The following is a 72,089-nucleotide window of genomic DNA, read 5'->3' on the forward strand; positions in this document are numbered from 1 at the left end:
GTGGATGCTGCCATGTTAAACTGCCATGTTTCCACAGTAGCCCAGAAGGGACAAACCAAATTCTGGCTCTGAATAGGGGCATTTACAGTTTTTGTGTGTTTCGCAGCTACCGAAAGATCCTCCTTCGTGCTTGGGAGACGAGGATGAAATGTGGGAGTTTCCACTGCACCTAGATGCTCCTAAATCCTACATACTGGACATTCAATGATAATAGTTTAATAATGATAATTAAATATGTGGGGGGCTTATAGGCCCACAATGTATGTACAATATCATTATACATCTATTTTACACATTAAAAATAATAAATTGAATTAAAATTTGAAGAGCTCAAAATAAAATAAATAAATATACACCGAACACAATTTAAACTGTAGAATTAAGAATAAAATGAGAAGTGGAGCAATACGGCCCAACCACATCTGGCCACCAGGGGTCTGTGGTAACTATTATTTTACTTTGTCCCACATCATCATTACATCATTGCTTTTGTTTGAATTAAAACGGTTTTGTGTCCAACATGCATCTTTAAAAATCATACATAATAAACTAAATTAAAGTAACACCAAGGGAAACACTATAAAGACACACCATAATCCCATTATTGTTAGAAGACAATAACCCCCTGGTCTATTCCATACCAAGGATCAAAGCTGACTACTCACACAGACAAACTCTCTCCACGGGTACAGTGAAGTTTAAAAAAAAAAAAAAAACATACAAACGAAAGCTCAAATGCACAGACTCAACATGTCGAGGAGGGTGGGGGCCCTCATCATCATCATCACCCATCACATCAGTGTGCCTGGCCCTTTAAGAAAATGCACTTGCAGCCATTTTCTGCTCTTTGTGTGGGGTGGATTAGCACTGGGTAGGTACTGGGCGAAACTAGAGCATCAATCGGCACAGAAGACGAGGAGAGAGAGAAAAAGAAAAAAAAAACTAAAGATCAGCAAACAGTGGACCTTCCGTCGCAGACCGCGACACCGTCCGCCCGTCTCTGTGTATCGCCGGACGGACATGCAATTCACAGGTATGTGGCAAATGTAGCGATGGATGGAGCCGCAGCGCTAAAGATGAACGGGGCTGGTGATGTGCGGTGGGTTATAGTGATGATGGCTGGAGTATGGAGAGCTGTTTTTTTTTTTTTTTCTCTCTCTCTCTCTCCCCTTTCTTCCTTTCTCGCACTGTGCACCATCTCTGTTATTTAATCTCTCCGTGCACCAACGAGATAACCGATATAAGGGCCGATCTCGCCCCTCTCTCGTCAGCCGGCATCGAGGGCGTCCCGGTTTTTCGCGGATTATTCTGACACATGAATGGGATCCCCGTTAGCTTACATCGGCACCGTGGCTCACGCTGAGATGGGTGGGGTGAGGGGGAGAGAGAGAGAGAGAGAGAGAGAGGGTGCCTGCTTGTAGCAAGTGCTCACTGATGGATGATGGATCATGGGGAAGGGGGGGAAGAGCGATTTTCGGAGCTGATAGCGGCGTTTTTTTTTTTTTCGGCGCACGGAAAGAAACGAGACGTCCGCTGTGATGAGAAGAGGGAATTCGGCGCTTCAGATGGCCCGATTTCACTCTCCTTTCATCGTTTATGTGCCTCTTTCTCCCCCCCCGCACCCATCCCTCTCTCCTATATCGCCGCTTTGACCCACCGACCAACAGGGCACATCGTGTATATGAGAGCAGCAGAGATCCACAGCATTACGGGCGATTTCACAGCCATCATAGCGGCCACACAGGCCTGTTAGTGATGCACGGATGACAGGTTCACCTACTTCCGTTTCACACAAATGTTTAAACACCGCTGTTTGGTTTATTATATCGATCTCTCCATTAGATAATGATCTACCCACCCAGTACCTTAAACAACATGAATGGGTGTGCTGCTGTTGCAGACTCACTGAGTTGTAAATCTGTATGCCAGCCCCTCACCAAACCAGCAGTGATGTAATGGTGAGGCTGTGGATGCTTTGCTGCTGCAAATACTGATTTATGCTACATGGGGGGGGAAAAATCACCCCAAAAAATGATATTCTAGTTGTATTTCTAGTCAAGTTTATTTGATTTATATAGCCCAAGTGCTTTGCAATCTGTACAGCATGTGACGCCCTCTTTTCTTACACCCTCGGTTTGGATATGGAGGAAATAATCCACTCAAAAAAAACACTTTTTAATTGGGGGGGGGCAACCTCAGGAAGAGCATCACAGGAGGGATTCCTACTCAGAAACAGGGCAGACATGCAATAGATGTGTTATATGAGAGGTTGTATCTTGATTATTGGTTGCTCATGGCACTCAAAGTTGAGGTGATCTCCCTCTGTGATCTCCCTGTAATATCTGATGCCTCAAGATAAACTGATTAGTGGAAAATGAATGGCTTCTAAGTATGTTGATTATCAGTAAATTTGTTTCAGTCACAAAAGGAGCACACGTGCCAAAAATTCCCCTAGTTCCAGGTTCCCAAATGTGGGTATTTGCTCTGTTTGTCTGTTTTATATCACTGTAGATTGAATGTTTTTATGGGCTTGTGGGCTGTTGGTTGGACAGAACAAGCGATTTGAATTGTGATGGACATTTTATGAAAGTGTGTGTGACTGTGAGAACTGTCCAGAGAAGTGAAAGTTCAATCGACCATTCAAATAAAAGCTTAGTTTATCCCCATAATATGAATTATGTTTTTGGTTTTTTTTGTATATCCTGACCATAAACCTGACCATGAGCAACCAATAGCAGCTGGTTTTACCATTTCTGCTTAATTTTCAGTTCAGCAAATTAAAAACAGAAAGACACCGCATGCAAAATGCCTGTAGACTAAAAAAAATCAACCAACACAACAAAACAGCCAAAGAAAAGGGAAGTGGAGGTCAACAAGTTGGAAAAAAACCATTTGCATTGTCACAAACCCTGACCTAGCCATTAAAGTTGCATCAGTTTGATACTGAAAACCTATAAAGACATCTTTATTAAAAACCAAAAAAAAGAATATTCTGTGAATTTACCATCCTCTATCTGTCCAGCTTGGTCATGTGAGCCAGGCTTATGTTGCATATTCATGTGACGGTCATTGTTATTGGTGTAAAAGGAGAGCATGACATCATGGGGATCATGAGACGACAGCAGTTTTACGTTTGCCGGTCTCTGAAATCACAATCAGCCTGTCAAATACCTCAGCCAGCCAGCCAGCCAGCCAGTCAACCGTCCTGCACACGATGACACACTGTAGACCGCACAGATGCTGCTGGAACGCACATAGGACTGGTGTCTGTGTGTGTGTGTGTGTGTGTGTGTGTGTGTGTGTGTGTGTGTGTGTGTGTGTGTGTGTGTGTGTCTGTCAGTGAAATGTGTTGTAAGTGATCTATGTGCCTATCCAAATGCTCGCAAATCATTTTCCTCCACGCTGATCACATCTCATCTTATTGTGAGGATGAATATATATTACAAAGCTAGCCTTGGGGGGAGATCCCATTGAGTGGTGTGACCCTGCAGTTGACACACTTTCTCTCACTCTCTCTCTTTCTCTCAGCAAAGATGTATTACACAAAGGCCCAGCAACACATACTGATCATGATTTTCTTCTACAAATGATATGTCATCCTTGTTAATGCTGCTTTTAGCTATTTTTGTAGTTCTCCTGCTCTGTCTCATTCTTCTTTTTAGCTGTAATATTTTAAGCACTTCCTCTAAACCGTTGATTCCTCATGGTTTAGTGCTGTCATGAGGAAATCTGACCCCAGTTCTCAACGTATAGTAGCTTTAGTTATAATGTCAGGCTGGCCAGGGGGAATTTTACTATGCATATCAATGATGTTCTGTGTGTGTTCATTTTCCCAAGCTTCCAACTATATGGGCTTTCTAAAGAGTTGTCATGTGTGGCCTACAGCTAGGTTACTAAGTGTCCAGAAGGGAATGAAGGGGCCCTTTGCTTTGTAAAGATGCACAAACACACACACACACACACACACACACACACCAACTGTTGAACAGAGCCGGGTACAGGGTGGGAAAGTTTATTCAGCCAACTGGGGCTTCAGTCTGCGTCTGTACTCCCAAGCACAGATGGGAGTTTAGTAGCACTGAGCATGTTTATCTGCCTGACAGAACCCCTTGTAGCAAGCTGCATGTTTCATTTTCTATAAGCTGAACAGTTAAAAATACCCAATGAAGTCTGAAGGACGTGTGAATCCAGATTGTGAAGTCAACAGCAGTGGAAATAATACAGGAAACAACACTTTTTTAACCATCAACATCACAAGGTTACATCAGCATGTGGCCTTCATCGGTGTACAGCAAATTTCAAATCTGCAGTCTTTTAGGTATGTACTTGCAGTGCATCAAAATTAGTCCCATCCTTATTGTTACTTAGGCTATTGAGCAGAAATAAAAGGTTTCTGCAAAGGACTACAACTCCCAGCTTGAGCGTACAACTGCTACTGTATATATTTGATATAAGAATCCAGATTAATTAACCTTTTTACCGCCTATGTGTGAACGGCTCTTTCTGTGACAACACACGGTCACTCACTCACATATCATTAGAAGTTTTGATGACTCAGCCATGGGTCTTGTGTTTGCCTTGAGCCCAGTGGTTTACCTCATGCAAATATAACCTTCTTGTATGTTAACTCTGACAGTTTGATGCAACAGGAAACTCCACCCACCTGCATTCTCACTCCATTTGTGATCATACTAATGTGCCTGCACGTATGGGCGTGATCGACAGCAATGTGCATCACTGACTGTATAATGTAGTTGTCCGTCTATGTGTTTAGTAATACATGCTTGCTACAAGAAAACTTTGTTTTTATTTATTTTTCTCTGAAATTGGTCACAATTCCAATGATAATTTACAATTTGATGAGAATATTCAGTTTGAAAGTACACTTATTTCATTATAAGAAGCAAAGGCTTTACATTCAAACAGTTGGAAGTAGTTATGTTCACCTATCTGTTCATGTGATCCTCATTGTGGCTGACTACCATGACAAATAAAAAGCTGTTGGACTATATAAGATCCTATAACCCACTTTCAACAGCTTATTAATTGAGATTCAACAGCTGCTTTCTGATATCACACCACTGCGGTTAAGGTTTTATCACTTATACTCTATACATAATATGTTAAACCTCTACAGACAAAGCGAAGCAGTTGAAATGTTAAAAAAAACTATCTGTAGGTGGAGTAAGTGTTATGGTTTTCTGTCCACCTATGGCAAGTAGCAGACAGCCACATTTTCATTTGATCTGCCTTTCTTTCTCTTTGCTGTTTGGCCCCCCTGCCCCTCTGAGCTCTAGTTGTGCTCTCTCTGGCTGTGAATATTAAGCTGATTATCGGCCCTGTCAGCCTTGTCAGCCAGGTCAGATGTAAAACACACATTTCTTTGAGGCACATGATATATGGGTGGGCGCGTACACACTGCTTTGTCTGGGCTGGGGGTTTTATAATGAGGAAGAGGGCACTGCAATGACGGTACAGTTTTTAGGGGGCATAACCGTTTATTTCAAGGACGGATCAGATGGAGTACAATCAGTGTGACTGCTATGGATTTTTAAGCCTTGTGCATGTACATTCTGTGTTCATATACTGTATAATCTCCCAATATTAATTTAAATTGATAACAAATATAAAATAAAATTGCAATTGCTATTGCTAAAATGCAGTTGGCTGTGGGTCCACTGCCTTTTAAAGATACCCCATTTTGCATTTGTCGGATGTCATTCACTGGCAGGCCGTTCTCTGCCTCTCTAAGATGAGATTTCCAGGTCTAGGCATTTCAAGAATCACACGCTTCAAATATGCCTCTAGTCAAATGAAGAGGATTGGAAACAGTGAGGGGGCTCTGCCCTTTACTTCCTCTGAGCTTCAGTCTTCTATTGACATATAGTGAAATGGGAGAGGATACAGGTGCAGAGTGAACACGCTGACGTTAGGCACCGCATAGCTAAAACAGGAAGTGAAGTTGTCTAGACATGCAAAGAGAATATTGGGCGTATTTGTTTCTGAGTGCAAAGAAAAATCATGTGACTAAAGTATTTCAATTGTGATCTGTCAACTACCTCTTTCATTTAATCTATTGATTCTACATCTTGATCACCACCCATCATGTTTCAAATGTATTCATTTAAACATACCTAAACTGCATCTTACTTAACTTTTAACTGTTTGATTAAGCTTATGGTTTCATTCCATTATCTAGTACCACCAGCTATCTGTGTTAACTGTTAAATCCAATACTTTTAGCAATTTAGCTAACTATTTAAACCATCTTCTAATTCGGTCTAGACCTGCTCTATTTAAGTGTCCTGGTACTTCTGTTTATTGCTATACAAATAAAATAGAATTGAATTGAATTGAATCTAATTGCTTTTACCTACCGTAACTTATTAGCCTCGAGCCTTCTTCAACAATTTTTCCATAAAAGTTATCTATTTCAACCATTCATCCATTAGTTTTAGCTGCATCTTCTCTGGTCGCTTGCTAATCATCTTTTTATGCATTCTTAGTTGCATCACATCATGTTCAGGTGTTCTCCAAATGAGAATATATTAATTTAACCAAATTGTATTTTATCAAGTCTGCTACACAATCTCTCCAAGCACCCGCTGGCAGAATGACCCCCCCAAGGGTACAAGCACCGCTGGTTGCATTTTCAATCCCATCTTGCATCTTCTGACTTCATGTAATGGACTTCCTTCTGCATCCTTATCTCATATCTTCACTCTCTCTTTTTATGTCAGACTGGGGTGTTGTGTGAGTGACGCCTTGTTACCATGACGACCCACGTGACCCTGGAGGATGCCTTGTCCAACGTGGACCTGCTGGAGGAGCTGCCCCTCCCGGACCAGCAGCCATGCATCGAACCCCCTCCCTCCTCTATCATGTACCAGGTACGCGCCCGCACTCACTGTAGCCGCCACCCACCCTCATCCCCCAGTTGTTCAGACTTTTTCAATGCACCCTTTTCACTCTTTTGTCCCTCCTTCTGCAGGCTAATTTTGACACCAACTTCGAAGACAGGAACGCGTTTGTGACCGGCATCGCCCGTTATATAGAGCAAGCTACAGTCCACTCCAGCATGGTGAGATACGTGCACCAGTTTAAAAAACACATATTGGTTTCTACATCTGATTAGTTGGATCTATTATTTGTTGTCTATTTTAAATAGTTGCTCTTCCCCTTTCAGTAAACACAAAGCCGACTGTGGGAAGCAGCCTCACACCCTTAAAGAGAGCCTTGTTTTTTGTGAATTGATTATCATTTGGCTCTTTTGTCTGGATTTGGCTAGGCCTGTGGCAGGACACACACATACACACGGACACTCATGTAGGCACACACTTCCCTCACACACTGGCAAATCAGGCAGGCAGTGGACCAGTAAACCTCTTTCCCCTGATGGTGAATGAATGGAGAGTGTGATTTGACTGGCAAAGAGGGGGAAGTAGCGCTTTATTTAACCTTATTTAATCAGGAAGTCCCATTGAGGTCAAAGCCGGTCTATTTGAGGACACTCGTCTCTTTAGCCAGAGTGATGGAGAAATCTGTCTCACCGACTTCTGAATGGGAGAAATGCTTCCCTGCTAAAATATTTATCGAGCCCCATTCATCCTGGAATATATTCCTTGTCTGAGATACATTACATCTCACAATAATCTCCTAGTATTCTGTGTTGTTAAGTGCATTTGCAGTATTTCAGTGTGTATACACCTGTTAAACAAGTAAGAAATGCAAGCGAATAATGGATCCACTCTTACTCCTCTTTTGTCAGCCGAATATTGCTTTAACCGTTCAAAATGAATGATGTCTTTGTATTTGTATACAAAGAATTTTACCATCCTCCATCTGTAATTTTTTCTGTTTGTGCAGAATGAGATGCTGGAGGAAGGACATGAGTATGCTGTGATGCTTTACACTTGGAGAAGCTGCTCCCGAGCTATTCCCCAGGTAACACACACACAAACACACACACAGAACTTTATACTTTATCTCTTCCTTTTTATTGCATCCCTGTCAAATGTTCCTTTCCTGCGTGATCTGATTGTGTTCAGCAGACTCCACAAAGAAGAGATCCAGTATTAAACCAATCATAGCTGCAATTTATCTGTAAAATAAAAATGTCTGTCACTTGAATTTCTGTTGAAGTTGTCATGCTGTGCTTGTCAACTGGCACATTCAACCTGCAAAAGGGTTGCTGAACATGAAATGAGGCTGTTCCCTTTACAGACCTGACGCTGTTCGGCTCTGTTCGAATGAGAAGCTCAGCTGTCAGCATATTGCCTCTACACTGCGTTGTACTTTTTCTGATCAGCTACATTTAATATAAATCTGGGTTCACCCTATTTTGGAAATAGAGTCCTAATCTAGTCATTGATTTGGAAACCATGTACCTCAACAGGTCTGTAGTGGTACCTGGCTAACTTCATTTTTGCATGTGACATAATTTCCTCATATAGGACAATTGGACTACCGTGATGGGTCAAATATAGTGAGAGAGACAAATAAATGTTTTATCAAAAAGTAATTTTTGGGATCATGCTTACCTGTAAAACAAACTAAGCTGAGCTAAACTGATACTGTTGTTGCAAAATCAAGCTGTATGTTGGCACCCTCTTGTGTTTGCTAGGTGAAATGCAACGAGCAGCCCAACAGAGTGGAGATCTATGAGAAAACGGTGGAGGTGTTAGAACCTGAAGTGACCAAGCTCATGAAGTTCATGTACTTCCAGGTAAGACTCAGCTGCACTGAAAACCCTACAGTTGGGCTCATGTAATGGCATACATTTACTTTTTAAGTGTTTGCATGATCTGTGTCTTCTAGGACACAGAAAGTTGTGTTTTTAAAATATATTCTTGTCAGTAAGCCATTCATTCTATCCTGATTTCCTGATTTATTTGTCTTTACAGCGGAAAGCCATAGAACGTTTCTGCAGTGAAGTGAAGCGTCTGTGTCACGCTGAGAGAAGGAAGGACTTTGTGTCTGAGGCCTACCTGCTCACTCTGGGCAAATTTATTAACATGTTTGCAGTGCTGGATGAACTGAAGAACATGAAGTGTAGTGTTAAGAATGATCACTCTGCCTACAAAAGGTAGTGAACCACAAATAAAGGAATTCTTGTAGAATGTTTTAGTTGGAGCTGAGTGAACATTCCTCTCCTCCTCTCCCTCCAGGGCAGCTCAATTCTTGAGGAAGATGGCCGACCCTCAGTCCATCCAGGAGTCCCAGAACCTCTCAATGTTTTTAGCCAACCACAACAGGATCACTCAGGTTGGTGTGCAGAGTCTAGACTCTGTCTTTACAGTGTGTGGTGTAAAAATGTGTTGCTATATGAGGACTTGGAGGGTGGACTTTTTGAAAAAACTAGACTTTTTATATACCGTGACAGCTACAAATGTTCAGTCTGCAATAATAGAGAATTACAGCACCCGTCTTACCTAATACTCCAGGAAATGACTTGCTTGACAAGCTGAGGGGATGAATGACTCACATTTGTACTCTCCGAAGGTGATGAGACAGATTGTGCAATCTGAATGAAAGCGTCTTAAGGAGCAATTTAGCTATTAACCTAAACATTAACATCTGACCCCATGAACAGACAGTATTCAACTTACATACTTAAATGTTAGAGTAAGTGTTACAGTCAGACAATGATGTGAGCACAGTCCAATGACAGATTCAGTGTTGAAAATAATTTTGGCTAAATTAAAAGATTGCATGGTGCCATATATATTCAGCTTTTTTCATAACTTAAAGGCCCATGATCGCATTATTGAGGATCTTCTTTCATGCTGTATCATCAGTTTATACTTATACGTACATATCTATACGCAGGGTACAATCTCCGGCATTTGTCTGTGAATGAATTTATCTGAAGGTGACCTGTTGTTCCATCTCTGTTTCTGTGTAGTGCCTGCACCAACAGTTGGAGGTGATTCCTGGCTACGAGGAACTTTTGGCAGACATTGTCAACATCTGTGTAGACTATTATGAGAACAAGATGTATTTGACACCCAGCGAGAAACACATGCTGCTTAAAGTACGCACATTTTGTCATCCTTACATGCCGCCAACTTATAACAGTCTGATCTTTAGCTGGCTAAATGTCCTTTCCTGATGTAAAACAAATCACCTTTCTGTGTGTCAGGTGATGGGCTTTGGTCTGTATCTGATGGATGGGAATGTGAGTAATATCTACAAACTAGATGCCAAAAAGAGGATCAACCTAAGCAAGATTGACAAGTTCTTCAAAGTAAGGCTTTTGCTTTTTCAGCCTCTCTTTTATCCTGAGTTGCATTTGTGTGATTGACATGAGTGTGAGCCATTATTTGCTGTGTTTTTCAGCTTCAAGTGGTGCCCCTGTTCGGAGACATGCAGATAGAGTTGTCACGCTACATTGAGACAAGTGCTCACTACGAAGAAAACAAGTCCAAGTAAGTAGACCTGTCTAGCCAGCCATGGTGCTGGAGAGCATTTCTGTAAACTAGAAATTGGTTTAACGCTCTCCAGCACAAGCGAAACCAGCAATTCTTGACCACCGTGCCATCTGCTCCCGCCCACCCCCAACCCTCCATCTTCTCCAATCTGTGCCCAGGTGGACGTGCACCCAGAGCAGCATCTCGCCACAGTACAACCTGTGTGAGCAGATGGTGCAGATCAGGGAGGACCACATCCGTTTCATCTCGGAGCTGGCGCGCTACAGTAACAGTGAGGTGGTGACGGGCTCGGGCCTGGACAGCCAGAAGTCCGACGAGGAGTACAGAGAGCTGTTCGACCTCGCTCTGAGGGGTCTGCAACTGCTGTCCAAGTGGAGCACGCACGTCATGGAAGTTGTGAGTAAAGCGAGGGATTGACTGTGTCTGTGCGTGGGCGGGGAAGTTGTTTGTGCTGCAGTTGATAAGTGTGGGTTAAGGTATAAAAAAGTTTGCGGTTTTGCCATTGATTGTTGAAGCTTTGATCTATTTAAAGCTCTCATTGTCTCTTGCAGTACTCGTGGAAGCTGGTCCATCCCACGGATAAATTCTGTAACAAGGACTGCCCTGGCACAGCGGAGGAGTATGAACGCGCCACACGATACAATTACACCAGTGAGGAGAAATTTGCCCTGGTGGAGGTCATTGCCATGATCAAAGGGCTGCAGGTAAAACACCAGTAACCCTGACAGGTGTTGAGTAGCTCTTTTTTTTGTCGTTTTCATCAGCTGATGGTCAAAGGAGATGCTCAAAACTTATTAAGCCAGAAAAATGTAATCAAACACGAGAACCTGTCCACCAAACTGCTTTGATTTCATCCATTGTTAACCTTAAAGGAATAGTTCGACATTTTGGGAAATACACACATTTGCTTTTTTGCTGAGAGTCAGATGAGTCAGATTCAATATCACTCTCATATCTGTCCGTTGAATGAGAAGCTACAGCCAGAGGCGGGATAGATTACTTTAGTATAAAGACACAGGGGGGAAAGGGTAAGCCTGTTTTTTTAGTTTTGGGAATTTTTCAACTTAATTTTAAATTTTTAACTTAAGTAACTGAACTTTTTGTGAGAAAACCCTATCAGACACAAGTTATTATTCGGAGCTGAGACATATATATAATGTCTTTAAACATGTCTGGGAGGAATCTTTAATGGAAAGATGTGACAGTGGTTTTGGGGCGGCATGGCTCAGCAGATAGAGTCGTCACGTAGTAATCAGAGTGTTCTTAGTTTGGTCCCCAGCAAAGTGTTATAAGTGTCTTTAAGCAAGACACTGACACTGCTCCTGAGGAAGGTTTGGAGTGGTTGGTGGACTAGGAAAGTGCAGTCCATTTACCATTTTGGGCTTCTTTCTCTGCAAGACAGCGAAATAAACGTGTAGTTCCCAGAATGTGAAATTATTTCTTTAATGCCGAGTCGATAGTCAGTAGCCCTTACGACCAAGAAGACGATGATGATCATGATGTTGTTTAATGAACCGTGTAGGTTCTGATGGGCAGGATGGAGTCCGTGTTTAACCAGGCCATCAGGAATACCATCTACGCAGCACTGCAGGATTTTGCCCAGATGACGCTCAGAGAGCCTCTGCGCCAGGCTGTACGCAAGAAGAAGAACGTCCTCATTAGGTACACACACAAAATGATGATCTGATCTTATGACTCTGGTGTTTTCATCTCTTGAAGACCAAAAGCACTTCTGTAATTCTGTTTCCTTTGTCTGTAGTGTTCTTCAGGCTATTCGAAAGACTGTCTGTGACTGGGATGGCGCGAGGGAACCTCCAAATGACCCCTGTCTGAGGGGGGAGAAGGACCCGAAAGGTGGATTCGACATCAAAGTGCCCCGCAGGGCTGTAGGACCCTCCAGCACACAGGTAAGACGTAGGACATAACAGGATTGAAGTGCCATATTAATGGCTAGAGTTTGGTCTTAATGGGACAAACACTAACCTGAAGCAGATGTCTGTTAGGGGTGGGTCGCTGTGGGCTTGAAGGGCACAGGATGTGATGAGGATTGACTTGTAGTACGTGCTTGCCGTTCATAAATTATCTTTATCTCGCTGTAGTGTTCGCTTTGGAAGAGATGTTGTGCCTCCCGCCGTTCAAACACACCAAGTGCAAAAAGGCATTACATTACATAATAGTAGTGATAATAGTGAGTGACCATAGCCATGCTGTTGCCCCCTTCTGGCCTGGAGTGCAAATGGCCAAATTACTTTTCCCCCTAAAAAGTACACATACTGGCTGAATGTGGATCCCTAAAGTGCTTGGGGAAAGAAGCTGAAGGGCCGTTGGTTCTAACCAAAACAAAATAATTAAGTATATTTAGTATTTCCCATATGTATAGCAATCTTCTCAACCTCTTAGAAAAATAATTTCCCTACAATAACTTATTTTTACAGCAGGTCTAAGGGTCTACTTGTCTTCTGACTTCACTCATTACATTTTTGTCAAATGAAACTAATCGTTTGACATGCAGCGTGAGATCAGAGTGAGGTTTAGTGGATGGTGTAACTAGGCAACGCTCCCCTCGTTAGATCATGTAGGCATTAGGAAAGAAAAGAGAGTGAGCAAATCAGGAGACGAGAGAATAAATGAAACTGTAACATGTAACAGAGTTTCGTGGCTGATGAATTGTTTTTTCTCTGAATTCACTGCACTGTTGCTTTATGATTTTCTATATGCTGGACCTAGTATAATCAGAAAATAATCACAAAAATATATTTTTTTAATAGTGTGGTGGCAAATTATTACTGATGATTAATTGAATGCTTGCTGTGACTAATCTTTTTACCTTTGTCTTCCCTCTGCAGCTGTATATGGTGCGCACCATGCTGGAATCATTGATAGCAGACAAGAGTGGGTCAAAGAAAACTCTCCGTAGCAGTCTGGATGGACCCATAGTGGTGGCCATAGAAGATTTCCACAAACACTCCTTCTTCTTCACACACCTGCTCAACTTCAGCGGTGAGTAGATCATATCGAAAGCCACTCTCGTACAAATACTCTGATGTGTTTTTTTAAATGAATTTCAATTCCTGTAGATCTGACCTTTGATGTAATTCCTTCCTTTTCTGCTCCCTGCGTGTGTCCTTCCACTGTGCAGAGGCCCTGCAGCAGTGCTGTGACCTGTCCCAGCTGTGGTTCAGAGAGTTCTTCCTGGAGCTAACCATGGGTCGCCGAATCCAGTTCCCCATTGAGATGTCCATGCCCTGGATCCTCACCGACCACATCCTGGAGACCAAGGAGCCCTCCATGATGGAGTAAGATAAACTAAAGACAAAAAACCAGTGACACATTCTGATTTGTGTTTGTACATTGAGACTGTATTATAACTACTATTCTCCCTCCTTCAGATATGTGCTGTATCCTCTAGACTTGTATAATGACAGCGGCTACTACGCTCTCACTAAGTTCAAGAAACAGTTCCTTTATGATGAAATCGAGGCTGAGGTAAGGTTACAATTTAAATGCACCACTCTTTACCTCAGTTTTGCTCTTTAAAAAATGACCCTCATAGTATTTTTTTGTTCCTAGGTAAACCTCTGCTTTGATCAGTTTGTCTACAAGTTAGCAGATCAGATATTTGCCTACTACAAAGCAATGGCTGGAAGGTAGGAGAAGTGACTTCCTCTTTATACATGTTATACAAGTTATTGGCAGATATTGTCGCACTCTGCAAACTTCATTTACTAAATCACATACCATGTTTTTTACAGTGTCCTCCTAGACAAGCGCTTCAGAGCAGAGTGTAAAAACTATGGCGTGATCATCCCATACCCTCCATCAAACCGCTATGAGACACTGCTCAAACAGAGACACGTACAGGTACTGTGAACATGAAAGCAGTCCTCTGTGGCTCCTCTAGGGTGTCATTATTATCTGTTCTACCTCTCACATGAAAGGATACACACTGACAGCCAGCATTTTAGCCTTCATAAAATACCGTTTTGGACCATTCCTTTTGTGTCTTGCAGCTGCTAGGTCGTTCCATTGACCTGAACCGTCTGATCACCCAGAGGATCTCGGCAGCGATGTACAAGTCTCTGGACCACGCCATCAGCCGCTTTGAGAGCGAGGACCTCACTTCCATAGTGGTAAGATCACACACCCGGAGTTCAAACTCCAAAACCAGGGCACAAACTGAGCTTTCTTAAACTTTCTCATACAAATTCTGTATCCTCCCTCCACAGGAGTTGGAGTGGCTGCTGGAGATCAACAGACTAACCCACCGGCTCCTGTCCAAGCACATGACCCTGGACAGCTTTGACGCCATGTTCCGCGAGGCCAACCACAACGTCTCCGCTCCCTACGGACGAATCACGCTCCATGTCTTCTGGGAGCTCAACTTTGACTTCCTCCCCAACTACTGCTACAACGGATCCACAAACCGGTCAGTTCATTGGTGCATGTTTGTTGTGATGCATTTTTGTTTAATTGTCTTTTTTTCCTTTTGGTTTTAAAAATAATTTTGTCTTCAGCTTCGTACGCACAGCCATTCCCTTCACCCAGGAGCCTCAAAGAGACAAGCCAGCCAATGTGCAGCCTTACTACCTGTATGGGTCCAAGGTATGGTGCCACTGATGACTTGTATTTGTTAATACAGGAAAGATTTTCCTAAAATCTTGTAGTAGCAGTATGTGTAAAGGAAACCCGTCCTCCTGCTGTTCCAGAATAACACTGTTTCTCTGCTTTTTTTTCTCTCTTCTCAGCCTCTGAACATTGCCTACTCCCACATATACAGCTCCTACAGAAACTTTGTTGGCCCGCCTCACTTCAAGACCATCTGCCGTCTCCTTGGTTACCAAGGCATTGCTGTAGTGATGGAGGAGCTGCTTAAGATTGTCAAGAGCCTGGTATTTATCTTCATTTTCCATTGCATCCCTGAAATGCAATTTCCCTCCCCTCAGTGTGCTGCATTCTTACAGTAAATTATTTTGTTTCCCCTTGTGCCCTCTCTTCCCCTTTGCCTGCTGTGTTCTATCTATTTTCCTTGTCACTTTGCAGCTACAGGGCACCATACTGCAGTACGTAAAAACACTGATAGAAGTCATGCCCAAGATCTGCCGCCTACCGCGCCATGAGTACGGCTCCCCAGGTGAGCTATAGTCCCCACTGTGACAGTGAATATGGTGCATGTGGGGTTATATCTGTAGAACTGACACCATTTACAACATCAATTGTCATAATAAGTTATATTCATTACATTTAGATAGTACATAGAGGAGTACCAGTCAGCATACTGAAAATGTACCATAGTCTTTTACTGAGAAATACAAATTGGATTTGTGTGACCTTCCCAATAATATGATCACATTAACCTTACCTGGTTGGTGGAATATGTTTATACTGTGTCTGTATCCACATCAAAATTTCACTTTGTCCAATATTACTACTATAGTTCTTTTTATTTTCTCTTCTGTGCTCTATTACACTAAATAGAAAACAAGCAAAGGGACAAAAACAAAACTCAAAAAATATTATTACACCATGATATAGTCTGTCTTACACATCACATGTAGGTCTAAAGGTGTCCAACATAATGTTGACTTTTTAATTTCTTCTTACAAAAACACATAAACAAATACATGCATTCACAAATTCATCTTAAAACACGATCCCTTCTTGAGTCAGATAAAAGGTAACAGGCCACCAGGTCTATTTTTATTTTTTGCTACATTCAGTATATTTCCATGCATACCGTGCAGTTCCATTTCCCATTTTAATACCAGCACACTCCTACTCCTTGCTAAGCAGTGTCTCAGTGCACATGCTGCCTCTTTAACTGCAGTCAGGGCTTGGAAACATTACTGCCATAAGATATAACTTGGAGCAGCTGATAAATATTTGCAGCACACAGCCAGAAGAAGAAAAAAAAATGCTGACAACATATAAACCACTACATCAACAAGAATCAACCAGCCAGTATTGTAAAACCGTAAGGAGGGGTGTAAATGAGTCAATTGAGGACACAGTGGGGGGAAATAGCAACTCTGCTACAAGGGAAATCAGGTTTAGGATAGGTGGTATAATATAATATAAATACAATGACAGAAAGAGTTCTACATAATCTATTTTTCAGCATGCAATACAGAAGTAAAATTGAAATGACCCCTGAAAAGGAAAGGAATGCTTCATAATTCGAATGAGGAATACAAAGGGTCCCTTTTACACTGTAAAAGATCATTTACTTTTCAACCTGCTTACTTACTGCATCTTTGTGTGTCTCGTGACCGGCCTCGGTGCATTGCCGAAGCTGTGTGTGCAGATTAGACACCAGTCAGATGGGATATCCCTTTGAGGAGGGCTTAGTAATCTGTAGATTACTGATGTTCTGTACCCTGAGTTCTGTACCTGGCTTACCGCCTGTGATCTTACTGTCGGCAATTAATGATCCTCCCGGCCTCAGCTGTGAGGGCCTGATACTTGGACCAAAGGTGGTTTAGGACAGCCAGGCAGACGCGCTGACATCATCTTGGTAGCAAAAGATTATCAATGACATAATGAGGCGCTTACTGCTTGGCTGTGCGTTCGACTGTAGGAGTAAAAACGGGTTCGGTGATAGATTTTGTGTGTGACAGAAATGTGGATTTAGCAAGGTGTCATGTCTGTACTTTTTCTTCCATTTCTGCCATTCTAGGTATCCTGGAGTTCTTCCACCATCAGCTCAAGGATATCATTGAGTATGCTGAGCTGAAGACAGATGTCTTCCAGAGCTTAAGGGAGGTGGGAAATGCCATCCTCTTCTGCCTGCTCATCGAGCAAGCTCTGGTAGGACATTTCCTTTACAAGTGTCCATTTCCCATCAGACTGTTATATTATTATACTCCTGTTGATATCTTCCTCTTCTTTCTTTGTTGTTTTGATATTTTGTGTTTATTTCTATGTTGTTGTTTTTTTTTTGCCACATTAATTGTGTTTCCACTGTCAATTCCCTCTGAGGTTCCTGAGCATGCTCAGTGTTCAGGGGCTGCTAATGTGTAGCTTTTCTTGACTGTCATGTTTTTGTGTGGCTGACCAATAAACTGGAAGTCTGAAGGTTTCTGACCAATTTATCATGTTGATTAACATTCTAAATCAAATGTCATGGATAGAAACTGTCAGGCCCCCAAGTATGTTTGATCTTTGATGGGTTTTTTTTCTGAAATACAACTCTATTTTTCATTACACGCTGGCATCTACCACAGGTGGTAAGGATTTAGGTCTTGTCATTCGTATCACAATAACACAGAGACCAATGTCTTTTTCTCTTTTTCTTCTTGTTGGTTTGGGCTGCTTTGTTTCTCTTTCTTCTTCTTCACCATGTTATTTTGGCACACACGGTTTCACCTCCAATCAGCCATGGAAACAAAAGGACTGACACAATTGTAGTGTATTTTATATTTTACTAAGAAATAAGTGAAAATAAAGTTAAAAGCCTAAAGAAATGAATTCTATTCGGAAAAAGAAATTTGATCAAGATAGTTGAATAATTTAAAAAACACATTTGGTGCTGTATTTATCTTTATGTCCCTTTCTTCCATGGAAGAGGTGATTTGTACATTACTGGTTGGCTGTTGGTACGGTCATGTGCTTAACTCTGCACTTCCTCCATACTCTCTTCTGGTTCTGGGCACTTGGGATGCCTGTCTACATATAACGCTGCTCTTTCTACCATTTCTGTCTGACTGCACGGACCTGTGTGTGTATAGGGTGTTTCTGCATATGTTGGTTTGGACTGCCTGTAAGTGTGTTTGGGTGTTCTATGATTGCATGGCTCTCTTTTCTCATCTATCAAACTTTTAGTTTCCAGATAGTTTGAAGATTATGCTTCTCTGCATTTAGTCTGATTTATAGCTTGTTGTCTTGACTAACACCATCACCATGACAGCCACCTTGCTGGACTTCACATAGTTAAAGTGCCACTAACACACTGACACTTTACCCAGGAGGATGAGAGTTTATTAAGATGGTTATGAACTTGACCTCTTGCTGCTAAACCATATAAGATGGGATGTTGTATTTAAGAGTATGACAAATTATAATCCTGCTAATATTGGCCTGTCATCATGGCCTGATAAGCATAACCTCGTGATACACACAGAAGCACTCATTCAGTTATCTCATCTCCTTCTCTGCATAAGCCGAATTTAGTGTTGAGTAATCCATCAGCATACTCCTGGAGTATGGAGCTCATGGCAGTTTAAACACTTAAAATATGCTTTAAAAGCTATTGTTCATAGTTGTAGCACAGCTCTGACAAACCTAACTGATTTTGAGATTAAGTGAAGGAATTCAGCTGGAAGTATTGGGCACGTTCTTTAAACTCAACATCACCTCATGGCTACCTGCATGCTCTGTAAGGATGTCCATAAAGCAACGTGGGTGTTTGTTCGTTTACTTGAAATGATCCTTTTTTCTACTATGCTTAAATCTTAGTCCCAGGAGGAGGTGTGTGACCTGCTTCATGCCGCCCCCTTCCAGAACATTCTGCCCAGGGTCTACATCAAAGGTATACAAAATGGTTACAGGTAGTAAATTAAAGGCAGAAGTATTAAAAAAAAAAGTAAAATTGGTCACTTTCAGGCCAGTGTGCAATGATTTATCTGTCATTTTTGTACAGTGTGTACATCTCTCTCCTTGTGTTTGTGTGTTATATAGAGGGAGAGCGTCTGGAGGTAAGGATGAAAAGGCTGGAAGCAAAGTACGCCCCTCTCCACCTTGTGCCTCTGATTGAGAGGTTGGGAACCCCACAGGTGAGTTTAGCACCACTCTGTGTTTAGGAAGGCTGACAAGGCAAAAAGTATACAGATGAGGACAAATCTGACAATTTGTGTCTCATACTTTGTGGTGTATTTTGTATACTTATTTGAAAACTTTTCTTCCTTAACATTTTAATACTAACAGCAAATTGCCATTGCCCGTGAGGGGGACCTGCTGACCAAAGAGCGTCTGTGCTGCGGCCTGTCCATGTTCGAGGTCATCTTGACGCGCATCCGCAGCTTCCTGCATGACGCCGTGTGGCGTGGGCCTCCGCCCACCAACGGTGTGATGCACGTTGACGAGTGTATGGAGTTCCACCGCCTGTGGAGTGCCATGCAGTTTGTGTACTGCATCCCTGTGGGCACACACGAGTTTACAGCAGAGTAAGTAGCACCTGGCTAATGTGTTTGTGCTGCAGGAGTGTGTAGTATTTGTGTAGTAAATGGTTTTGTTTTTAGTCATCAATCACATGTAGCCAAACATGATCATGTAATTCATTTTAAAAAACAAGATTAGATTAACTTGCATGTCAGTTTACCAATATGGAATGCAAATGATATTTAAAAATAGTTTATATTTTACCATTTTTTTTCCCCAGAGAGATTTGTGTAGTTAAATTTTTTGTGTGTTTGTTTGAATACTTTATCTGTTGAACACCAGAAATGTGGTGTGTCATGGCTGAGGAGGAAAAGTTGCTATATGCAGAAAGAGAGGATGTGATAAACCTTGATGTGACAGTATCTGCTTCTGCTCCTTCTGTTGTAGACAAAGCGTTCATATCATGCTGCCACTTATGACATTGCTCTGCTGCGGTAGGACAGCCAAAAAACACAAATAAAATAAATTTAAACGAGTGAAGTTGCGTTGTGTATACATGCTCACCTTGGTTCAAGTCCATACAGGGTCCATTTTGTCACCGTAGCAGCTGATAAAAACACTATATGGTACACTTGGATCAGAAGAGACGACTTACTGACGCACAATTAATCATGCAATCCTGTCATATCTTCAGTAATATATTAGCATAAAAGTGGTTGATGGAACTATGCACTAAATTGCATTATATTTTATTTTGCTGAATATGTTATACGTGCACTGCCTTGCCTTCCAGGCAATGCTTTGGGGATGGGCTGAACTGGGCCGGCTGTGCCATCATTGTGCTGTTGGGACAGCAGCGTCGCTTTGACCTCTTTGACTTCTGCTACCACCTGCTCAAAGTCCAAAGACAGGATGGCAAGGATGAGATCATCAAGAATGTGGTGGGTGTACTTAATCCACTACATTTACTCACAAGCATAAATACACTGATGGATATTATCTGACTTATTCCTTTTCTGTACTGTTTTTTCCTCGACAGCCCTTGAAGAAGATGGCAGACCGCATTAGGAAGTACCAGATCCTGAACAATGAGATCTTTGCCATCCTCAACAAGTACATGAAGGCGGTGGAGACGGACAGTTCCACTGTGGAACACGTTCGCTGTTTCCAGCCTCCTATACACCAATCCCTGGCTACCACCTGTTGAAATAGACCCTTGACACATAGTGCACACACACTCAAACACACATAGCTGTGATACTAATTTCTGCCTCTTTCTGGTCTGGTAGAGGTATAGATTACCACGATGGCTCCACAATGGCTTCAAGTATCCAAAGACAAATCTTCTCAAACTGTTCCTCTATCTAAAATGTGTCTGTCTTTGAATTCTCGAAGCATTAACCCCTAGAAGTGGACCAGGCCAGAGGTGGAAGTGTATATTCACAACTTTTCTTTTTTTTAATTTTACTATCTTTATGGCTCTCACTCAGACTCATGCATGCCTTCTCGTATTCCTTCCGCTGGACACCTGTGGATTGGACCACTGACACAAATGCCAAAAGAGTATCTCTGTCTTATAATCTGAAGCCACTTGTTTGAAGTCACAGCCATTGGGACTCATAAACGCCTTTTCAGAATTTGCAATCAAGAGATGAAACAAAAGTAAATCTAACAAGGTTTAAATGAAGTACTAAATAAAGCAACAAATAACTAATTTTCTAAGTTATATAAATATCTTTTAAGTGAAACATGGTGCTCCACAAGTGCTACTACAGCTACTAACCGTACTAGCACAGGCACCTGTACACCTGTGCTACCATTATGCGTGACCCAAACTTGTTTATCGTGATACATTTTAAACTCTTCACTCATCTGTATAATAATCTGGTCTGCCCATGTTCATGATACATAGTGTCTATCATGATGCATTCGAATACTTCTTCCTCACTTTTCCTTCACCTGCTTGCGTTGAAAGGAATGAAGCTACACCGCATCTTTGATTTGCTTTTATTTATCCTACACCCACTATCTGGTTTTCTTGCTTCCTTCCTTCTGACACATTTTTTATTTGGTACCAGTTCCACTGTAAATTTCACTGTTGAACTAAGTGAAGTGTTGAGTGTTGTAATTGTTCTTGTTTTTAATTATGAATATTTTAATTTACACATCCTTGGTATACTTGCCTCTCTACTACTGGCTGGAAACCTCATCAACTGTTTTTTCTTTCTCTCTTTTGTCCGTTAGAAAGATTTTTATATTCTGTACATGAATACAGTGATATTATTATTTACAATTTGGAAAAGACACATCTTCATCTGGGTGAATGTGTTTGCTTTTTCAAAAGTGAAAAAAAACACACAAAAGAAACAAGATTAGAAAATACCTCTAGGTTGTATAAAGACAGTGCTGTACTAGATTAACCTGTTTTGAGTGTGAATGGATGATGTTGGTCTAGCAGACCTGAAATACTCTGCACATACAGTAAAGGAAAAAAAAATCATAACTAATATGTCGGTTATAATTAAAGGGCAGTTTCCTAAATATAGTCAGTATTTACTATTGTTGGACTTTTGCTTTAGATTTAGCAGTGTTATCAAAATATGCAAAATTTGTCCCTTTTTTTTTTTTTTTCATATGAAGGAAAACAGATTAATTATTAAGAAGTAACCCTCCCCAAACAGCCCTTTGATCTTTTTCTGCTCTGTTTTGAATGAACAAAGTTTCTTTTGTAACTCCAGTGTCTTTTTATCATATTTATTCAACTCTGACGTATTGTTCATTTAAAGGTTAATCTAGTCAAAATGAAGGTACCAATGTATCATCTCAAAACCTTAGCATGGCAAGTGTAATTTATTGTCATCAATGGCTCCATTTGTGACATGAGGCTTTGTTTATGATATTGTTGTACAAGTGACCATGTTTTGAAGTACAAAAAATGGAGAAAAGAATATAAAATGTACAACAATGGTCCTGCAAAGGATTTGAAATTATGTTGTATTTCCATGAAATAAAAAATGTTTAACTGAAAAAATGGAAGTTGTGTTTACAATATTGGCTTTCCAATATTTTTGTTGGTGCTTCTCTTAGACTCATTTTGAGTATTAGTTGCATAAGTAAGTTGTAAACAGACTTGCTGTTTCAGGTGCTTCTGAAAAAGGGTCATGTGGATAACTTAAGTAACTGGGTGGGTTTGTTAACTGACTCACATTTGCAAACAAGGCCATACCATAGTTTAAATTGTATGATTTCACATGATGGGGTTTTTTAAGCCAGACTGATATTTTTTAGACTAAATACCATAGGATTTTACAGTTTTTAGGCCCAATGAATGAATGAATAGAAGTGATTTAATATTTCCCACATTTACATTTGAAACATGTAGGGGAAACGTTTTTCAGAAAATAAAATTCGACAGTAAAATACATAAATAAAATGTAGTCTTTTTAAATACCTAGAAGATTTCACAGGGTTTGGTTGTCGGCTAAATGTAGACTAACGTGTTAACGTTTGTAATGTAAGAAATATTTAAGTTAATATACATGCACACTACTAAAAAAAACATTAGGACCAAATTAGACTATTCCTCTGATACTGACAGGCTATAATTTCTATTTCCTAATATTGATTTATTAATTCTTAGTATAAATAATACTACAAATACTTCACATTTAAATCAGTTATTCACGAGAAAATACGAGAGGATGACGAGGCTGGATGGATGACGTCACCCAGGACTGGACGCCTATTGGCCATACGTGCGTCAACGTACGTCTGACGTTTTTTTTTTTAAATTTCAGCGGTGAAGCGTTTGTTGTTGTGTGTCATCGGGAGCTGCGCTGCAGCCTTATCGAGCCTCTTGGAAATTCAGTATTAGTTGCAAACGCTGGACTAAAAAAAAAAAAAAAAAATGTCTTTCTCAAGAGCCCCTTTGAAAAGGTTCAACGAGAACGTGGGTAAGTAACGTTCAAAAAGCTAGCAGCTAGTGTAGCGGTTAGCTTATAAGTTATACAACGGTAAGTAACGTAAGCAAACGTTAGCTGACATCCGCAGGTCATTTCTAACGTTAACTAAGTTAGTTTGTAGATGTTACGCGTTATCTGTGCGGTAGCCTGTTTGATTGAAGATAATAGAATCGAGTTAAAACGAAGCGAGCTAGCTAAGGTTAGGTAGATATTTAACGTTAAAGTAACTAAGAAGGAGCTTCAGTAACTTGGCTAACATTGTGCTATTGGCCGTAGGTTGCGCCCCAGCACCGGGGTCCTACGAGATTAAACCCGGGGACCTGAAGGGAGCTGCTTCCTTCGACAAATCTGATCGCTTCAGACTTGTTAAGGCTGGTGGGTAAATATGAGAAGCACAGTGTAACGATGGAAAATTAAACTAGTGTATAACTTTAACTGAAACATGACGTTTTGTGTCATTTCTTTTCATCGTGTGTGTCTCCAGCCGCTCTACCACCACCATCGCCCTCCAGAAGCGCCCTAATGTCACCTGTCCGTAGGACTCTGTCGGTGGATGGTCTTGTAAGTTGTCTTTTATTTCACCATGTAATACTGAGATGGCTCCTCACTAACAGATCTGCTTGTCCTGCAGCTGCTCCTGACATACATCTAACCCTCCTTTATTTCTTGTGAAAACATAGATGGAAGGCTCAAGTGTCAAGAAAGAGAAGAATTACATGACCATGGAAAGGAAGCAGCAGAAACTCTTGGAGAAAGAGGTACGCTTCATCCAAGAAACATTTTGTGCTATAGGTTTACTACAGAAAATCTACTGTTTCCTGTGTGTTTATTTATAACTTAGTAACTGGTAAATTGACAGACGTTCACATTGTCATTGTAGTTTGTACTGCAGATGTCGAAGTCATAACTTTTAACTTTGTTTGTTCCCAGATAAGGTCCCTAGTCCAGCAGCGGGGGGAGCAGGACCGTCGATTGCTGGCTCTGGAAGAGGAGATGAAGAAGGTGGAGGCCAAGCTGCTGGCTGCAGTCAGGGAGAAGACGGGCCTTGCTGCCAATGTTACCACCCTTGAAAGACAGCGGGCTGAGCTCAAGAAAATCAATGAGTTCCTAAAAAACAAGGTGTGCTTGGTATTGAAGTTTAGATTTAGGCTTTAGTGTATTTAGAAATCCCATCTTGATTATGCCTGGATGAGATGTGTGTTAGGTGCTAAAACCTTCTTTTATTTCTTAGCTGTGCTGCGTGAAAAGTGTGACTGAGTATGTGTTTTTGTTTTTTAGGTTTCCGCTGATACTACAAAAAAGAGAATCAATTCTCTTACAATGGAGTTGATGGAGGCCAGGAACACTCTGGATGCTAAAAACAAGGTGGGACTTCTTCTTTTCATTATCTAGTAAAATCCTTCATTAGTTTAATCCCAGCTAAACGTTAAGTCAGAGTTAATTAGCACATGAGCACGTTTGCAGTAGACGCTGATGCTTATGTATAGTGTGTGTGTGTGTGTGTGTGTGTGTCCAGGAGTTAAGTGTCCTGCAGATTAACACTGAAGGCCAACTGAAGTTGTTAGAAACTGACCTCCAAGCTGCCAGGGCTACTGCCACGGCTCTAAAGGACAGGAATAAAGACTTGGGTAAGATTGAACAGAACCTGAATGTGCTTAAAGGTTTAGAGAAATAAAAGTGGATAACCAGCAACAATAAAGTAACCAGGACTGTACTTTGACTTTTACAGAGGACCTTCATAAAGTGACCAAAACCCAGAACGAAGATCTGGAGAATGAGAACGCTAGATTGCATGGTGAGTACTGTGTATGGCTTGCTGTTTCCTTGACACACATTTAGTTGTACCCATAAATGCCAAAAAGTATCATCTCTGGGCTTGTTTCCTGGGTTTCTCAGCCTGTTTTATGCACATTGAGATGCATGTATGTCTGTATTATTGCCCTTGATGTACAAATAAACAGATTATAGGCAAAGGTGTTTCTGCCTGTGTTTACGAGTTTGCTCCCACCCATAATTGTTGTTATTTACCAGCTGTGATACGGGAGCTGAGGGAGGAGAACAAAGTCTTGCAGGGATACCTGGATACAGCCAATGACCAGATCCAGGTATAAACTAGGCCTATAAAAGCAAATCTTACAAAAGTGGACATCTGTCTTCCATTTGTAAAAATTATATTTTGTGAAATACTTTCTTGACCTGTTCGTAGGATCTCCGCTTAAAGCTCAGAGAGAAGACACAGGAGAACGCTGTTGCTGGTTCTCAGGTGGAGAAAGTAAAGTAAGGAAATGCCTATTAGATCGAGCAAGTTAGAGCTCATCTGTAGACCATCACATTAATTTGTCTTTTTTCCACAGGCAACTAGAGACTGAACTACTGCAGCAGTCTACTGAGCTAGAAAGCACCCAAGGCATGCTGAGACAAAAAGAGGAGGAGGCACAGAAGTTTCAGCAAGAGCTGCAGGCCTCAAAGGATGCTTTAATAGCGGTGGAGAAGCTATTGGACAACCAAATGCTGGAGCTTAAGTCTTCACAAAAGTCAGTGAGTGACATGGAGGAGCAAATTAAGTCGGCCAACCAAGAAATTCAGGACTCCCAAGCAACAGTTCGACAGCAGGAGGCTGAGCTTGCTAGACTGAGGGAGGTGCTCAGAAGGACGGAGAAGGAGCTGGATGAGAGAGTGGCACACCTTGAACAGAGATATCTGTTCTCTGAGGAAGAGAGGAGTATGTTCACCAATATTCTTTAACAATGTTAATTTAGATTGCAAAGCTAAATTGACGGTTATATATTGAGTATGATTATATGATGCATGTGTTGTGTGTGTATCTGTTTTTTTTTTTTTTTAGGTAAGGCCCAGGAGCAGGGCTTCAGGAGAGTGGAGGAGTTGAAAACAGAGATTGCTTTGCTAAAGGAGGCTAAAAGAGATGAGAAAAGGAGACAGATTCAGCTTGAGCAAGAACATGCTACTCTTACTGAAGAACTGGCAAAAGAAAAGGTTACACAGACGTTTTTGTCCTACATGGGACGTTCTTTTTAGATTCAGTGTAAAACCCCCTAAAGCTATAACTGACTCTTTCCTCTTTACTACAGGCACTTGTGGACTCCCTGACTGTGCTGGTGGAGCAGGAGAGAGAGGAGTCTGAGGAGCGGTTGAGACAGCTAAAGGAGGAGATGGAGGAGGTGCTGGGAGAGCTCGCTCTCTTGGAGGATCAGGAGCAGAGGAAGCAGGAGGTGGTGGAGAGCAGTCAGGAGGCCGTCCAGAGGCTGCAGGAGGAAAAGAGCAAGCTGGAGAGACAGCTGAGTGATACCAGGGCACTGCTGGAGAGGTAAGCAACCAAAACCCAAACATGTTGGCCGAAAAAGTATAAAGATAAAGTTTGAAAGTCACACTCATATCATCACTACACTTTTTTTTCTCTTCTTTGATTTGATGCCTCTGCCCGTGTGTTGCTATTTAGAGTCAGAGGCAGCTGGGAGCATGTCCCAAAAAAACACTGAGCATAAAGTAAAGAAAAATAATTGACAGGTTGCCAGTCCATCACAGGTTCGACACAGACAGTGGGTCACTGTCTATTTTAGTTTATGACCAATTTCACGTTTGCAAGTCACCTCACCACGTCATCTTTGGAATCTAAGGCGAACATGTGTTTGTTTGTTATTTTTGACAGTTGAGAAGGTAATAGTGGACGAGAAAAAAATAGTAGGCATGATATTCAAAAAAACATCCCGTGCCAAATTTCAGGCTCAAGATGACAGACCTTTGATGTGCTATGGCTGAAACAAAAAATATTTTTATTACCAGTGAATCTGTCAGTTATTTTCTGGCTTATTTATTTATCTATTATTACTTTAGTCTATGAGATGCCGTAAAGTCATAATTTCTCAGAGCCCAAAATGAATCCTTCAGAGGTCTTGTTTTGTCCAACCAATTGTACAGAACAAAGAGCAGAGCAAAACATTTTTACTTGTAAAATTATGATTTGATTTAAATTATTTGATTTGAAATGTTTTATTCATCACCAATATTGTTTCATAAATTACCTCTTAATCGCCTATTTTATTAAACAGCTAATTGTGTGGGCTCTGATTGCAAAAGAAGTCTGTAAAATGTATAAAAGCCCAAAAAAGTATGCTTGTATCATTTGAATTCTGTCTTTTGGGGTATTAAAGACAAGATACCTACTTTTAGCACTTCAAAACTGTGTGCTTGTGATTTTTAGTAAGAGCAATGATGTGGCAGCTTTCAAAGAGGAGCATTTTGCAGCCATTCGAGAACTCCAAGAGGCACAAACAAACTCACTGAGCAAGATGGCAGACATTGTTACAGAGCTGGAAAGGTGAGCACTCGACTGTTGCTCGAGGTATTTTTGGAGTGTCAGTTTGATTTGTGTTGGCGTTTAGCTTAAAATTCTGTCAGTTTGTAAGGTTCACAGACGGCTTGTCTTACTTTTCAGCACCAAAGAGGCTCTGAAGGAAGCAGAAGGTAGACAGAAAACACTAGAAGCGGAGGTGGAGACAGTGACCCAGCAGATGAAGGAGGAGATGGACAAAGTGGTTGAACAGAAAGAGGAGGAAATCAAAAGAGTGACGGAAGGGTTAGCGGAGCACCAGCAGAGACAGCTAGCTGAAGCAAAAGCCAAGGAGGAGAATTCAAGGTATCCTGCAAATTCACTTTAAGTCTGTGTTGAAGTAACCATCATATTTCTACCTTTTTTACTTATCTTTTTTTCCTTGACTTGATAGAATATTGCTGGAGGTGCAGACTCGCCTTGCACAAAAAGATGAGGAGATGACGGCCATGGAGGCCAGCCATGCCAGCCTGATCAGTCAGCTACAGCAGGAGCTACAGCTGCAGACAAAAGGAAGGGAAGAGGCGCTGGGGCAAGTAGAGGAACAGAGAGGTCAGAGTGTAACTCAGCTCCAAAATGAGAAAGAAAAGGCTTGGAAACTCCTAGAGGAGGTCAGCCAGGAAAAAGAGGAAATAATGGAACAGCTCCAGCGAGAAAGAGAAGAGAAGGGTAAAATTCAGACAGCCCTTCAGGAGGAGAGGGGAGCATTGGTGGTTGAAAGGAAGGACCACCAGCAGGTCAAGTCAGAGGTGCTCAGACTTCAGACTGAGCTTGAGAGAGTAGAGGAGGAAAGCAAAAGTCTTCTGTCTCAAGTAGAACTCAAAGACCAGTCCAGGCTTGCTCTTGAAAATCAGCTAAACAAGGCAGAGCAGGACAAAAATCGGCTTCAGTCTCGCCTGGATGAGGTTGAACAAGGGCGCTCGAGCTTCCAGGCCCAATTAGACCTTATGGAAGAGAAAACACGGGCTGTGCAGTGCGAGTTGGAAGAACAAAGACAAGACAGACGGGCTCTGCAGGAGCAGGTAGAAGTACTGACTCAGGAAAAGGTTACACTGCAGTGGGAGATGGAGGAGCAACGACAAGAACTCCAAAGACAAATAACTGAAGCACAGGAGAAAAGGTGAGGAAGATTGTATTTTATTTGTGTATGTGTAATCAGGTGTTTGTTTGTTTATTTTTATAGCGCATTTGAACTCTTCATTCCTTTCTTCCAAGCTCTCAAAGTTCAGAGACAGAACACTGGAGGAACCAATATGAGGAGCTGTTTGCGAAAGTCAGACCCTTCCAGGTCAGTCATTTCCACATCAATTAAAATAACCCAGATCATCTTTCATTAAAGCTCCTCTAATCAGTTTTAATCAGCTTGTAGTGACGAAACCACAGATAATTATCACCCAACTCTGCAGTTCCGATCAGCTTTGTGACCAAGATAGCTTTTTCAGGGGCAATACAGATACTGATTAAGGAATCCGGAAATCAATATTTGGAACTGATACACATTACAGTATAAAATAAAAATCTTAATGTCAAAAAATTTTAGAATAACCTGTAGGGCTGAGTATTGTTAAGAACCTCACGATTCGATTCGATTTTGATTCTTTAGGTCACGATTCGATTCGATATTGATTTAAATGCTTCGATATCGATTCAGTGCTGACTTCAATGACAAAACCGCTGTCTTTACCTCTGTGTACAGCTTCGGGACGGCAACTTCCGTCATGTGTTTGCATGTTGGTATGGCGTATCGTTGTTCGAGTGTGTATACCATCCTCTTAAGACCCCCGTTTTCCCACGACACTGTACGGTCGGAGGTCCTTACATATGAAGACGGCCACAGACTTCGTTATCTTTTGTGTGAGGGCAGAGTTTGGCGGCAGTTTGCAAAGGAAGGGTCTTTCGAGAGAGTCTGTTTTAAATCCACAGGTTTAGCCGCGGGTTGCTGCAGAGCATCTGCATGGTGTCGGCTCAAGTGGTTGCACAAATTTGTTGTGTTATTGCAGTATTTTAGTACTGCCTGGTATAGTTTACACATTACCTTACTTTGGTCTATTTCCTGTGTTCTGGGTTTACACTGGAATCCAAAATGACTCCAAACGTCTGCTTTTAAAGTTGAAGGTGCTGGGTTAACACTGCTGCTACCTGCTTCAGTTGCCATGTTGTTGTTGTTGTGTGGTCGAGTGCGGCCTCCATCCGTACAATGCAAATCACACAAAGGTGTTGCTCACCACGCCCCCACTGGCCAGGGGCTTGAATCGATTCAGAGGATTTAATGAATCGATATTGAATTGGGAAAAAATATATTGCAATGCATTGATGAATCGATATTTTTACCCACTCCTAATAACCAGTGCTGGATTGTACATTTACTCAAGTACTGTACCTAAGTACAATTTTTAGGTACCTGTACTGTACTGTACTGTACTGTACTGTATTGATTAGTATTAGTATTTCCATTTTATGCTACTTTATACATCCACTACATTTTGGAGGCAAATATTGTACTTTTTTCTCTACTATATTTATTTTATAACCTACTGGTTACTCGTTACTTAGCATTCATCTTATTAATAGAAAATATAAATGCATTCTTATAGATTAAGCTACCCAGCAGTATATTAAGTAATTACTGTAAGTATATTTTAATGCTAATACTTTTGTACTTATATGTATAACTAAATGCTGCATCAGAGAACTTTTGAACATTATCTTTAAAGAACTATTACTCATTCCATGCAACCAATCAGATAGTGTTGTGGGCGGGACAATGAGCGAGACTACACAGTGGTGACAACAGACCGAGAGAGGTGGCTGCATAACAGCGTGCTACTTTGGCTCTGATTTTCATTTTTAAATTATTATTTTATTGGCAATTGGAAAAACAATAAAAACTACGGCTCAGATAATTGGCCAGGCTGATAATCAGTCTATGTCTACTTGTAAAAAAAAAATGTTAGTGTCTCTGAGCTCATTGTTTTGGTTTTACAGGCTGCAGCTCACTGTTTTGATTTAATCAACTCTCGTCAACCTTGTTTCGAGACCCGGCTTGCCACCTAGTGGCCAGAAAAAATCAATTCATGCCGTTTTTAGTTAAAGAGTTTAGCTCTCAATGTTTATCTTGGTGTGTGCCCACAGGAACAGCTCAATGCATTTGCAGCTGAGCGAAATGCACTACTCAATGAAAACGGAGCAAACCAGGAGGAATTAAACAAGTTGTCTGATGCTTACGCTCGTCTGCTGGGCCACCAGAATCAGAAGCAGAAGATCAAACATGTGATGAAACTGAAAGATGAGAACATCTTCCTAAAACAGGTGATACATGAGAGCAGCACTGTCTGCTTCCCAAACCACACACATAGACGCACGTTTTGTCTCGAGTTCAAATGCCTGTCCTTAATCCCCCTGGCCCTGGCTGTGTGTGTAGGAGATGTCTAAGCTTCGGTCCCAGGTGAACCGGCAGAAGAGTGATCTGGAGCAGCTGAAGTCAAAGCTCCCTGGTACTCCTCGCCGCAAGTTCGATCCCAGCAAAGCTTTCCAACACGACAAAGAGAACAGGCAAACTGAAACAACTGAAACTCTTAAAGGTGAGCACTAACCTGACCTCACTGCAACACCCTGAACCTACTGTATATATTTTACCTGATGAAACTGTATATGTGGAAACCTAATTCTTTGTTTGTTTTGTCAGGAACTCATTATTCATAATGGAGCTCTTCTACCAGGCAACAACCGACAACTAATTGGCAGCCTAATTTAATTTCTATGGTTTGGTCTTTGGAATACTTACCAACCTCTTACTTGGATGCTTTTTAATCTGTATTTGTGCATTATTCTGTGTCATTATTATCAGTAATTCATGCTTCTTAAAAGTGTAAACTATATTCCCACATCCTGTTTTACAGCCTTTTGTGTCCAATTGTTACGTACAGAATGAGGTTTTATGTTTGTTTTGATTTTAAAAAGAAATGTTAGGAGCAGATTGTGTGTATGTGTGTGTGTGTGTGTGTGTGTGTGTGTGTACAGGACCAGTGAGTGAAAATAATGAGGAAATAGACGGTACACGCAATGCAGAGAATAAAACCGTAGCCATAAAAATGTGAGATACTTTTTATTGTTAAATGTGTTTTTAGAATTCTATCTGTGTAACTTCCTTAGCTTAGCTCTGTATGAATATTTCTTCTTTGTAAATAAAGACAGATTTTAATACTCTTAAACAAGTGTTACTATTATTTATTGACTCTTACTGACCCAAGTGTAAAAAAGGTTATGTACAAAGCCTTTTTTTTTTTTTTTTGCTTGGATCTTCTTGGCCATGTCCATCCTCATCCAGTAGAGAGCACTCAAGGACTGCAGCCACATGTCGGAGCGCAGCAAAAAGCTATTATAACCCACCCACACTATATACCAGCTACAAAGAACACAAATTCACATCTTTGCAGAGAGGGGCCCTGGGTTATGGGTCATGAAGCTTTATTTCCTTCGGTTGATAAGACATAGCCAGCAAGTATTGGGCCAGAAATTGACTTTTTACAAGCTATGAGTGGTGCTAGTCGTGGAGTGACGAGTCATTCGCAGTAGCCCTCCAGGTGGTAAATGCTGCATGGCTTGTGGCAGCACTGTTCCACAATGCCTCTCTTCACCTTGGGCTCCTTGTGGCCAGACAGAGCCTTCCACAGCCGTTGCTCCTGTCTGGCTCTTTTGGACAGGAACCCTTTGAAGTGGAGAAAGTTTCCATAGCCCTGTGTTAAGTCCGGCTGCTGCTGTGCAAACCTCCAGTTCTTCAAACTACCATTTAGACTTACCGTTTACACTTTAATGGAGACTTAATGGCTAGGTAATCTGATCTCCCCAATCCATTTAGTCTTGTTAGTCTTTACTTCAAGAGGAGATATGACGGAGCTCCAACAGAGGCATATAATAGCTTATACAAGTTAACATCAAAACATCAATGTGAGGCGGGTGATTCAAATAATGTGAGAATAACGAGGAATTTGGGGATTTCACAAGATTTGTGATTATTGGATATGCCACATCATAAATGTTGAAAGCAACAATAAGAAACAAAAGCCTGGCCACACCACTGAATTCAAAAGAGGCCGGAGACCGGCTTTGCACACTAATGATGGTTTGGACAGATACATAGATTTAGTTCAGGGAAGTTTCCAGCGTGTTGTCTCAAAACATTTTTCCTCCAGCTAGGATCCAAATTGGCATTCTCATTAGACTCAGTCTGAACTTTGAACATGGCAGGCAGAGACTACAGAAACACAAAGCCAGCCTGGGGTCTCTGGGCAATGTCATACTGTTCCTTTCTGAACTCCCACTATCAAGAGGACAATTAGAATTTTTGTTTTTACACAAGTTAAACAGAAGAAGTCATAACTGTTCCCACAGTGGCCTTACCGAGCAGATGTTCCAGGTCCCGCTTGTGGGGTCGGTTTGGACTGTAGAAGAAGCCCCGTTCTCCGCATACGAAGTAGAGGGCGTCAACCAGGTGAGAGCCACACAAGTGCTGGGCGGGGACCGAGGATGCCCCTGGAGAGTAAAGCACCAGCAGTAACAGCATGGACACCGCCCATGGTATCCTGGCCATAGGAGGGAGAGCTTGGAAAGAGCACAAAAAGAAAATCTCACACACACAAAATAGTACACATCTGATCTTTCTTTTTTTTTATTACGCTATGTTTCAAAGATAAAGAGCAAAAACTGAATCCACCCATCAGAGTTTAATACCTCAAGGCCAGATGGTTGAAAGCTAAAGGATGAAGTGATTTGATCAAATTTGATCAGACCTTTCTTGATAACACTCAGGCATTACGAGACCACTTTCTTTTAATAGCTTTCGATATAGATATTTTCTGATGTTCCTGTGAAATTCTACCGGATGGCTTCAGGCCTTGGGAGTATATTAGCTCAGAGACAACACTGAAGGCACGCAGCAATACCCCAACTCAAAACAAGGGCTTTGAAGTGAGCAGAAAACTGAACAGTTCTTTTTTTTTTTTTCATTGGAAATCCAATGCCGGGATGAAAAGCAGTGGTGAAGCAGGGTCTGCAGAAAAGTCATTGGATGATATTTGACTCAAATCTCAAAATCTTCCAAATCAGTGTGAGCATAAGCAAGCACAATCAAAGATTTAAAAAAGTGATGAGTGCAGAAATTTACATTTTGATGTGGTCTTCAAGCTGGTCTTTACTGGCGAGATGTGGTAATAATGCTTAAAATCGACCCAAAACTGAATGTTATCTTTTTCATGTTGGACATTTCATAGTTCAAATTTATAAACAGCATCTCAGGGATCAGCCATCCAAGGTTATTTTTAATGTTATTTCTACACAGGTCCTATTGAAGTAAATTGAAAATTGATTTTATTTTGATTCCTTTTGCTTTCCTTTTATCCCTAGGTGAGCCTTATTTTATTAAAGCACCATCTATTACAAGCTAGAAAGAATGCCTATGTCCCAAAATCATCATTGTGGACACTGTCAGTGTGTCCTCAAGGTCAGCCCCCACCTTGCTGTCCAGCTTAGCAGCTGTAGTGCTCAAGAGTGGCTATGATCTGTCTGAGATTACCGAATTGTTATTAGTGTTATTAGTCAAATCCCATTTGTGATGGATATTCTCCTGGGTTGGAAGTTCAGCTCCATTTTCAAGGTGAAAAACATATTTAGCAGTCATTTAGAAACTATATAGACCTTTTGTAGACATCTTATAGTGTACTGCAGATTATTGGATTGAAAATGAATCATTTTAACAGTGTCTTTAACAATGCACCTGTGCCAGGCATTACAACATTGGCAGAGCACTCTATCTGGCCCGCCACTCCTCTATCCCTCTTGGCTGTATGCCAGGCTGCTTGGCACAGCAGATTGGTTGAATTATAGATCTTGCCCGTGCTACTCTTTACTTTCATCCCTGGTTATTATACACATAAATTTTAAAAGTTGAAATCTTGAGGGAATACAGAGAAACTTGCTTACCTGTGTTTGAGGCCTCAGTGCAGCAGAGCAGTTGGTAGTTATAGATGAAAAGGGCCCAGGCCTTTAGGACTATACAGGTACAGAGAACATCTCCACTTGGCTACCTTGCCCCTTTATAACTCCCCACCTCCACCTGTCCTTTGTCAGGCTCAGCGGAAAACTCTAAGGTCCTCTCATTAACACCCTTACCTGTAACCATGTTGATCTGTTCTTGAGTGGCACTAAGTCATTTAACTGGAGTGTGGACCAACAGCAGTTTCGAGACAGAATTGAGAAGGGCAGTCACCTAGAGAGATACCTAATTTAACCCCCTGCTGTGTGATGACCTAACTGGCACAGTTCACACACTGACTGACAAACACCATATGCCATGTTCTGATCAGAGTGTAGATTAGAGGACTTCCAGGTTGGTTAGTGACCACTAGTGGTGTGTTTAAAACTGTATAGGCAGAATGCTTTTGACTGGGGTCACTCAGGACACCAATGCTTTAGTATTTTTAAAAAGCACTATTAAAACAGTAGTCATTAGAAATAAAATATTAACAAAGTCATGAAAAAACAATAAAATGATAGATATGATAGAATGTGAAATATGACAAAATGTATACTACTGAGGCCTGTGGGTACCCCAGTATATAGGATTAAGGTTAAGGAGGAGCTGTGTGCACAAATAATAGCCAGTAATTAAAAGAAATATATTTTGAGGGGGGGCTTTTATTGCTTAGAAAACGCTGAAGAGTGTCAGAAAAGGGGAAAAGAGAGAGGGGCTGACATGCAGCAAAGGGCCACAGGTCAGAGTTGAACCCACGGCAGGTGCAGTAAGGACCCAGCCTTGGTACATGGGGCACCAGTTCTACAGGTGAGCTACCAGGGCTGTTATCAGTCTCTTCCAAATGAGAAAAAAAAACAAAAAACAACTAGAGATTTCATAAAAAAATATAAATATATTCTGCCTAAAATTATTATCATGTCACATATAATGTCGAAAGAAACCCACAAAACTATCATGTTCATCATATGGTAAGTTTTCACTTTCCTGGATACATCGAGTACATGTGTTGGATAGTATGATTGTTACATTTTGTAACAGTTGTGCTGTGTTGGTGCTGATTCCTGTGCTATTTTCAATTTACCTTTTTATCATTATATGTGATGTGTCAATACTTACTGAGTAGGTCCTCCTTAAAAAATAATCTTAAAAAACTATTTTTCTCATATAAAGCTACTGTACAACAAAATGTAACATAAATGCAATTCTTTGGATAAAACATAGTCTCTTTTGTCTTCTGTTAAAGCTTTTTTTCTAACTCTTGTCATGTGCAGTAGCCGTTCTTTCTCATTTCAGTGTGCCTACGGTATCTAAGGGTAGGCCAAATGTAGACAAGGGGTGACACACTGTATAATTTCATCTGAAATGATTGTCAGGCCCCGAGGACGCAGCACAGCTCTGTACTATCACCTCTTTACCTCTGTGGTTTAATTTCACTTTTGATATCTATAATTGACACCAGGTCACTCCATGTGTGTTGTTGTAATGGAATGTCCCATAGAAGAACACGTACAATATAACATATGTGTATAAAATATGACATGGACATTTGTGAGTGTTTGCGAAATGTGTGGCTGCATCGTGGACAGTGAAGCTCTGACATTGTAGAGCCTTTTAATACTAAGTTGAACTGTCACACTAAAAATAACTGTACAAACCAGGAATTTGCTACTGCGGATGGCAAAAACTCAGGATCAGTTTTTAGCTTCAGGAAATTGAGGTGCATGTTCAGCTGAACTGTCCTAGGAACAGGACTAATGTAGTTTCTAAAAATGTTTTCACATTCCCTTTTTAGGTGTCATTGCAGCATAGAATTTAAATGTACTCACCAGCGGCATGCTCACCTTGAAAAAGATCCAGTGGTCAATAAATCCAAATGCATTTTAATAAATGAAATTTCTCAACCTGAAAAACTTTAAGAACAAATAAATCTCGAGGTTGAAAGTTTATTTGTGGTATTCTATGTGTGATGTATGCAGATCTATATTGCATGTTACTACATTTTTACTGTCTCTGCAAAGCACCTTTTTACAACATATTGTAGATAAATCTGTGTGTAACGTTTGCTGCTTGTGGTTGTATCTTTTCTACACATTTTTCACTGGAATCTTTCCACTAACAACACAAATGCCTAAAAAATCATATCAGGCAGATATGCCAACAAGGGTTGGCTTATACATGCTTTTTCTACACTTTGAAGGGGTGGGGTGCATTAAACTTGCATTCTGACCTCATACTCATCTCATCTCATGTTGATATTTAGTTTTGATCAAGAAGCTGAACTGACCGATAAAAATTGCAACATTACTGATGTATTAATGCTAATTTGTTGTCTGGTATAAGATGATGAGGTAACATACTGGTAGTAGAAATAGAATAAATAAAAAGCTGATGAAACATCTCAAATAGTTTATCCTGATATTATAAATTTGCTAAAATGCCCTTTTAAAGTAAAGATACATTTACATTCTGATGGACTGAACATCAACGGTTACATTTTCTCTCACTCCTGACTGTTGATTTATTATTATCAGCCTCTTTTATACTGTATGTTGTTATTTGATGCAGAAACCAGATGAAAAAAACAGAGCCAATTAACCCACAGTTCAACTTGTTTTTCATTTATTTTCCACAAGGAGAATGACTTTACAGTAAACAACTTTGTAACTCGGTAGCATTTTTGATGTGTAATAATAATATCAAGCTGACAAGATCAAATATCCTTTTAATAAGTAAGACAAAGAACATCACATAAGGGTCCATGTGTGTTAAAGTGGCTTTTGGGCACTGTAAAAATTAACGGAAGCAGATGTTCACTTCCTTTAAATGACAGGTTTCAGCTAAATGACAGTAGAGGGAGTGCAGGTCTATCAAAACCTTGCTAATGAAAGGAGGGCCTTTGGAGGAATGATAAAAGAGAAAGGTGGGAAGAAAGCTATCCAGCACCTTGGCACTGCGATTTGAGTAGGTGTTAAATGTAGAACCAGGAAAGGTCCAACTTTGCCATGCTTTGAAACTCGTTCCTCGGGGGAACAGAGCAAAGCGGCAAGAGCTGTTAACAACAGGCATATCCTTCTCTCCCCGGTCGCATGGCTGCTTCAAACACACACATCAAATAGCAGAGGACTAGCAGACGCCCCAGACATGCAGAGACAGACAGAAGTTAGGTGGAAAGTCGGCTGGGTCCCTAAGGTGGGAGTTGCGTAACTCGTCTTCTCTTCTACTGCGTTTGAGGAGATAAAAGGGAGTGAGGAGTTCAGACTAGTGAGATGTTGTTAATCTGCTCTGATAGTGAGCCTTTTTACTCCCATAATTATCCCCGACTTTCTGAGGATGGAAACTGAAGGGACTTAGAACATCAAAAAAAAAATCGTTGACTTACGCAGCAGACAACAGAAACAGCTTGAATCATTATGTTTTTATGTGAGAGTTTGAACCGTAAGACGGAAGTAATGAGACAGATTTCCATAAGTCAACTTTGAGAAACGGATACTGATACAAAGGCTCCGTGAAGATTCATCTGTGCCTAGACAGAGCAAATCTTTGAATATCGAACGACTTCCATTAAAAACCACTGAGGGCCGAAAAGAGAAAGCATCAAAAAACTGTCAAAGAAAAGTTGAGAACTTCTTCTTCTTCTTTTTTTTTAGCAAGGGCAAAACAGTTTGGATTCTGGCAGGTCAAGCAGCCCTTGTCATATGCAAACATTGTCTCATGCATGTGTGCGCATACACACAAAAGACAGACTGGACAAGTCCGCCTGTTCCAGACACTGCCCTCCATGTGTGTCATGGCCTGTTGGCTCAGATCCATGACAGAACGCCACAGATTTTCAGAAAGCGTTGGTGTGTGTGTGTGAGACCGTGAGTGAGAGGGAGAGGTCTGCCCTGGTGTCTGCACTCTCCTGTCCTGCCACTGACAGTCGCTAATGCAGTACTAACCTCTGTCATGACCTACTTTGCTATGCCACCTCTGTCCGGACCCTTACAGCCTTACAGAACATACACGCACACACGCATTAATAATGAATAATAGGAATCTCTTAAAATTCATTTTCTTAAAAACTGTACTCGATTCATTGCACGCACGCACACACACACACACACACACACACACACACACACACACACACACACACACACACACACACACACACACACACACATACACAAGACATTTGGGCAGATTAGAATTAGAAGTTGACAGGTTGGGTTGGGGAACAGAGCTTGGTAAGAGCATGGTTTGACAGCTGAGAAAATGACTACATGTTATAAATGTGACAAGTCCCCAAGAGAGAGGTGAGGCAGGACAGAATGATGGCCAGTTTGATTTTCAGGCTAGAAAATAGATTTCTATTTAAACCCTCATGCGACCGGCCTTTTCAAGTTGAGCTCAGCGCGAGACAAGAGAATTCAATTTAGAATTGGCATTTTTCTAGTTTGCGTTAGGCGTCCTTTAGTTTGATGGATTGATATGAGAGCGCCTCGCTTCCTCTCTGAAGGGATTTTTTTCTTCACACCACATCTGAAGGGAGAAGGATGTTGTTTCTCTTTCTATTGTGACCCTCCCATCTGGGGATTACAACCCTTAAATGCACCAATGAGAAGTAGCATCAGCTTGAAATGTGCTTGATCTCTTACATTTCTCATTGGAAGAGGGTGTTCATTCACTTCCATTTGAGATCGATGCGATACAGTCTTTGTCTTGTTGACAGCATTCAAAATCTGTTTTATGGCTGCATCCATTTGACTTTCACACCGCAGCGAGGTAACTCACTGTCTTTTCAATAAGGAGAAGTGGTTTCAATCACGCCAGTAGGGGTATGAAGCGGTTGCCGCCCACGCAAATCCTAACAGGTTTTTTTCTGCTGCCCAAAAGTCACCAAGCTGAACTTTGGGTGCAGTAACCACCTAGCTTTGGCCGATCAAATAAGAGTGCAGGCATTGCGGATCAGAATGCATAGCAATGGAGGGGCTGATATAATTGGTGCTTGAATACACCAGTACTGTACAACATGGCGGTAGCTACTTATAAAGACAATCAGACCAAAAACTGGGCAATTGTCAGGGGCGGCCACAAGAGTCTCTACAGTCATGCTTAGTGGAGGCTGCACAGCTGTGCTTTGAGCTAAATGCTAACATCAGCATCCTAACATGCTCAGATAATAACGTTAACATGCTGATGTTTGGCAGGCATATTGTTTACTGTGTTCACTAACCTTAGCTAACATTTGCTCTACAAAGTACAGCTGAGGCTGATGGAAATTACATTTTGCAAGAATTTAGTCGTAAACTTAAGTATTTGACCTGATGATGGCACTAGAGGAAAAGTCAAGGGCTCACCAACGTGATTAAAATTCATCCTGAGGGGAACATGATCAAAGAGATATTGAGGTAGCCTATTTCAGTCTGGACCAAAGAGGTGAACCAGCTGAGCGACTGATAATGCCATCCGCCATGCTGCTATCGTGCTAAAATAGCAGTATCTTCCAGAGTAATAGCATTATATGGTAGAATATTGCTGGTTATTTTGATGTCAGTGTGTGTAGATATATTGATAATAAGAAATTGTTTTCACTTTTATCTAGAATCACCTCCTAGTTATGGTGTAGGATAGATAGAGTTAAATCTTGAGGATTATAGCAAAGCTGTGCACAGCCACCTGCTATAAGGAATGCTTATGTGTGTGTGTGTGTGTGTGTGTGTGTGTGTGTTTGTGTTTGTGTGGGTGTGGGTGTGTGTATGTGTCTGCACATGTTTGCACAAATCGATAAGGCTGGTATCACCCCCCTGAGTCTTTCTCCCCCTGCTCTCAGAGATAAAATAGAGAAAGCAGACCCACAGCCAGACATATGAGTGGGATTAACAACAGGCGCTTATTTGGGAGAAGAAAAGAGGCAAAAGCTAAAGATAGAGGGATTTCAACACTTTTCATTATTTCGTTGAGAATGTGTACAGCAGGTACTGTCAGGGAAAAGGTCAGAATCAATCAATCCAATGTTCTCTGCCAACCTGCCTCAAATTGCATATTGACTCAGTGTAACGGTCTCCAAACCAGTGGATTAGATGCATGTTGACAACTTTAATGCTACAGTGGAGCTTTTCTGGAGAAGTATCTATGTGCTGTTATTGGGTATCTCAGGGAGTTTGAGTTGACGTGACTAAGCCCGAGCTGTTCATCTCACTCCTTGCAGCACTATCTCTTACTTGAAAACTTTCTCTCATACATTGTGCGAGTGTAAATGTGAGTGAGAGAGGTGCTGTTGGTTATGGAGCAGAATGCCAAACATGTCCATGTTTGTGTGTACGTGCATGTTTACCTGACACCCGAGAGTTATTTCGATCTGTAACTGTCTGCTATCTGCAGGAGCTGTCAGCGTGTTATATATAAGCAGTGTGTAGTTGCAGAAAAGGCCTGTATGTTGCCCTGTTGGCTTCCACTGAGTTTGCATATAGCATGTTGAACAGGAGGCACGACAGCTTTGATATGTTGATGAGAACCTTTTATGTTTTGTGTGCGTGTGTGTTTCTGGGAGAATGTGTGTATGCGCATGTGTTTTAGTCTTTTGCTCAAGAGCAGGAGGGAGATGCCTCTGATGTGTTGTCCTTTCATTCCAGAGTCCTCCTTTGAGGTAAGAGGATCCCTTGGAAACTTAACATTTCATTGTAGCTTGCCGCAGATAAAGATTGAATTATCTGTGTTCTCCTTAAATCCCCATTCAATTTTTTTTAACAGGGATGAAAGATTTTGTCTGTGGCGCCTGAGGAGCTGTGTACCCCGCTGTTTGGTAATATCTGAAATTAATTCCTCCACCCGTCCCAGTTGTGCCTAAACAATTCAAGGGCAGTGTTAGATCCTCAAATTGAGAATTACTGAAAGGCCGTTGTACCACAGCCAGTGATACCGTTTTTGTTAAGCATAATTCCATTTATCATTACTGTGTCCTAGCACAAACTGGTTTGTATTGCCCGAGCAACAAACTATATGTGACGCTCAATCACAAGGGTTGTTACCCATTTAATAGAAGAAGATTTTTGCCCAGTGTTGAAGAAAAATAAAGGAGAAGATAATTCTTTGAAGTGAAAGCAGAGAACTCCCCTCTGAGTCGCCACAAAGAAGAATTTCAAGGAACAGAAGGCAGGGTGGGAATGGAGAAAGGTGAAAACAGAGGACTCTGAGGTTTTTTTGATACCATGCAAGAATACTTCATTCTTTCCAGGTAAGGCATGCTCCATAATTCAACGGTATCTCGACCTGAGCTTCTCATCCACACAATATTTCCACTATATATACAGACACATGTGTGCACATTCACCCCGTGTACAGTGTGGCTGGCCTTTGCCCTTGTCCAGTAGATGTCTGTCTCGGGATATGAATCCTTCTGAATGCAGATTCTGCATTGTGGTCTTTATTTAATCTGAAAATATAACATAATGTGGACATGGCTAATAGAGTTTGGCAGTTATGCCTTTGGATGAGGTTAAAAGAGCTTATTTTCATCTCCATATCCCATCAAATATGGGTGTCTGGTGACTAAGCCAATAGCTCATTACTGGCTTTGCAAAAGTAAAAGTTTCAATAAAACTGAAATGAAAGACATTTTTACTTTTTTTTTTTTTTTAAAAAAGGAAAAAAAACAACAACAAGATGACAGTTTGGTTAAAATAACATCAGTTTATTTATTTGGTCATGTGGGCAGTGCAACAAGCTGTTTTGACAAATTATCACTTTAAAAAATATGTGTGGGGAACGTGTTAGCAAGCGGTGGCATCGAGAAGAAATAAACAACATTAGCATTCATTTGAAGTTGTGTTTGTGTCCACCTGATGAATATAAGTCCAATATTCCCTCCCCTTTCAGTTGTGTCTCAACCAACTCCTGAGAAAAATATCTGATTCGTTAGCTGCTAAATGCTCCACTATATTCACCAACTAACTATGTCTGTCTGCTGTTTGGTGCAGGTCAATTAGCGTACAGTGGGTTTATCAGAGGTTTTTCTCTGAATAACATTAAAAAGCTACCAGCTTCAGCTAAAAATATCCCTAATGAGAGTGGTGAGAGTGAACCAAAACAGTGAGTTAAAAGCTGTTAAAAAGCTTTGTTTAGCTGAGAGGGACGACGGAGTTGGGGGATAATTCTTTGTGAACACTATGAGCACCAACTTTTACATAGTTATAAGATCCATTGTTCATATAAAATACTGATTAGAGCAGCTAATTTAATATATTGTAGTTTCATCATGGTGGTGTTTGCTAAATGTTTACAATATTAGGACTCAGTGTCTTAGACTTAGAAGAGTCTTATTCCTGTGGGTGGTGACCTTTTTGGCTGACATCACTAATAAAGTGTTCAAACCAGAGAAAATAAAGTGGTTTTTGTAGTTACACGCATACAAATTAACAGCATAAAGCCACACTTTGGAGGCTTCGGCATATTTCAACATTTGCAACAGCTGCAGGATACAGCACATTTGGCTTCAGGAGATTCAAGCAAAGAATCCCAAAAGTGAGTGAGACAGAGGGCAAATATTAGTTCAGAAGCCTTAACAACTGGCTAAAGGACAAAAAGGGATTGAAATATGACTCAGACCATGTGGAAAGTTAAAGATTCCAGCTTTAAGCATTAAAACGGGCAAAAAAAGAGCTTTAATAAAGCAAACAGCACGGATGATTTAGTGCGGCCAACCTGACTTGTCACAGAGGCAATCCTTCTAATAGAACCGCTCTGATTTATCACTGAGACTCTCCACAATAGAGACTGTAATGGGCTTTATTCATATTTTTATTTTATGAAACACGATGAAAGGGGTCATGGTGGCCATTAAGAGGATTAATGGTATGTGTTGGGTAAAGAAGATGCTATAAAGTCTTAAAAGTTAATGCTGTCATCTGTGCACTGCTGTCCTGATGGAGTGGGAGGGGCCACACGCAGCTAATAGACATAATTCAGCCAGGTAATGTCGGATCACTGAGGGACAAGATGGATATCACTTGGCAATGTTATGGGGTGTGTCGTGGTGTGCCGGCACATTTACGCAGGTTATTTATGCTCCATAATGAAGAGCATAATGAAAATTGGACACAACTATAAATATGAGCAGGGAAAGCGTAATGTGGAGGGATAATCATTGATGCAATTAAGGTGTCGTACACATGCAGTGTGAGCCTGGCCTCCCTTGACTTTCTCCTCTTCCTTTCACCAAGGCTGTATTTTATCCTGAAACATCACATTCAGTCAGCTGGGGGATGTCAGCATAAATCCCCTGCTCTTGCACAAGGAGGCTGGCATTTTAAACATGGTAATGCCAAAGCAATAAAGTCGTTGTCCAATCTATCTCTGAGGTTATTGACAACTACTGCTACATTGTTAGTGGTATTTCTCTGTCTTAATTGGTGTGTGGACATGTCTCTGTGGACACTGTTCTCACTGTGTGTTTATGCGGGAGAAATGAAAGAAAAAGAACACTGACTGCACATTTTGGTGCTCTGTCAGAGCTGTCAGTCTATGAGTGAGAGAGAGAAGGGAGGGAGAGAAAGACGGGTCAGGAGATCTGGGAGGGAGAGAGATGGAGACAGATGAGAAGGGGAGTCCGGGAGCTGAAGTGACCCTGCGGACCAGATGCTGATAAACTGCCATCACTGAGTGCTCTGTCAGCTCTGCCTCTCATCTGTCACTGTCATCCAGCTGCCTTTCACCCCTTACTCCTCCTCCTCCTCCTCCTCCTCTTATTATTTCTCTTCCTTCACCTCTTCTGCATCATATCTTTTCCCCCACCTGTGTGTATGCTTTTTCATGTTACTTACACACATCTCTGTGTCAATATCATTTGCCTCTTCACATCCTCCTGTATGGATTTCTTCAATTCTCTTTGCTTCTGTTCTTTAAACACACTGCCTTACAGAGAATGTGTCATAGTAACAATGTTCAGCTCATGGGAAAATGACTCGCAGCTGTAGCCATTATTTCCAACAGCGATGGAGGCTTTTCATTGAATGTGTGGAATTCTCCTTCCGTCTTCCTCGAAGACCACAGCGGTTGCTAGGTGCCAAACAATAGCTGCTTTGTGCTATGAGAAAGAAATTGCAGTAGAGCATTTGTTTTCTTGATGTTTCATGGTTACACTTGGCCAAACGTTCAATACAAAGCCTTAAACCATATTCCTATTTCCATATACCATATTTCCTCTGACATTACTCTCAAATACTGTTGTCTAAAAGGATAATGTCATCCTGCTGTGTTCTAGGTCGTATAAACGTAGCGAATCTGACAAATCGTTTCACTTCACATTTTCCCTTCCCAGTTGATTAGTAACTGAAAATTACCGTGTTACACAATGATGGCATAAATCACTCACTGCTAAAGTGCTTGAAACACACTTCTGTGTTGGTGATCTGTATAAACATTACACAGAAATTTGTGTTCCAGATAGCAAAATGTCACATGTATATGTATGTGTTTTACTTCCAGACTTAAATAAATGTGCGTTGATATTTCATAATTAATTTACACCTATACTATCATATCTTATAACACTTTCAAATGGTATTGTTTGGAAGTGGTTGAATGTTGACACTAGCTGGTGCCTTAAGGAAGCTAATGGGTTATCAAATATGTTGTTTTACCCCAAAATATGGCCCAACATGCCTCTGGATTTTCACTATCTATTGTCTTTTCAGTTGCTTCCCAATCGGGAAGCCGTGAAATAATAATGATTTGTCAGATTCCCTATACGACTTGCAACGTGGAACACAGCAATAGGACAATACCTTTTAATAGCAGCTTTTGAGCTTCCCACCCTGAGCGCGACATCAGAGGAAATAGGGTATGAGAGGATGAGTTATGATTTCCATGTTTAGAGTCTTAGTGGATATGGGTGACACAACAACAACTCTGTATTTCTTAGTGATATATATGCTAAGAAGTTGTGAGGATTAAGTTGAGTTAGCATATCCAGGTGGGGATGTCCTGCACATCAAGTTGCACTGATATCCCCTGGCCCTTAACCTCTGGCATAAGTAGATTAATAGGGACTGGCTGAGTGGACCTGTATATATGTAGTATATTTTAATGCATGTGTGAGCTGAATGCTTGTGTATAATGCAGCCTTATCCCCTCACTTCATCTTTTTTTGAAGCAATGATCTGATATTAGATGAAAGATGATAAAGAACAGGGTTCCAGGTATTCCTTCTTGAACTTTATTATGTGCAATTTTACAAAATTAAAAATCAAAGATTTGACATAACATCTGACAAAACATTAATCTTTTCTTTATAGTTAACAAAAGATTCAGAGATTAGGAACTTGTTAAGGAGTCCATTTCGATTAAAGGAAGTCAAACCATGCTGACATTTTGGAGCCGTGTATCCCTCACTCTAAAAGTAAAATATGTAAAGGGACAGAAAATGCTGTGTCCTTGTTCGGCAGTAGGGGTTGGGCCGAAATCCCTCAGGTTAATCTGTCTAATAGCAACTATCCTGGCTGTCACAACTAGGCTGGGACAGCCACTTGCAGGCTCAGATGACTTTGTTTTGTCCCTGTCTGAGAAAGCCCAACTGATTGGGACTGTGTGTGTGTTGGTGTGTGTGTGTGTGTGTGTGTCTCTCAAAAATAGAGTCACATAGACATTGATTTGTGTTTGGTGGAACAGATCAAATTGTCCCCTCATGCTTGTACCCACTTTTCCATGGCAGAGGTGTGTGTGTGTGTGTGTGTGTGTGTGTGTGTGTGTTCTGAGAGTGTCTATATCTGTGTGTGAGGATTATTTGTGTGTAGGAGTGTGTATATGTGTGTGTGTGTGTGTGTGTGTGTGTGTGTGTGTGTGTGTGTGTGTGTGTGTGTGTGTGTACACAACATGGCATCCTGATTCCAGGGCCAAACCCCGTCATTTTGCGCCTGTCACATTCTGTTAAATGTAGCTCACACTCCTTCCTTAATTCCCTGCATTCCCTTGCTGCCTCCAACGTCAATCCAGATGCTCATAAACAGCGTTTCTCAAAATGGCATCCGATTCATTACACCCCACTACACACAAAGAAAGGGGAATACAACCTCCTCCGCCCACACACACTCGCAAAAAACACTGCAGTTTCTGGTATACTGCCAATCTTGAGCTTAATTTCTCTCACAACGGCCCGGTCTTTTTAATATTTTGTTTTGCTGCTGTCTACCAGGCCTTCAACATAGCTATGCGGTAGATACTTTTATGGATTTTAGCCCTATAGAGATCACATTGGTACTCAGCCTACACTAAGTATTAATTTATACCTGTAGTAGTACTTAATACTAAAATACTATACTAAAATAAGAGTTATGAGAAACAATGGTTATCTATCAAAACCCTTCTTTAATCACAAGTGTATCCTGTAGATTTGGGGGATCTATAGTTTAAACCTTAAACTAACCATTGCTCTATTTCACACAGGTTGTGCATGGCATTAGTAACTCACACACAAAGATTTGAGGAGGTGTGAGGGACATTATCTTATCCCTCCAAGATTAAAACAGCAACAATGAGTTTTTGTTGATTCTCGCAGCCCCTGTGAGCAAAAGAGATTGTGTTTCCACCTGGTAGGCATTAAAGGAATAGTGTGTAGGATTTAGTGGCATATAGCGTAGAAGTTGCAGATTACATCTAACTGAATACTGCTTACATCTGTACAGTATTTGACGACCTGAAGTGGTTGTGAAATGTGTAGGTGAAACAACCGTCACTAAAGGACCTCTCTACAGCCAGGTTTTTGGTTTGTCCATAGTGTGCTACTGTGGATACATGGCCGTTTAACATAGAAGAGCATCTGTAGATAAAACGATAAAGTAGATAAAGATAAAAAATAAGTAAAAACTCACTCTAAAGTAACAAAAGCACAATGAGTCATATATTCAGGTGATCAAACAGTAATGAAAAAAATAGCTATGAACATTATTTTCCATTTCTGTTACAAATGTTGCACACTGGACCTTTCCAAATATATATATTTTTTTATCATGGTGACAGACAGACACAGTCCTGACATCCAGTATTTCTGCCTTATAAAGTTGTTATGGCTAATGAGTTAGCAAACAATTGTCTACTTACATATCCATCTTTTGTGTGCCTGACATTTGGTGACAGGTGCTGCATTGACTGCACAATCCAGTCAATTACATTTTGTCCATCCATCAATCTATCCGTCATCTATACCCACGGTTTGCAGTGTCCCAGGTGGCTGGAGTCTATCGCAGCTCAAATTGGGTGAGAGGCAAGGTCAGTTTTATATATATATCGCCCCAAATCACAAATCACACATTTGCCTTAGAGGGATTTTCAATTCGTACAACATATGAGACCCTCTGTCCTTAGACATGGCCCATTCTTTGAACTGCGTCATGAGAATAAAGTTCCACATACTTTGTGAGCAGATGATCTAGGGAATAGTCTATCAGTAGCCTTGAAGAATTAGCAGCCTTGCTGTCTGGAAATGCCCCAAGTAAAGAACTGGTGTTTAACCATCTTTTATTGAGGAGCAGCTGCACAATTCACCAATGCAGGATTGGTGTAAATAACAGTAATATATTACAATAAGTTAAAATGGCAGAATGTTGGAAAGACACAAAAATAAAGTAACAATAAATACATTTCAGTCTCATCTAGCCCCTTAAAATGTACACATGTACTCCTGCAGCAGGTTGGCGAGTGCTCAGACCCACCATCCTGGGCAGAGTGGCACTCAGCAGCCCTTAAAGAAGAAAGAATGCGATCACAAGTGACACCCTCCTCAATCAAAGTTTATCAGGGTGCTCAGCCACCTCAACTAAAATACCACTACATTCTATAAAAGTGTCAACAACTTACGGGCCTAAATGCAAGTCGTTTGTATTTGTTATTTGGTTGCAGTGAATTTTCTTTTTTATGTTTGGTAGTTATTGTTGTGCAGTTCCCTCATATATTTCATTTTGTTTATTTTGTGGGGGAAAGCATTGATAGCGTGTTTCTTTTTGTTTCCTGCCCAACCATCCCTGACTTTGTGACTTAGTCCAACACTTATAAAAACTTGTGGACACCAGTTCCTCACTGAAGTTGAAGAATGCAGTTTTATGTGTGAGCTGGAAAGGAGTTTCACTCAAGGCCTCCATTCTTTCTCATGAACAAGTGTCAAGCAGTGGCATCAGCTTCTTTATGGAAGTTAAATATTTGGCTGCTGTGCAGGCCCGGCCCTAACCAATTTGGCGCCCTAGGCAAGATTTTAGGTGGCGCCCCCCTTGCATCGCAGTAAATTCCACTGCCAGTTATATACATACATATACTCATGCAAGAAACTGACTAGCTTTGTCTTTGACATTTTATTTTATTTTTCGAGAAACAAGTTGCTCAATCAAAACAGTTAACAAGAAAATAATAAATTCTTGCAGCAAAGTCATCTACAACATCATCATATGACAAGTAATTTGAGACCACGATTGATGCTTATGATGGAAAGGCCACTGAGACATTCTTGCATCATAGTAGATCTCAGGTAAGGTTTAATGAGTTTGAGCTTGGAGAAGCTTCTTTCAGCAGCAGCCACTGTAACAGGAAGAGTTGGGTGTTACAGTCTAATAATAAAAGAAATGATTCCAAGAATAAAATTAAATAATAAAAATAAAAAACCTAAGAGATGCATTACTTTAACTGTACTGTACATGAATGATATACAGTGCAATTTCTTCTGATATGCAAATTAGATTAAATTTAATCTTATTGTCATTGCAGTGAAATGCTGATTAGCAGAATGCAAAGAAGCAGTAAACTGCAGTATAATATAACACATGGGAATGTATTAACATTAATGATGTGCACCTGGATGTAAAGTTTAACACTACAAACACACTTTAGACAATACTGAACTGTAATACAACAAACAACAAGGCTTACAACTCTAATATATAAAGGTGTGTGAAAGGAAGGAAAGGATTACTATCATTCTGCAACAGACAAATCATCACATTATTTTTTACTGTACCTCTGTCTTTGTCACGTTTTTCCTCCTCTTCTTTTCTTTTTTTCCTTCCCTGGGCACCAGAAAGTTTTGGTCATTTTGACATTGTTAATGGTTTCTGGAGTCACGTCAGAAAATTCAACCATCTCTCAGAGAGCAGGTAGAGTCTAATCAGTCAGAGGAGGAGGGGGGGCAGGGGGCTTAATAAAGTCCTATTATTGTTAAATAGGCTTTGCAATGCAGTTAAATTAATGTGGACTTTTTTCATACTAAGATATAATAGCACCAACTTGTTTTAGTATAAAAATATTCAAAGTTGCATTTTTTTTTCTACCCCCATTGTGGCGCCCCCTAGATGGACGGCCCCCATAGCATTTGCCTATACTGTCTTTGCCAAGGGCCGGCACTGCTGCTGTGACCTTTTGTACATTCAAACGGGGCACAGCATGGTGGTTGTTTTCTTGCTTCCCTCCTCACAATGCCACTCTGTTCTTGAGAAATAATATATAAGGGGCAGTGAGAAAAACTCACATGTACATCACTCACATATCACTCTGATGCAAAGCTAGCAAAACACCAATTAATCCTTGTTCACACATACAGTAGGCTTCCTGATGGTCGGCTTTACAGGAGAATAATGGCAGAATGCAACTATTTGCTAAGCCACGTTCCGGATTTTCCACGTATCCACAACCAGTGGGAAAGCAGAGAGAGACCTTGAAGTATTTTGGTCAGAAGAGCTTCAGCTCACCGCTGGGCAAAGATATGAGACAAAAATTTATACACCACTTACACACCAGTGCCCCGAGCCAGAGAAAATTAAGGGGGTGGGCTGGCCACGGGAGATCTGGATCTTGGGGGTTTCTGTCTCACCCACAGGGAAGTAATGATTACTATAAAGCACTGACATTGCTATACTACAAGAAGAATGTGCCAGAAGATGTTGTAAAGTTGTTCTCACAGCAGTAGTGCTCAGCTTTCACTGAAGTCTGTTCATTCCGAAACTGCTTTGCCTATTTGTAAATCTATCATAAAGTTTGTGGGTAAACTCCCTTCCTCTTAGTAGCTAGTAGTAGTTCTTAGGTACTGGTTAGTTTCACACTAGTAATTTACTAGATCGGGTTGCCCCATTAAAACTGAAGATATTAGCTAGACACATCTCAAGCAATGTGTACATTTGCTGCTAGGAAATGTCAGTAGCACTGTCCAGTCAAAATCAATCAGTATACAGGGTAGCATTACAGCTAAGCTAATATACAGTTTCCAAAAATAACAGTTTTATATAGTCTATACATGCAGAATAATGTTTCTGACCATGATGCTGACTACAAAACAGAAAAATTCATAATGCAGATTCAGCAGCCAGACTGACTGGGACTAGGAAAGTCTATTTTATGCATATTTTCTGATATTTTGTGATCTGAAGTTAATTATATCATACAGCCACGCTTCAAAGGTGATGGCAAGAACAGCAGTATCTTTATTAAAGTGAATTAGTGATGAATCACCCTCATGCACAAATCATACATCAAAAGTAGCCCAAGTTTACACATAATCCATGATGATGAAGATATAGCAAAATAGAAATGCATGGCAAAAGTAGCACTTTAGAGACCCTACAAAATTTCACAAATCATGTTCTGAGGGGAGCTCATATCTTATTAAGAGGAGCCCAGCTCCACTGGCTCCCCTGTAGTTCGCACCCTGATTACTGTCACAGGAGCCCGCTCGATTTGTTGCCTTTATTTCCCAAAGACCTTGCAGTTTACTTTACTGTCCATTGGGAAACTCTGTAAATCACCAAGAGTCGAGGCAGTTCATCTGGAAGACAACCAGAAAACCTTTTCTCCATAAAATATGATCCAAAAATAACCACCAAAACAAGTGTTATGCACTTGTGGCAACCAAATGTGAAAACAGGAGTATGGGACGTTGAGTGGGAATGACAGAGGCACCTTTTTACTAAGTAATAATACTAGTAATAACCAGTGTAGCATCAAAAAATGATTTAGCTGTTTTTAAGGTAGAAAAGTTACATAATGTTGCTTTATATTTGCTGGTGCGACCAGTGGCAGTTGCCTACATCCAGCACAAATGGAGTAACATTAGCATTCATTTGGATTCCTGTTTCTGGTGAATGGTGGAAGTTCAATATTCACCCACCTTTTAGCTTTCTTTTGGTCTCCACCAACTCCTGAGGAGAATACCTGGTTCTTTAACTGCTACGCGCTCCACTATGGTCACCAGCTAGTTGCTAACGTTGTCTCCTGAGTGTTGTTGGGTAGGAAGTGGACAGCTGGCCAGTCAGAGCTTTTCCTTATAGGTACGGCTGAAGACGAGCTCAAATGGAACAGTAAAACTGAATTAAGTTGGGGGCCATAAAAGCAAAACAATGAACTGAAAGTTGCTAAAAAGCCAAATGGTGATAATTCTCTGTGGCTTCACTATGAACGACCCCTTTCACACACACATAGTCATTTGATCCATTGTTAATAGAAAATTTAGCTTTCAGCTTCAAGGTTTGTTTTTACTTAAAAAGGGCAAAGGCAGTCTGGGATAGATGAAACATGAAAGAAGTCGAGGGCTAAAAGAGCAAAATGGACAGTCATGTAAAAGGACAGTGTTGTGACTGCAGAATAAACAATTATGAGTTAAAGTGAATTTTAAGCCATGTTGAAGTATATGAGTTGAGAAGGAAAATGTGCTCGATTAATTAACTGAGAGTGACTTTCCATTTAATCACTGCTACAGATATTTCTCCATAAACTCCTTCCAAAGGCCTGTGTATTATGATAGTGATAGATGAATCTATGCCAGGACTGAGGATAAACTAAAAATATTTTTGTGGTTTGTTAGTGTTATGATGACACACCACTGTAAACATCAACAAATTCTTGGAGGATTTGGAGGTAATCATATCATTATTGTTGATAACGATGCATGACATTTGCTGAAGTTCCCTCAAGCCTCAAGAGGCACACAAAGTACACATAAAGTTTCCACTGATCTTTAATCAATTTATCCTGCAATAAGCCACAGAAATAGGTGGTGGATGGTGCTGCATTAAAATTCTGTTTCATTTCACTTCAAAAGAGGCTTTTAATGTCTGACGCATTTACCTTTGAAAGGGGACCTCTTTGAATTCTTCCTTTATTTGGGAGGTCCTGCTGTATAGTCCCTTGAAATATGTAAGGGAATGCTGAGTAAACTCTAATGTTCTGTTTGGGGTCCCGGAGAACATGAAGAAAAACATTCGTAACACTGAATAACAGCTTGATAGTTCATGATAGTTCATGTGTTCATAAATATGACTTTGATCAGATGATGTGTTTCATAAGTCTACAGAAAATTACACATTTACTTCTGTTCGGGGAATCAAGCTGGAAGACATGGTTGAATAGAATGGAGATTAATAATGCACTTTATTTGGTCGATGCTGGCTTTTAAAACAGTACTATTCCATAGCAAACAAGTGTATTTGAATTTATTATTGGAGTTGTATACCAGTTAGTTCAAAAGTCTAATGAAGAGTTAGACCTTTAGACCTGTTACATGCATTTCTTTGTTTGTGAATTACTTTTTGACAAGCAAAGACTATATATTTGTTCATGCATAGCCCATATGACATCTAAAAAACCCACAAGTGCAAGCTCATTTTGTGCCAAAGGGAAGGCTTCCATTTCAATACATTCCTACATATTAGCTTTTAATAAGGTAAAGTAAAAACATTTAAAGGAAAAAAATGTTGATGGTAAAATATTAGTATCATGAGCAGCCCAGGAAAGTATTAATATTAAGTAGAATAGAATGATAATACAAAATTGTGACATCAGAATAGTAAGTTAGATAATGTTGTCACTAGGCAGCAGGTTTTCTAGTGCATCAAGAAACAGACTAATGAGGAATGTTCAATGTTAAGTCTGAAACATAACCGTATGTTCAAAATCAGATTGGTTTTATATTTTTTTTTCATGGGAAACAGCCTAATTGTTAATTCCACTAACAGATTGCTGTAAAGGTTGCCGGCAATTGATTCCAGCACTACCAACAACAGGATTTAATCCATGTATCCTGCATAAATCATACACTAACCTTGAGCGATGCTCAAGCCAAACTTTCCATCTCTATTAAATCTGTGAATTATAATTAACATTGCTGGCGAGTACAGTATTAGTTACTGTGGCCATATGCTCATCTCCCCCAGCTTCACAACAGCTGAATCAGTGGTCGTCTCTTTTAACCAGAAAACACAATATGACAGCATTTGGCAAGGCCTGTTTTCTCATCTTAATGCCACTGTTGGTGCCAAAGCTTTTACTTTTTGATGAACTGGAGCAGAGCACCAGTAGGTGGCAGTGTTGTTCTTCTGCAGTTCTGACACAGGCTTCTTGGCCCCTGCTAAGGCCCAACATTGATTAATTAGTTTATAAAATGTTGTGTAGACTTTGGTGTATTGGCTCTCGTGCGCTTTGGCTCTCCACCTCTGGTTGCAGACAGATAAACAGATAAATGGGTCACCATAGAGTATTCCAATGTCTGGTGGAATCAATATCTATTGTCCAGTAATGGCTTCAGAAAACATAAAAGAATCTCTCTTTCCCCTTATTTCAAACTCCCAAACACCACCAAACCCCAAACCATTATACTTTAAGGCACAGAAGAAAGGATAATTTGATGAAATAATATTCTTTCACATTCACATTAATATTTCAGGGCGTCTTCACTGTCTATAATAACCAATGAATATACACTTAAGTGTGAGAAAAACTATTGTGCCTTTAAAATATTCATACATGAGGTGACGGAAAACCTTTCAAGTTTCCTAATTGCCATTGGTTATTAAGCATATTGTTAATTTCAATGAAAATTAATTTTCTTTCATTTCAATTTTGTAAGGTCAACTAACTTTGAATAGCATAATGAGAGTCCACCATTATAATTAAATGTGTCCTGATTGGGAATGGCCTCGACTGAACAGTTTATATGCTTGAAATAGAACAGGAAATTGTGGGTGCAAACCTTCTGGGACAATGATAAGAAGAATCCTCTCTTTTTAATGAATCAATTGTGTTTCCAGCAAAAGAAATTAATTACATACCTAAATATCGCTTATTGAAATAGACAAAGAAGTTAAACACTTGGCAATCAGTCGAGATAGAAAGGCACTTAATTTGTCATATAAATGAAATACTGAATGAAACATCATTAATTAGCAATAACAATAAGAGTAGTTGTTTGAAGGATACAACGAAGAGTAAAGGCATATGCTGTTGATCAAAGCTCTTGAGTTGAATGAAACTTTCAGATCAAATTAAAAACACTTAAATGAACAGCTCCATCAATAATAACAATAACAGCCCGGTACAATAACGGTACAATAACGGTACAATAATTCCATTAACATGCCTCCATGCAGCTGTCAAGAACACATGTCCACGCATACAGTTGCACTGAGTTCACACATGTATGTTTATAAGATATTCAATCAGCTTTAAATCAAGTTGTTTAAATTGTGTTTGCTTGTAAAGGCTGCTTAAATAATTCATTGGGTGTTAGCATCCCTGATGTAAACCAAAGTCTGTTTCTGTTTATAAATGTGTTTCTTTCCTTCCCTGTCAGAATGGGATGATATGAAGATGTTAAGATTCTGTGGGTAACATGGACTGCTGAGTTTATCCTTCCTTCTCTAAGGAGAAAAAATATTATGACAGATACTATGACTGTGTTTTCCTTCTTTGCTGACATGTTGTGCATTTTTATATATAAAACCCTCCCCAACTCAAGTGTAACAGCAGGACTGGAGATTCTACAAATCTGTTCAAATCTAGTTCTTCAGCTAGATTGTTAAATAATTGCTGAAGCACCGTTTGTATTAGCAGGACGGAGTGCCCTCTTAAACCTAGGCTCTGGCTTCTAGACAGTCTCTTTGAGAGAGTCACGCCATGAAGGACATCACTAATTCAACACTCTGCACCCTGACCAAGCAACAAAAATGTCGGCAAAAAAGAAAAGAAAGCCTCTGTTTAACATATTTAATACCAACCGTGTGCGGATCTAATCACACCCATTCTCTTTGAAAACCTAGAAAATGGTAATTAATTTTTCATAGTGTGAATTAGAATCCTAATTTGGAAATGTGAGATCAAAAGAAACAATTTCAATAGCTGGCTAGTGGAAGTAATCCTTAGTGGCCAAGGACAAGAGGCTGTGGTGTTCAAGATATCCCCAGTGGCAGCTTCACAGCGGAATGCAAAGAGGGATTTACTGTTTTTTTTTGCCGAATCACATTAATGAACCATGTACTTATTAAACCATAGCAACATTCATAGGAGGAATGAGTCATGCTTATTTTTTCATTTTTATTTGGAAACACTTGCTTTTTAAAATAGCCTACATAATTCTGCTTTCCTACACTGATCTACTGACATATGCATGTATCCCTATAGACTGCAGTACATGTCTGACAAGTAGCTAAATAAGCAGTGCACACATTCAGTATGTTGCAATAGAAGCAATTGCATTAGGTCGGGATCAGTTCTGCAGGCTGGATGAAAGGTCGCGGAGGTTGTGAATCACAGAGGAATCCTAATCAGGCCTTGTTGCAACTCTAATTAATTACAGCCCAGAGGGCAAGAGATCATACAGAGACCTACAAGCTAGCACACATGCAAACGCTGACTCACATAAACTCAGAAACACATACACAAAAAGGAAAATTGTATCCTTGGATTTTCTTACACACTGCTGTACACACATCAATCTGTGATGTCAAATGCTTTCCAAGACTGAGTGGATGAAGTGTGTGTTGTTTTAATACATTTTTCTCTTTATTAGACAGGACAGCTAATAGATGGACAGGATAGAGAGAGGGGATGACATGCAGCAGAGGGCTACAGGTTGGATTCAAACCCATGGTCACTGCAGCAAAGACTGGAACGCCAGCTCTACCAGGTGAGCTACTACGGTACCCCAGCTGATAAAGTGTTACTTAACTATTCTCCCACTTTCCCTCAGCATGTTGCTCTAGTTAGAAATGCCCTGTATCCCAGATAATAACTTTTGACAGTCTGCAGAGCACTTGCCTGGACCTGTTGCATCCAGCTGTTTTATGTGTGGGCTGTTACAAGACAGCAGAAGTTTGCGCTTGAGAAAGCATGAGAATCTTGGTTGCTATAGACAGTAATCAATTCAGAAATCAATGTCAGTAACTTTCACAGTATTGGACAAAATAGTCCACAGAGAAATATTTCTTATCAGTTCTGGTGAACTGACACTAATATTTGACATTGTCATATATTTCTGCTTGTATTAGGTTAAATCCTGTCATGGCTGCCACGGACAAATTTCATTTCACATCAACCATTAAGGAAAAATATACCATCATAGCTTGACATTTTGGGATATACGCCTGTCTGCTTTCTTGCTGAGAGTTAAATGAGGAGATCAATTTCACACTCTGAGCTATAAGGCTAGAGCCTTCAGCCGCTTAGCTTAGCTTAGTACTGAATACAAGGGGGAACAGCTAGCCTGGCGCTGTCCCAGAGTGTAACATCTGCCCACCAGTAAGCTCACTAACACATTGTATTTCGTTTGTTGTATTTTGTTGTTGGTGATTTTGTAACAAAACCGATGTGTAAAGCCATCAAGTTGTGGTTTTACAGGGATTAGCTATGTGCTAGACTACCTCTTTGCTAGAAACAGTGACTTCATGAAGTGGCATCAAACGTCTCATCTAACTGTCTTATCTAAGCAATAAGCGTATTTTCCTACACATATTTCATCCCTGGATAAAAGACTATACAATGTAAAATGATGGTGCATAACATATTGACCGTGGTTTTAAAAGTCCTTTTCAGTAAGGTTATTGTTGGTTTTCATATTGGACACTGCACTTGTGTTTGTGGCAGCAGCATTATAAAGGCCAGTGTGTGGGAGCTCTGATTAGCAGTGGAGAGGCCAGCCAGAAGCTTCCAGGGCAGCTCTGTTTGCAAACAGTGAGAAGTGCAAGGGCAAGCCAAAGCAGGAGATCACAGGGGTGTGTGTGTGTGTGTGAATGTGTGTGTGTGCATGCGCATGCATAATGAGATTTTCTTGTAAATTAGACAGTGATGAGTAAAACTTTGCTGACTCAAATTTTGGAAGTCTCTTCCAGATCATCATTTGCTGTAAAATCGTGATCTTTGACAGGCCTGAGATCAAAATGGACTCATCCAAAAAATTAAGGTGATAAATCATTGACTAACAAAAAGGATGGCCAATATGAATATGATAACCTTGAGTTTAACATTTTTGTTAATGTGCTGAATAGGTGAAAAACACTGACTTAACTTCAATAATGCCAAGTTCTCAAACTCATACTGATGCAGAGTACATATTTTCCTAATCGATTTGGGAGCAAATCCTCCACTGAAGGCAAAGAAGACTTTAGTATTCACGGGGGCATGTGAGCCTCTCACTATGTTAATAATGCTGTCTTCAGACAGGCTCAGGCTATAATGAGGATTTGCGAATTCAAATCACAGTCTGCTACATATGTCAATGCCATCAATATACCACAGCTCGAGCTGTACAGTTTCCTGTCCATTTCTGACACAGGCCGACTTCTTGACCCTTCACACCTCAACAAGGAAGCAGTGGGGAAGTTATCGGTGCTTTCATCAGATAATGACAAGATGATGACTGGCCTCTGGCCTTGGCTTCATGGTTTACAGGAGAGCTTTTGGCAAGCAAAGGGCATAAAAGGGAAAAAAATAGAGGAAAATGGAGAGGTCTAAGCACTACTGCTATTTACTACTTGTCAACATATCAGCAAGTGTGATGCAAGCAGAGGTTTGGTGGAATTAAATTCCCTCCACTTTTCGAAAATAGACTTGCAATCTTTTTTTAACGTGTATTCCAGTTTCTCTGTATGGCTTTTTTAAACTCTGCTTTCTTACAATGAGACCCCATCTCTGCTTTAACTATGTTTAATAAATGTTTAATAGGATGGGTACATGAGAGTCAATCTAATTTAGCCTTTTCCGCGCTCCCAGTGTATTGAACAGTAAGTGTTTATGTAAATGAGAGCTGGCTAGCAACTCTCCCTCTGGTCTGATCTCAATGGATGCTATTTATTCACATGAAAAACAAGGAGTTTAAAAAAGGCTTGTTTTTTTACGTCAAATCGGGTGCTCGCATGAATTGTGATTTTTGAAGCAACAGCGTTAACATGTTAGGTAGGAGAGCACCTTGTTAACTTAAGTGCATTTCCTCATACTCCATATCATTATTACATAAAAGACTAAGCTCCAGCTACAATATCCCTAGGCCTCTCTTTAAGCTTCCCAAGCTACTCCTCTCTTTTACACTTTCACTTCTAAATAGTTACTTTGAAGAATGAACTTCAGGTCATTATAGCTTGCTATAGTACTTGATTAATTAAGTAGTTAAAAGAGAAAGCACAGAGCAATGGTTTGCTGCCTTTTGGTCAACACTTGTTTGCTACTGTTTATTAAAAAGGATCCTTTGGGTGAGGAGACCTCTTAAATGGGGTTAGAGCTTGTTGAAAGGAGCATTTTGTAGTGAATAATTGGATTGCGGCTTTGAGCACGCGTGTGTTTAAATGTTGGGATCGAACAGTGCCTGGGGTGTGTTTACCTGAGAAGGCTCTATCCCCCTCCTATCCTTCTCTTCTCCCTCCCACCGTCCATTGCTCCTCTCCTCCTCTCTAATCAGTCTGATAAAGGATATCCTCTGCAGTCCCCCAGACATAGCTCTGCAGCAACAGATTAGGCAGTCTGCACGTACGCGCACACGTCTGCTGCAGGGAGATGGTGGGCCGCTGGATATGGCCAGGCAGAGACAGACAGACATTACAGATGGACAAAGGTACAATCACTGGGCTACAGATATAAAGTGCACCCACACAGATTGGTGATTTTTTTCCTCTCACATACAATAAAATACGCATACTCATTCACACACTTAAACACACATGTAAAGCACACTGGCATACACACTACAGTTAACAAACTCTCAGACTTGAAGTACTCTGCTAACAAGCAGAAGTGAGTGGCTCTGACAAATTGGTGTGCGCTGATGAATTGGTTCGTGTGTACTTTGGCTAACAACACTTGGAGTAATGAGCAGGTTGCCCCTAAAGTAACCTCTGCATGCTGAGTTACAGAGATGGATTCTGCCTTGGACGGCTGCAGGAGAGCGCATGCGTACACATGTGGGTGTGTACGTGCATAATGGTAAGTTTGCAAAAGAACTAGGAGGATAAAAGGACTTTATATTTGAATGCATAGCCAGAATCCTCTCAAGGTCATTACAAAGGTCCCTGGACTTTTATGTGATCACTCCAGCACCAGACTATTTGTGTGCCTATAAACACAGAGTAGAGCAGAAGAGCTTGTTCAATGGCTTTTACTATTCTAGGGATGTTGTATGGAGACCGTTTGCTCATCTGCAAATGGTGTGCTACATGCCAAGTCAAAAACATCAGTAGATGTTGTTGCTGATTTACCCTGAGCATGAAATTGCACCACTCAAGCTGTTTGCTGCACTAGAAATTGTCTGATTTTGTAACCTCCTGGTAGTACTTGGTGGTCCCCAAAACCATTGTTCCTAAAATACACATACCAACAGGGCTGCCTCTATGACAAACCTAGCATGCTTTACTTGCAATGGCTTTTACAGCTTTATGGAACAGGGCAGAGGAGAATACAGCAGCGTCTGTCTAAGGCTGTACGTTCATTAAATGCACCAGCTTGCCAGTTTATGCGATTCTTTATCAAAACAATGAATGCAGGCATATCCTTTGTACTGGACAATGCTTGTTCACTCAAAATCCACTCTCTCTGTGTTGGCTCCCAAGTGAGACAAGGCTTTCTCTGTGAATCAGCTTGTGCATCATTGTGCCCTCATTTAGCCTTCCCTGTTGCTGAATGGAAGCTGTTACAAGCACAGATTCCCACAACTTTGATAGCTGTGGCAATAAGCTTAAATTACACACTTTTATGACCTAGCTTCCTATACCCTGAGACACTAAACTGAATAAGATTACATGCTTTATAATTGGAGAAATGCAGCTTGTTTCACCTCTCAATGTATGCTGTAGTTGGCTTTAGATTTACAGTTGATGGAGTTATTAAAACACAAGTCAGTGGTGCCTTTAATGCATGCAGGTGTTTGTGTAATGCGTGGCTGCTTTTGCAACATGACACAAAAGACTTAGCTCACTGATTCACAGTGTTGGACCTGTGATGGTCACAGCTCTCCTTGACTGCTGGTTTATTTAAGCAATAACAAGGTACCACAACTATTAAAAGTCAGAGGTTGTCATATTTATAAAGTTACCTTGAAACAAAGAACAGGCAGGTTATTTGAGCTGAGCAAAATATCCAGGGACACAGAGTGAAACCAAGCTGAGAAGGAAAGTTTTTGTTGTCGATACTGGCAAAATTGGAAATGTACGATTACAAAGTCATGTGGAGAAAGGTTAAACCCCCACGCTATCATACTGGGATCACAAGGCAGTTTTTCTTGTGTTTGTGTCTCTGCATTTACACATGTGTACGGATTCTCTTTAATAAGGTCCTGAACTTCATCAAGACACACGGCATGGTGCCATTATCTGCACCCAGAGAGTGAACACAGGGCCCCAGTGGCTGATGGGATTAAGGAACAAAGAGAATCATGGGATTAGTCGGGTACGGTAGAGGTGCCGGAGTCTGGAAGGCAACCATTTTGTTTACCTTTGTCTTTATTCTTTTATTCCATTTCCTCGATGTTGTGTTGTGACTCCCTGTCGGGGTGCGGGCGGAGAGTGATATCTTGTTTGGCTCCTGACAGCACCACTTGGAGAGGAAAATGAAAAGAGATGGTGATAACACAGAGACTCACGCATTCACACACACCTCCTGCCGGCCTGTCCACCCCACGCTGTTCATAGGGCAATTCAGGCCTGGCAATTTAGGACCGAGTTAAAGTGGAGGGAAAAGCCTAAAATAGTGAGGCAAGGCGAAAGAGAGGGGGAGAGGAGAAAAAAGGAGACCTGGGGAGTGATTGGTGGAATGGTGAGGGACAGATGTAATTTACAGACAACGGCAGGGAAGTGATGTAATTTTCTAGATGCAATTTGTGTGTGCGAGTGTTTGTGTGCATGCACGTGATTGTCTGTGTGGTGTGCAATGCGGGACAACGCAGATGCTAAAGTAGCACTTGGGTGGAGGACTCATCAACTGAGAGAAACAAAACATATCATTTTGGCACTTAGATTTTTTTTGAGACAAAAATTGATGCAAGGTTTTTGTGATATAATGGCCACCTTCAGCTTTCATCTCGTGCGTAGGCTTAACTAGTTTGGTCACAAACACATTTGTCCTCAGACTGAGCTGTCTCTTTAAAACTGATGATTGAGTCACTAATATTTTCTTTTTTTCTTCTTGCTTTTCATCTTAACAACCCAGTGATAAAACAACATGTGCAGCAACTGTAATCTCTAGTAAATGAGCTTTAAAATTTGGGGAGGACACAATTGATATTGCTATCAATGTAAATTGTGACTTTTATTTTGCCTTCTCTGTTGGACTTGCCAAACTAATGTTGTGCCGGGACAACAATGTTTGATGCATTATGCTCCTGGCTGTCTTGGTAGACAATTAGTGTGACAGATGAATTAAAGAATACGAGGCCATTTTCTGCAGGAGATGGATCCCTCCTGCAGCATATATCCATTTATGGGGGGCCTATTTTCAAATCATAGAAAGGAGAAACAGTAAAAGTTTAGTGTTTGGTAATTGAATGGTTTCATGGCAGCACTCTTAAAGTGAACCAAGGACATCTTTGTTTTTGAATTGGAGCTTTTAATGAAAACTTTGAATGCTATGAGACTGGACAAAAACTCTTTTTAAAGAACAAGGCCAGCCATATTTTTGTTATTGTCAATAAATTCTATAAAAAAAACTACAATCAAAACTTATAAAAATATGTATGGGCACTGAGGTTTATTTTGACTTAGTTGGAATTAGAGGACAAAATGTGTACTATTGCACAACAAATGACCTATAAACCTGTTTAAATCTACGTTCATTTCTTTATTGGCTACTTGGAGGCAGTGCAACAGGCGTAAAGACAACCATGTCATATTAACACCTTATAAAGTGGACACTAAGTAACATTAGCATTCATCAAATATTCTAGTCTCTTTTGGGCTCTATTTTGTTCTCTTCCAACTTTTGAGGGAAATATCTTGGTCTTCAACTGCTAAATGTTCCACCATGTTCAGTTTGCCAACTTTGACCATCTGTCATTTGGTGGGCAGGTAGCGTACAGTGGGGTTTTTAGAGCTTTTTTGCTGAAAACAGCTGCCTACTGCATCTGCATGGACGCAAGGTTGATTAGAGCAGTGAGGCCTAACCAAAACAGTAATGTTGTGGGCAGTAAAAACCAAAACAATGAGCCTAAAGACACTGAAATGCTCAGCAGAGTTGAGGGTAGCTGAGTTCAACTTTAATTAGTATTTGCTAAAAACTACAACGCCTGGAGATGTTTTAAGGAAAATGAAAATTAATCTTTATATTGTGACCCACTTATTGTACCATAGTGAAGACAGGAATTTAAAGCATGTGTTTTATGTATTATTTGGTTCTTTATTTTCACTGGATTTTTTGCAGACATAAATTATAATTATTAATATATTATATATTATACGTATATACGTATAATATATAATATATGTATACTGTAGTCATTTATGATTTCCAGAAATGTATCCACTAAATTTTCAAATGTTTAAACTCAACAAGAGCCTCCTTTCCTTCTTGTCCACCCTAGTTCACTCTCCAACCTTTAATTAAAATCAGGATTTAAGGTGACTGTCACATTTAATTCCTTCCTCTATAACTGTGACTGATGGTGTTGAATTAATCTAAATAAAGCTGGTGATGTCATGTGGTCACCATAAACATGACAGGGCCGGCTCCCGTTGTTAAACTGTCCTCTTACCTCATCTTACTCTCATTATGTAGACAACAGGTCAGCCATGAGGTTAGAAGGTTTTAGGAAAAGGCAGATTCTACCTCCTGTTGGTGTGTGCATTAAATTGGCTGGATAAGCTTTATTGGGCTGTGTCATCATGTGACTGAGTAGTTGATTTAATAAATCCTGTACCCAGAGGTTACAGTGAAAGGCAGATATATTACGAAACGCCTCATAATCTGCCCAGATAATTGGGTAGTTTAAAATAAGACCCTATAACCAATCAGGGATATGAACCAATTGTTAAAGGTATAAACACACAGGTCATGACCACGTGAAATCACAAAATCTATGCAGCCAAGCAGATTTTATTTGAGCATTCACCTGAAGATAGGACAGTGTTTATTGGCTCCTCTTGTGACCTCCTCGTCCTTGTGGATCTCAGCGGGACTGTTAGTGTCTTGATGGAAGGTTACCTCCTAGTATAAAACACTCAGCCTCTGCAACAACAACTTTATAGAACACCTGTGGGAGCAGGATTTTATGAGCTCATCGGCTGCATGATTTTACATTTTCCAGTTGGCAAAGTGACATATGCTGCTGGAAACAAACACTGAGTCCTCAAGACACCTGCACCCAAACCTCACAAGCTGCATGCATATGGTCTAAAGTCAGTCATGTTGTCATGCCCATACTAAAATACTGTGACCTTTATTTTCCCACTGAGACAATAAAATTCAGGAAAAAGGAATATGCATTAAAATAGTCATTTTGACCCATGGGAACAAGAATATGCTATGATTAACCATATGCATCATTACGTTTTGCTATCATCAAAGTCAAAACGATGAGTCAACAACAGTTGTCCAAAGTGTTAATACTCAATTAGCACTCTTTTTTTAAGAGCCTCCAATAAATACACCCATTTGCATACATTTTGCATAACCAAGCTGGCAGAGGCTGGCTAAGAGGAGCAGTAGTTATATATCTCCTTGCAGCAAAGCACCTCGATTCTTTTGGGGGCAGTTGAAATTCTGCAGAAGCCCAGTTTTCATTTTCATAGCTGCATTTACATGCTGTCCTACTGTCTGCCCCTTTGAGTTATATCAGGGGGCTTTATCACCTGAAATAAAGCAGAGATAAATGTTGCTGAGAAAGTGTAAAACACAGGCCGCTCAACAGTATCTATGTGTGTTGTGTGCATGTATACAGGCAGGGTGTGTGTGTTATTTAATGCTCTAAATCTTGAGCCCCTGTGTGTGTAAACTATGGGCATTCTGCAGACTCGGCTCCTCATGCCGTTCCTGCGGTTGTGCTGAGGATGCACTTTCAGCTCAGGGCTGCAGGAGGTCACTGTCTGACGGAGCACACACATATGCACACACATGCACATATAGCCACGTCTGTACCTTCCCTGACATTTGACACACATATGGATCCAGCTGCCACTAAAAGAGGCCCATTCCCCTGGTGACATTTACCTGAGGTTACCAGAAATCATTAGTTAAGGTCGGTTTCATAACTTCTGAATAGAGGAGGGGAATAACAGATTTGACTCTATACCACGCCACTGGGCTGTATAGCTGGAAAATGTATGGCCATGTGGGTGGGTGCACTGAGCATAAATGTCATCTGAAATAGATCTGGCACATTTTGATGAACATGATGATGTGATGATGGAAAATATCCTGAGAAAAACAGCTCATCCTCTAACAGAGACATGCTTATACTGAAATTTGAAAACAGTTTCTTACTGTCTTCCCTCTATTAAGGCCCTAGATTCTGTTTGCTTGCACCTATGGCGCCTCTGTTATCTTGTTTGTACTTAAACAGTTTTCTCAGACTTGAGCTCCTTTATTTGGGGATGTTTTGGTGAACTTCTGAGCTCTCATGAGAGGCTGACTCAACTCCCTCTGAAAACACAACTCTGGAGAATAACAGGGAGAAATCAAAGCGCTGTGCTGAAATATGGTAAATACAAACACTGTTGTGTATGTGTTGTGTGTGTGTGTGTGTCCATATGTTTACAGCTGAGAGGTAATGAGTAGCAGTGGAGGGATTTAGAAGAGGCTGATGCCTTTCTGAATAATTATTTTTCCGACTAACTTGCTATATTCCTCATAGGAAAAAAAAACACTTATATTCCCCTTTTCCCCTCTTTTATTCTACACAAACTTGATTTCTAGCAATAGCCTATACCTACATACAGTAGAACATTCACTGACTTGGGATTCAGTTATGTTTGCTATGGTGCATAGTAATAAGAAAGTCCATGGACAAAAGCAAACCTTTACAGTTCACAGATGCAAATTGATTCATTATAAAGCAACCTCATTGGCCCAGTTAGAATCATTTGACAGGAAGGGACAGAAATATTCTGATCATGTACCACTGGCGTAAGTTATTTCTTTCTCTCCCCTGTTTCTAAGTGATCCACTTCTCCACTGACCAGACTGGAGTGTCCGTGCAGACTCATAAGTGGTTAACTGAGCACTGCAGAGGATCACCAGTCATTTAATGACACAACATGGAACAGCACTAGGACATAATATAATATCACAGTACAATCCAATTTAATCGTACCTGGGGGGTAATTGATGCTGTAGGCAGTGAAACAGCGACACAAGTAAAATCCAATAAAGAAGACAGAAATGACGGATTTTGAGGCTTGTGATGATAAACCATACCATTTCTAACAGCCTTGCCTAAAACACATTTCCTTTACTGTACTTTCTGCCCACATATATACACAAATGTCTGCACTTACAAGCATCGACAGCCACATGCAGCTGAGAAGAACAGACGGCTACTAAATTCTTGCTCACAATCCTAACTCTTCTCATCTGATGAAAACATATTTTACTCCGACCCAGCACTGGTGAGATGGAGTGAGACAGCATAAAACACTGTGATAAAATGTGGATCCATTGCCAAGCCAAGCAAGACAGGACTGGACTGGATTCCCTTGTCGTGTTGCCACATACGTTGTTCAGGGTAGGGGGGATGCATACAGGCAGGTAGGACACTGGCTATGCATGCTTTAGGCTGTGTTGAAAGGCTTCTTCTTCTTCTCTACTCAGCAGTTCCCAAGACTTCTGGAAGCAAACTTTGTTCCAGTCCAACACAAAGGAGATTTCTTTTTTGTCAGCACAATTCTCTGTTTTTGTGCGGTCTGAAATAGCCTTTCAATGGATACACACACATATAGTGGAATTCTATTATCTATCATGCTACCATATAGTGTACATTTGTGTTCATGTCATTGTAAGTGTACACACAGTGATTTGAGGTGTGTTCCAGAAAATGAAACTGCCGTCTCAATTGAGAAACAAACAATGTAAGATACAGGAAATCCTGTTCTTTGGGCAGAGAAGAAACATTAGTAGCAGCTCAGGGAGGTGATGGAGAGGATGATTGAGGAACTTAAGGGATTTCTCACAGTGTACACAGTCCTCCCTCGGGCGAGTGCTATAGAGTACTATCCAAAATGGTATATTTAAATGATTTGATAATTATATGCTGAGACCCCTAATAATTACGGTAACAAATCCTGTATATTGATGTCAAAATTTACTATGCATTGAGGTGAACATTAACTGCTGTAATGTTACATCCACAGTTAATTTCAGTAGTTACAATAAAAAAAAAAACTTGCCGGTTTAAATAAATGCTTCTAATTTATTGTTATGTGATCAAAAAGATGCCAGTGGGTGGTGCTGTTACACCAAAGGCTTGGCTGCAGACAAAAATACAACAGTGGTGGACTATACAGCACATGCTAATACACATCAAAGATAGCATGTGCTCCCTCAGGCTTATTCTACTTAGTCATGCTTCCTGTGACATTTTGTGCGCACACTCCTACACACAACCTGTGTAATTCACAATTCTAAAAATGAGGAAATGTCAGTAATAAATTGTGTGAATTTGACCACAGGACCCTTTATGCAGTCTGTTTATTCGCCCCAAACAGCCAATGTAACAACTGTAGGCCCACAGACTAGGGATGTCCTGGTATGATCTCAGTCATTTAATATTACATAATAACACAGTGCACACTTCAAGTAGCCTACATAAGTGTTATTAAAATAAATCCAATGCATATGCTTGCAGTTAAATAGTTTTGTATTGCATTAAGAAACAAAATAGGCTACCTGCATCAAAACTACTCCTTAATGTTTTTTTTTATGTATTTCTTTATTTACAACAGAGTATAAAATTAAAAAAAAAAACTTTGTAATCTTCCTGGTCTTGTAGCTGGAGGGAGGAAGTCTCTCTCTCCAGTGTTTGGTGCTTCGGTGCAGCCTTTGTCTGAGTTACCTGAATGAACGACTGTTTATTTCCATCATTTCAACATCTTTTGCTCGAGTTACACGCACTGATTGCTCTTATTTGCTTTTTCTTTCGTCGGACTTTTGTTGTGCTTGCAGTGGTGTGTTGAGTGTGGTTGTGTCCGATCTTTACCGCTCCTCTCCTCCTCCTCCTCCTCCTCTTCAGAGCGCCGCGGAGTTTCACCGCGGGCGGGGCTGCTCCTGCTCTCTCTCTCTCTCTCTCTCTCTCTCTCTCTCTCTCTCACACACACACACACACACAGAAAGCTCAGAGTGGAGGAGAGAAACGGCGAGAGAGCTGACGATGGCCGCACCGTGTATGAAATCTTCCCTAGTAAAAACAGCAGTGTGACAGTAAAGCAAATGATCGGATCGGATCAATAAAGCTCAACATAGCCCCGATCAGTTAAAAAAAATGCCTTGATCGGATACTGATCGCTGAGATCGGATCGGGACATCCCTACTACAGACTAAAGCCTGGCTGACAAATGAAGCCATGTGACAAAAACTGTGGTTCCTCAAATGGCCCCTTGAAGCTGGCTCCAAAAGTGAGTCAGTCTCCATAAGTCCTCATGTTCATATTTCAATATTCAGCCTGGTACAAAAACAAGTCAAGGATGGGTTTTATATTTATATATATATAACTCACCTGCTTAAATTATATCAAGGCTTAAAATGATACATAATTAAGAGCGTGGCCGCTTTGAGTAACAGGTGGGTCACAACCCAGGTGGCCAGTTGGGATTTGGCCGGGAGCCATCATGACTGCTGAGATGGTGAAGGCCAGAGGCACCATACTCACCACACCATATAGCTTCACAACGGCTCTTTGGAAAACCTATTGGTGTCGCCACAGCGGAGTTAACAACGCAGTTAAAACTCAATATAAACTACTAAAATATCAGAAAAGAGTACCCTTTGGGAAAAAATGTAGAGCAAGGATATAATGAACTTAAGCAATTACATTGGTGCACCGTTGAAGAGAGAGAGCATAGATAATAGAACTAGACACGAAACTGCCGCTCAGCTTTGCTTCCAATTCTGCCACTCGGGTTATTGCAGTGAAAAATCCCCCTGTGGCCCAAAAAGCTTTTTCCCCATAGGCCAAATGTTATAAAAGGTGTAAAACTATTAACATGGCACATTGAGAACTAAGAAACAATCAATTATTTCTAGGAGTTTTTTTTTAATTAAAAGTGTTGTATTTGTAGAACATCATCACAATGTAAAGACAATAGGCAGAGTGGGAACTTGCTTAGATATTTCAGTGATGGACCCACTGACCGACATCCCTACAGAGCCAGCCGCTAGCCAAGCTGCAAATGCAAAGTTTAAATGCAGTTGCTTTGTTTTATCTATCTGTCTCTCCATCTTTATATTATCTGCTCCGACTTATGCATATAGGACTTTGACTAAAATGATAATCATCCTGCTGCCCACACTTTGAAAGCAAAGAGATATCTGAGTCATAAACACACAGATACACCAAGGACCATAGGCACCATGGACATGAACTTTGGAAAAACAAATGGATTCTCTCTAAAATTGATACAAATAAAATGAAACAATTGAGAGGTTATTGTGAGGAGACTGGTGAATTCAGAGCATTTGTTGTTCTTTAGTGGTTTATGTCAACTGTGCTGTGCAGATATCCCTGCAAGTAGTTTGTCCAGGAGAGTTTTCATATTTTATTCACAACACGACAACACTGACTGTTTTTTGTTTTCAGGGGAGGGCATAAGAAATAAATGTGTTGCAAACAAGATATCTAGAGAATTGAAGTGTCTGCATGGATTTGATCAAGTTTGTCAAACTTGCCACAGCACTCCACATGGGTAGATTTCTTGGTATTCTCACTGAGCTACAATGTCACCCTGATAAACGAATTGTCTGCATTCCTTATGCAGAGACAGTGAAAGAGAGAGGAGGGGATGACTATAGTGAACAGTAACAGTAGGGGACAGTAATTGAATCCCAGAGTTATTGATTTAGCCAGAGGATCACTATGGGAGACCTACGGCCAAGATAAGTTGTCTGTAAAATTTTGATTAGCATTTACTGTGCTAATAGCAGGCTTACTGTAATTATGTTTTAGTCTTTATCTCTCTGTGCTTTTATTCCCTCTTTCCTTTTCTTTCAGTACCTCTCACACGACTCCTTTCTCCAACATAATGTACCGTAAGTACTATTCTACGTCCTCTTCCTTGTCTATTCTTCCACCTCCCACCTCACGTTTTCTCTTTGCCCTTTATCTTGCTGCCCTCAGCTGAAGCCAACACCCCACCCCTGCTCTCCCACCCTGGGTGTCTAATTCCCCCGGTACTACGGAGGACATATATATATATGCTTGCAAGGGTGCACACTTTCTTCCAGCAGCAGTAAAGTCATGTTTCTCTCCCTGGGCCTGAAGCCAAAGGCCAGAGCTAGTGTTTTACAACGAACCACCGTGGAAGCATGGGTGGAACTGCAGCGATGGCACTTTCCCACCTCCAGTCCCTGGCCTCCCCACCACTCCCCTACAGCCCCTCAGCCTCTGGGGATCCGTGAAGATAAGGACTGAACATCTCCGGATGCCACTTTGCATAAATGTTTAATAGCAGGGAAAACATTAGCATCAGTAATTAAAGCAGTAATTTAAGCCTAGACGCCATCAACATGCGAGTTACTTCTACGCTGGAATAACACCACTGAAACACAGTAATTAGCTTTGCTTTGATTGGACGGGATACTGGGTTCAGAGATGTTGTGTTTGTGTGTGTATGTGTGTGCCCTTTTTGCATGCACATTACAAAGGAGGACATACTTTTGGTGTTAAGTTTTTTTTAATCTTGCACTTGATTCACGATTGATCTGCTGGCTCCCTGTATGACTTTACTCAAGATTGATTGTGTGTGAACGTGTGTACATACACCCAGTACGTGCATGTGAGTTAAATGGCATTTGACATTGGTTTGGACAGTGTTTAACATTGGCCTGAGGAGGTCAAATATTGTCTTGGACTTCCCTAAGGAAGCTGATGTTGTCCTATGTCATCATCCATGTCCTGTGAGCCTCCCCCTCCCTCTAATTCCCCCTAAACTCTAGACTCTAACCTTTCTATCTGTCTGGGACCTCTGGGACAGTACCCTGCATTCTTTTTCATTAAAGTGCTATGATAGCAATATGGCTGTGAGGGGGGATGATATGTTTTGCTTTTTTCCACTGGCATCAAAAATCGTTAGGAGTGCAAGGAGGTCAGCCTGGCTCGTATCTGGCTTTTAATGGGTCCTTAAAGCTAGGCCCCTGGGATGGGTGTACACACACACACACACACACACACACACACACGCACGCATACGCACAAACTACAGGGTGTCTGAAACCAAGCCAAGACCTTGCTCTCATCTTCCATCTCTCTTTATTTCACTCTTTTTTGCTCATTCTCTCCTTTTCTCTAGCCAAATAGCTGTAGCCTTTGATGTATTGCAAAAGACTATTGCCGGAGCATCAGCGCTATTCTATGATTCTAACTCATCCTTAGCTCTGGTTGAATCCGCACTCATGATTGTTTCTTTCTCTATTCCATTCAGTTTTCATCTTATCATTCCAAAGAGTGCATTTGTTGCATTTAAGGTGTATTTCTATCAGGCTTCTGTCAGAAATTCTTATTCATGTATCAACACAGTTAAGCTCACGACCTTTGACCTTTCTGGAAAGAGCACTTTTTACTTGTGGCGGCACCCTGCTGCTTCTTCTCAGTATGCTGATAGAGTTTCTGTGCAGTTTAATTAAGTGTATTGAGTTTGCATCAGCAGTGGGTTGTTATATGGCCAGCTGGATACGCACACACTCACGTAAACATGTGCCCAAACTCACAAACACACATTCCCGCACTGCCGTGCACACTCCTATCCATCCCAGCTGACGGCTTGTTAATTGCCAGGGGGTTAACTGGAAGTGGTGGTGTAATTGCATCAGAGTTTTAATTTACCCTGGCCTCT

At 40.7% G+C, this 72,089-nt stretch overlaps 3 protein-coding genes across 4 annotated transcripts; 2 read left to right on the top strand and 1 right to left on the bottom strand.

Annotated features, from left to right (window-relative positions):
- Positions 1-830: 830 nt before the first annotated feature.
- cyfip2 (cytoplasmic FMR1 interacting protein 2) lies at positions 831-22,554 on the top strand. Of its 2 annotated transcripts, XM_051420309.1 has the most exons (30): positions 832-1,033; positions 6,741-6,890; positions 6,992-7,081; positions 7,867-7,944; positions 8,624-8,725; positions 8,904-9,085; positions 9,168-9,264; positions 9,905-10,033; positions 10,142-10,246; positions 10,339-10,427; positions 10,589-10,826; positions 10,982-11,134; positions 11,953-12,092; positions 12,190-12,337; positions 13,277-13,430; positions 13,570-13,726; positions 13,820-13,916; positions 14,001-14,077; positions 14,183-14,291; positions 14,441-14,560; positions 14,657-14,856; positions 14,945-15,032; positions 15,176-15,319; positions 15,471-15,561; positions 17,104-17,234; positions 18,882-18,954; positions 19,104-19,198; positions 19,350-19,588; positions 20,317-20,464; positions 20,563-22,554. In XM_051420309.1, the coding sequence occupies exons 2-30, from the start codon at positions 6,774-6,776 to the stop codon at positions 20,728-20,730; spliced, it is 3,759 nt and encodes a 1,252-aa protein (XP_051276269.1). In that variant the 5' UTR covers positions 832-1,033; positions 6,741-6,773; the 3' UTR covers positions 20,731-22,554. The 2 variants fall into 2 exon arrangements, with proteins under 2 accessions (XP_051276271.1, XP_051276269.1); XM_051420311.1 differs by lacking the exons at positions 19,104-19,198; positions 19,350-19,588; positions 20,317-20,464; positions 20,563-22,554 and having other exon boundaries at positions 831-1,033; positions 17,651-18,949.
- A 769-nt stretch (positions 22,555-23,323) lies between these two features.
- hmmr (hyaluronan-mediated motility receptor (RHAMM)) lies at positions 23,324-32,047 on the top strand. The gene is made up of 20 exons (XM_051420644.1): positions 23,324-23,476; positions 23,762-23,860; positions 23,970-24,046; positions 24,166-24,243; positions 24,416-24,604; positions 24,764-24,850; positions 25,002-25,113; positions 25,215-25,280; positions 25,517-25,590; positions 25,692-25,762; positions 25,840-26,207; positions 26,331-26,479; positions 26,575-26,810; positions 27,705-27,821; positions 27,939-28,139; positions 28,228-28,953; positions 29,049-29,121; positions 30,966-31,142; positions 31,255-31,414; positions 31,519-32,047. Exons 1-20 carry the CDS (start codon positions 23,431-23,433, stop codon positions 31,533-31,535), a joined length of 3,123 nt encoding a protein of 1,040 aa, XP_051276604.1. The 5' UTR covers positions 23,324-23,430; the 3' UTR covers positions 31,536-32,047.
- Positions 32,048-32,150: 103 nt separating this feature from the next.
- On the bottom strand, positions 32,151-34,898 carry insb (preproinsulin b). The gene is made up of 3 exons (XM_051420319.1): positions 34,812-34,898; positions 33,234-33,434; positions 32,151-32,541 (listed from the first exon to the last, which is right to left on the bottom strand). Exons 2-3 carry the CDS (start codon positions 33,421-33,423, stop codon positions 32,396-32,398), a joined length of 336 nt encoding a protein of 111 aa, XP_051276279.1. The 5' UTR covers positions 33,424-33,434; positions 34,812-34,898; the 3' UTR covers positions 32,151-32,395.
- Between the last annotated feature and the right edge of the window lie 37,191 nt (positions 34,899-72,089).

The sequence above is a fragment of the Dicentrarchus labrax genome, unplaced genomic scaffold (assembly GCF_905237075.1).
Source record: "Dicentrarchus labrax unplaced genomic scaffold, dlabrax2021, whole genome shotgun sequence".
NCBI lineage: Eukaryota > Metazoa > Chordata > Actinopteri > Moronidae > Dicentrarchus > Dicentrarchus labrax.

Coding starts and splice junctions, on each gene's coding strand:
- cyfip2 (XM_051420309.1), top strand. CDS start 6,774: ATGACGACCCACGTGACCCTGGAGGATGCCTTGTCCAACGTGGACCTG. Junction 14,078..14,182: donor TACAAAGCAATGGCTGGAAG/GTAGGAGAAGTG, acceptor TGTTTTTTACAG/TGTCCTCCTAGACAAGCGCT. Junction 19,199..19,349: donor AGAGGTTGGGAACCCCACAG/GTGAGTTTAGCA, acceptor TAATACTAACAG/CAAATTGCCATTGCCCGTGA.
- hmmr (XM_051420644.1), top strand. CDS start 23,431: ATGTCTTTCTCAAGAGCCCCTTTGAAAAGGTTCAACGAGAACGTGG. Junction 25,763..25,839: donor TCTCAGGTGGAGAAAGTAAA/GTAAGGAAATGC, acceptor TTTTTTCCACAG/GCAACTAGAGACTGAACTAC. Junction 28,140..28,227: donor GCCAAGGAGGAGAATTCAAG/GTATCCTGCAAA, acceptor TTGACTTGATAG/AATATTGCTGGAGGTGCAGA.
- insb (XM_051420319.1), bottom strand. CDS start 33,423: ATGGCCAGGATACCATGGGCGGTGTCCATGCTGTTACTGCTGGTGCTT. Junction 32,542..33,233: donor GGACCTGGAACATCTGCTCG/GTAAGGCCACTG, acceptor TCCACTTCAAAG/GGTTCCTGTCCAAAAGAGCC.